Raw genomic sequence first — 72089 nt, 5'->3', positions numbered from 1 at the left:
GTCATTGAAGAAAAAAGGGAAGTAATGAATCTCAAACTAATCCTTGTCTGGTTGTCAATATAAAGATTCTACCAAACCCAAAATATTTCCTATATGAGTATTTATATTCAAAATCATATGAAAATCAGAAACATAGTAAAATATAGAAAACTGGATACAATAGGTAATATTTTACTATTTTTCTTTATTTTATGGTGTTTTTACTATTTTATTCTTCTTTTGTGCGTGTGTCTCACCCTACCTATGAAAACAGAAATATCAGCTGAGCTCTGAAGGCAAAGGCTATGCAAATTTGAAGTCATTACCATTGCCAGTATACAGGATCATATAACTACGGGTAATGCTTAAAATAAAGCTAGACCTGAAGATGTACTCTTAGAACAGTATAAACTAATTTTATCATTTAAAAAAGCTGTATCTTGAATAATATTTTGTTAAATTCAATTTTTTCTTTTTTTACAGTGGATTTTTATATGTGGTATGAAGGGGAGTTTTTTGCATTCAAGTACAACCCCCAAAAACCAGACTATCCTATTACTGCAGAAACATGGATCCTAAGTTGCCAGAAATATTATCAAAATGGCTAAATTAAAAGGGAATAATTCCATCAGTTTATCCATCCCCAGAGAAGAACTCAGTAGTAGTTCTGGCCTTGCTATGAAAAAGAGAATTCATGGAATACAGAAATGTTAGAAATATTCTAAACACGGGGAAAATGTCAGTGGGAACTTTACCCTATTAGGCACTGATGAATGCATTCCTCCCTCAAGATTTTTCTTCCATGTGAGTTCCCTTCACCAATGCTCTCATTTAAAGCTAAACACACATCCTTTAAAATGCTGGTCTCTTCCATTGGTCCAGCAATTACTTCTTTTCCTAGTTGATCCTATTTGTATTTTAAGATTCTAGGACCTTAATGATGTTTAAAACAGAAGTTTTGTACCTTGGAAAATTTTGTGGCAAGTTTTGGTGGCAAGTTTTTAAGTAATTTGATCAAATGTGTTAAATACTTCTAGAAAACCTCAGCTCTTCCTGTATGGTTTTCTTTGCTAGATAGCACAAGCTACAATAAAATTTCCTCTCTCAATAGTACATGGTTTTTAATGAGGTTGCAGTTAAGAGGTTGCAGATATCCCTTTTATTAATATGAGCAGAGAGTAAAGTCTGTCTGAAAAGATTAGTACAATAGTGGCATATTGTACATCAGAAGTGACATCCTGAGATCAAAGACAGTGAAACTGAAGCTATTCAGAACAGAAAGAAATTTCTCTTATACTAATGAAAAAGTTATGGATGTTTGTGGCTCTTTATGTTTTGGTACTTAACTTCAGGAGGCCTTTTGAAAAAATATTTGCATCACATCTGAAAAAAAGTATTAACAGATGATATTCTTATTTTTCAAAATAATAATTAAACAAAACAAAGAGTTGATATTTATTGAGGTTTTTTAAAGTTAACAGGAAAAAAACCCACCAACACTAAAACCAAACAACACCCCAACAGTCTTCTCCTAAAATCCCTTTTTTTCATGTATGTAAATGGTAGAGAGCACATACATGCCACCAGTGTCATCCCAAAAAGGCTCACAGCCTTAGAAAACCAGATACAATTTTTGCAGACCACCTTAAGACAGGGCTTCAAATTTGCAATGTCCAATAAACCCCTTTATCTTAATTCTTAGTATGAATTCATAAGACATGAGAAGTTTTCCTTTTAAAAGACTGAGACCTCAGCTGACATATATAGTCTATAAATAAACAGACATTTCTCTCCATGTCCAGTGAATGAAAAATATCGTAAATAAATGTTTATAAAAATGTGTGTCTAAAATGAAAATTTCAGCATAATACTACAGAAATTGGAGCCTTGAAAACAATTTTTATTATTATTTTGAGATCAGCTGCTATGAAACTGAAATAACCTTAATCAAAATTGTGTTGACAGCATTTCAAAAAGTTTCTACCATCTTTTTAATCCAGTAATTTTAATACAGCTGGTCTTAATATTTTTATGCATTCAGGGGCAGGAATTGGCAGAAGATATTTTACTGGCAGGGGAGGAAAGTGAAGGGCATTTTATATACCAAGTTTATTCACATGTGTACTTGTGTATATACAATAGAGGCATGAAGGCAGTTCATGAGAGAGACTAAAACCTCATTTTGGGAAGTGCTGAAAGAAATCTTAGTTCTTGTTTAATTAACAATTTAAAAATTAAAAAATCCCCTGAAGAATTGTGCATTTTCTTCAATCCTGGTATTTTTGGAAATGCAGTAACTTTATTGGTTCAAACTTCCCTCAGTATTTTGAGCAGATGCTGCAATTTAATCTCAAGGAAATTTTAAGAAGAGCCTCTCTTCATTTTCCAAGAGAAGACCAAATGTTGCCTTCAGGCTCAGGAAAGTAAAATTCAGCCCCAGCCCACAGACTGAGTTCAGGAAAGCCATCTCTGAGGCACATTTGAAATGTTTGCAATACCCATTCTGGCAAAACTTAATTTAAAGCTGGTGAGTGCAGATCAGGTAGAAAGACATGAAAGCCATCCTATGTCCAATATTTGATCTCATAACCAAGCATCATTACCAAAGCCTTCAAACAGAAAATCTGGGATAATTCACTTCATCTGGAATGAGGAATTGGAAAAAAAGACCTGTGCTAGCATTCAGGAATGTATTTAATTTTCTTTGGCCTGATATCCAATTATATGTTTTAAAATCTCCATTTTCTGCTTGTGAATGAAACTAGCTTATAGCTGTTTTATCTGATTTGTTTACCATTCAGTAGGAAGGATTTGGAGATTAGATTTATCTCCCAGGGAAAGTTATTACAGGAGAATGAAGCAGTTTGAAACAGAAATAATAAACAAGAATATGTATTCATCTCAGCAATACTGACCTTGCAGAAAATTATTTTTCTCTTCATATTTCTCTTTCTGGGAAATTCCAGAGAAAATGTTGCTAAACAATACACATTTTTTTTACTGAAATACATTTTTAATTATAAATAGTTAGAGATAATTAAATAATTTGAGCATTTGTACTGGGACTCAATCCAGCCTTGTCGTGATAAAGCTGGTTAGTCTTTACTCAGCAGCACATTTTTATGATGGGGTCCTAAAATCATAGCGAAAGTCATGCAACACATTGACTCACACTTTTGAAAATTAGAATCTTCCAGAAAAATGAGCAGGAGCTGGCAACTCTTCTCATCATGGTAGTCTGCAAGTACCAAGACTGAGCCTGGAATTCTCTGAAAACCATTTCTCTTTTGTCCATTAGCAATAGATTTTGGGGCCTTTGGGATTTTTTCCATTTAGAACTTTCCTTTTGGCCATTCATTGGGCAACGTTTTTTAAACGTATGTTCTGCCATATTTTCCTTGATTCCAAAAAACTAAAAATTAACTGTGAGAGAGATCTGGATAGTCTTTAGAAATAAGACAGCCAAAGGCAGCCATAATGTCACTATATCGATATATGGCTCATGAGACTCAAGGAAGTAAATAATCCTTTCTCTGCGCACAGAGTTTTTGCCAAGACACCCCATATCTATTTTGCTGCAGCAGCCCTATGTCTTGGTTTGGAAAGACAGGTGTCTGCTAAGGAAGGCATGAGCCTCCTCTGAAATGGAGAATGTAAACCCTCCCTACCCCTCTGAATTGCTATAAATTTTAAATTAAGGGGCTCTCAGGCAAAAAAAATATGGGAGCAGGAAATAACAGTTCTTTAATAGGGAAGAAAATAAAAGGATAAAATAAAGCAATGCAGTGCACTAGAACAAAACCAGATCAACAGGGTCTTGGTAGCAGTCCAATTGGAATTGTGGCTGCAGCCCTCCTGGAGTGTCAGGGATGGTTCTGTTGGAGCAGTGATCCTGTAGAAAAGGGTGCAGTCTTCCTCTGAAGATCCAGTGGAAGAAGAGGCAGCTGCTGTTCCTCTGGGAAATCCAGTGGAGAAGCTGTGATGGTATTCCAGAATCTCCAGATTATATCCAGGTAGGAATGCTTGGCTCCTCCCTCTGGGTGGAGTATGTCCCAATGGGATGCTGTAGTTCTTATCAGCCATGCAGTGACATTCAATAGCCTGTCATCAGCAGGTGTCCCCTCCCAAGGGAGGAGTGATTGTGGAAGAGATAAGGAAAAACTGCCCAGTGGACAAAATACAACTGCCATACAGATAGTAATAAATTGCCTTGCAATCTGGAACCCCTACCAGCTCAAAATCCTAAGCAATGTTGAAGTCCATGAAAAAGTGTCCCATGTCCCCACAGCAGCATGGGAGCAATTGATTCTTTCTACCCAGTTACTCACCTAGCACTGGAGAAAACTATGTGCTCCCAAATCACTAATTGGTGATGCTTGAATCAGTTGCTTCCCTGTCATTAACAAAAACATTAACAAGAAGCTCTTCCAGGATGCTGTTCACCAACTGTCCAAAATCACCAGACATTCATATGAGGACAGTTCCCTTCAGGAGGTTTTTCAGTCTTAGCAGGGTCTGCAAGAGTCATTCTCCCCTGTGTGCTCTGTGCTTGAGTTGTAAGTAAGCCTTTATCTCCCAAGCATGGTTTTACCTGTAGCATTATACCTGAGAGCATCATCCTTTTCTTCCACATGGCCCTTTGGAAAACCAAATACTGATTTTCCTTTAGACAGGCGTATTGTCTCTTTTTGTATATTCTGGCTACTTTTTGTTGCATCACTTTTTAATGTTCAACCAGTGTAAGGAGTTGTGTTAAACGGACATTCCTTGCATTAGTTTGGCTTAGGAAAACATGATATACCACAGGAATATCAGGTTTGTGCTGCCAAGAGCTAATAAAGACCATCTTGGAAGATCTTTCAGTTCAGCCTCTGAGACAGGCCAGCCATGCTGCAGTAATAAGTTGCTAATACAAATTTTTGGGGGAGAGTACAGAAATTCTGTGGGTCATTCCAGATACGCAGCAATTCTTTGAAGCTCCAGTTGTGAATATTTTTTAAACTTCTAGCATGAGGGGATCCATAGATTGTATGAAGTATGTTGTACCTGAATAATTTATGGGATAAGTGGTATAAGAGTAAATTTATGTGCCAAATAAAATATCAATCGAAATAGATATTTCTGTGCTTGCTAGTTTGGGAACACTGTGTACAACAGTCTTGGCTAACACATATTTCTAGTTGCTGTTTCTGCCCTTTAATAAACTCTTTTGAGGTTGGTATGATTTCAGTTTTCCATTTCCTTACAACTAAGTGGACACAAAAAGTGCTTATGCAAACTTTGGATGACAAATATATTATCATAAAAATATTAATAATTTTGCCTGTCAGCAAGAAATAAATGTGCACTTTAAACTAGTATTTACTAATGTGTATACAGTTACTGAAAGTGTATGAAAATCAAAAGGGAAAACTAAAACTAGTGTGGAAAAAAAAACCAAAACTAAAAGGCAGAGTTTTGATACTGCCTTCCCTTTCCTGTTATTTGTTTCTTTATCTTTCAGTATCTTCTTTCATATCTTGGGTAGAGATGAAGAAGAGTTAAATAAACAGGAATTATTGGCCTTATTTGTTCATCTTCCAGGGAGTAACTTCTAATCCCAAATCCTGTGCAGATACTGGTTAATGAGGATGATTCTGGAGAAGGAATCTGCCCTCTTTCTATTAATTACCTGCAAAACAGCTAGCAAAAATTAATTTGCTTCATAAAACCATTGGAACATAAAAGCTAACACCATCAGGACTCCATACTAATCCAAAAAATTGTCTCTGACAGCAAGAAACAGCAAATATGGACAGAAGAGGGTTAAAATGGGACAGTTGGTCTTTGATGAGTATTCTCCCAGAATCCAGTGATTTGCATTTAAAGTATTTCCTAAGCCAGTGGTAATATCTTCCTGCTTAACCCTCTGTTAGCTTTCCTTCCATTAATTAGTTCGATTTCTATCCTCTATACATTTTTAGCAACCAGCATCCTCTGGAAAGGTCTAATAACCTGTGCATTGTGTGAAAAAGGCAACTTGTTAGTTTAATTTCATGTCCTAACTAATCTTTGTATTGAGACTATTAGTAAATTTTCATTATTCATCTTCATGACATCCATCCTCATTCCCTGGAATACCATTTAAAAGTTTGTATCATATGATCTTACTGCCAGCCTTCTGCACCAAAGATTTAACTGAAACATCACACACTATTAGCAGCTCAGTTAGCAGCTCAGTTCTTCCACTTGGAAATTCATCTAAGATCTTTTGGGAATATTGCCAGATCTGGTAGTTACTGTTCTTCCTGTCTCTTTATTCCATAAACTTCTACAAAAATCTTGACTGCAGACAGATTTTCCTGGAACATCACTTATGATCAAGGTTCTGCCATGGTGAGCTCTCTATACTCACTCCTTCAGTGTGTGCACAGGTGGAATGAATCCATTTGGGGTTTTTTCTAAGGTTTATCTTTTAAAAATGTTGATGCATCTTGATCCTCTGTTTGCTATACTGATGCTCCAGCAGGCTTGCTGCTTCTGATGTGTGTGGAAAAGACTTTATTAGTAGTGGTGCCACTTGGAAGTTCATCTCCTTCCTATTCTGCTTTTTCATGTGTATTAGATGGAGTTTTATGATTTTTCTGGTTATTCTCTTTTCAGCTTTTGAAGGTTCTTGCATCTATTAACATTCCCTACCCTTTCTGCTCAACCATGCTTGGATTTATTTTTCTAAAATGGGATAGCCTGAATTCCCATATGATATCTTCGAAGAGCCTCTGCTGCTTGCCAGGCTTTACCCTTTGACTATCCCTTTAACTGAGCTTCCTGCCCTAAATGTAATTTTTGTTTTTGAAAATAAAAGGTGTGACATTCTTGTTTATGTACCTTCTACCAAATTTGAAAGTTACACTAATATTTAGGCCTTACACAGAGACATCATTTATTCTTTAACCTAGAGGTTCAGGGGCATCACACTCCATAGAAATTGACTCTTGAGTATCGTTCTATAGACCTTTCCATACTTTATCACTCCATAAACATTTATTGGATTGGATCATTCCATGATCAACTGACTATTTCTTCAACTTTGTATTACCTCCCTGAATCTGAGTTTTCCCTTATGCATCATTTCTGCAGTGTCACATCTGCATCTTTCTTCCCTTCTGCATTAACATAATCAATGCACTCAGCCCTTGGCAGAATGGCAAGCCCTTCATATTTCAGAGTATCTACAAGAGAATAGAAAAACATACCATTAATTTTCAGAAACTCATAATTCAGAAATAACTGAAAGGCTCTTAGCTTCCAATTCAGCTAGGTAAGTGACCTCTATGAACAATATATTCAAAATGAAGCTGTACTGAAGTTGCTGTGGCTACTGCATTCAAAATCATAGCCACTGGCTATTCTAAAATCCATATATTGACCAAACACTGCACTCCCAGATAAGTTATTATTGTATTTGTTGGGAATGCCCTGGACGAAGGCAGGAATGATGAATCTGACTCCATGTTCTCAAAGGGCTAATTTATTACTTTATTATGCTATATTGTATTAAAGAATACTATACTATACTACACTATACTATACTATACTATACTATACTATACTATACTATACTATACTATACTATACTATACTATACTATACTATACTATACTATACTAAAGAATACAGAAAAGATACTTACTGAATGCTAAAAAGATAATAATGAAAACTCCTGACTCTTTCCAGAGTCTCAACACAGCTTGGCCAGACAGTCAAAACAACTCACACCAGAATCCAATGAAACAGTCACCTCACCTGTGGGTAAACAATCTCCAAACACATTCCACATGAGCAAAACACAGGAGAAATGAGATAATTGTTTTCCTTTTCTTTGAGGCTTCCCCGCTTCCCAGGAGAAAAACTTTGGGCAAAGGAATTTTTTTCAGAGGATGTGAATGCCACAAGTTATCATCATGGCTTGATGAAGGTGAGTTGGAAAATGACCTTAAGAAAGTGTTGAGGAAAAAAGAATGAAATTGCTACCAATGTTCTCTAGTGTCCAGCCAGTACAAGGCAGATAGACAGCAGTGGAGAAAGGCCACATGCCAATAAACATTGAAATAATCAAACACAACAAAAATTGAGAACATGAGTAGATGACACTTTGAGTGTGAAGTCTGTAAATCATCACCATTCTACAACCAAAGCACAAACCAGCAGCACAGAGTGATGACTGGCAGTGAAGGGACAGAATTTACAAAGACACAGGGTGAGAGTTTGGGGCTGTTTCAGTAATAGAGAAGGAGTATCAAGTGTCATTAATATGGAAGCTCAGCACTGCACGAAAGCTGGTAGCAGCATTTGACCTGACAACGTTTTGTGTCTTCCTGTGCCACTGTGGACTGAGATACAGTGAGCAGATGCAGTTAGCTCAAGCATAATGTAATTTAGAGCTCATTTACCACAGAGCAGTCCATGCAATCAAAGCTCTGTGATGAAAGCTGTTTTTAAAATAAAAAGCATCAACATTAAAGGCTTGTTACCAATTGGCACATGCAAATGCATTAAGAAAAAGCAGGGGAAAGTGGAATGACTAGCAAAGGAAAGCGTGCACTTTGTGTGCTCTTGCTATGCTCTATTTGGACTGAATGTCAACATTTCAATCCTGCCTAAAAAGAAAAAAGAGTAAACCTTAAAATCCCTGTAGACAATTGCTCATAATAATCTTCCAGGACATTCTGAGCTTGTTCCTTTGTTTAGTGTTCTTGTCTTTTTTTAACTGCTTTGTGCCCTGTGTCATTGCTAACAAGTGTGGAAGGAATATATAAAATACTCCCAAATTTGGAAAATTAGCACATTATATCCACTCCAGTCATTTTTCTTCAATGTAAATCACTGCACAAGGCCCAAAATAATCAAGACTGAGCGCCATTGTTATTTCCATAGTCTGACCTTAATATTAAATCCTATGACTGGTGAGTCAGTTTCTGTCTGGTGTTTTGACATTTGCCTCACACTAATCATTCTGCACAATTCCATTAAAAACAGTATATATTAAAGAAGAGAAATTACTTCTAGAATAATTGTCTAGGTTCTCAGTCTAAAGTAGCATTGCAAGTGGGAAAAAGTTCAACTGGCATTTCACTTGTGGAGACTGAGTTAGCTAATTAATTACTGGCATATTTAGTGCTTCTCATTCCTCGGTACATGAGATGCCCCACACTATAGCTGATATAGGATACTCAAAAAAAGGAAGGGTCTGTTTCCTTTGGTAATCAGAATTCATTCCTCTGGTGATCAGAAGCCCAGCCAGCTATGTGCTCACCTTGAAAAGAGCAGCATGATTTGTGGAGATTTTAGATTTGAGTAGAATTTACATGGTTTTACAGCCAAATGCTTGATTTTGTTCCTGGCTGAAGCCAATGGGACAATTGCCATTGATCTCAAGGTGAACAGGGCTGGGCCAAAAATGAAGGATTAAGGCAATATCCAACTTTCTCTTGAGGGTTCCTTGATTCCAGTCTGAGCTTTCTCAATATCTAGTGCAGCTGCACAAACTCAAGGACTCTCAACACCTCCCTAGGACCTGAGATAAAGGGATTTCAGAATTGCATTTTCAGGGTTTAGTTAGCACTTGTTAAAAGAATGATTGAGGCAATATGGGGCAAGATCTCATCCATGGACTCCCATTTTCCAGCAAAATGCAAGCATCTAGGGCCTATAAGCACTTAATTTCATATGTTCAGAGACATAGTTGTTAATACCTATATTCTGTGTAATACCAGAGCAATAAATGCACTATTCCAGAAAGTGGGAAATGTAGGCATCCAGGATTATGGATGGGAAGTCTGAGCACACAACTCCTGGCTGTGCAATCCACCAGGCTCTCTGCTCAATGACATCCCCCCTGTGTCCCCCTGAAGCTGGGCCACTCTGCCACCATGGGTCTGGCTCTCATTTTCTATCCAACCCTTTCAAGCCAGGCAGCCCATCTCAATCCAAGACACAGAACCAAAATGTAACCTGGAGAAGGACAAAGCACACCTCTGCTCCTCATAGTGCATTTTCCAGAGAGACACCTGCTCACCTGAATGCCCATCTGTCTTCACCCATTAATGCTGGCAGCCCAAAGCACAGCTGCCCTGCCTTGTCCTGCCTCTCTGGTGTTTTCTGTTTAACTTGGGACCTGAAGTGGGTGGTACTGATTCTGCCTATGGAACATTCCTGTGGATTACAAGGGCTTGTTTTGGCAATATCGATTTCTTTTACCCTCCTGCTACGTGGGAAAATTCTTCATACAAGCCTCAGTAATCCTTTCCTGATCAGACTGTCATTCAGATCACGTTACACTGGACAATTAGGCTTCACTTACAGTGTTGTTGCTTTGCTACATGATGACTTTTTCTCTTAATGGAGACAGTAATTTTAGAGTGTTTAAAAGTTCGATTACATCAATGATGACATTTTTCCTTTCCTATCTCCTGGGTAGGCTTGAGCTAAGCACAGAAACCAAGCCTCATATTGATAACTACACTCAAATCTCATCTCTCCTCTTTCTAAAATTGTAGTTTTATTTATATCCATTAGGCTCATGGTTAGTCAAAGTTTTTGACAGAATGACGTTCTTAATTTCAAAGGCATTTCAGTCTTCTTGAAGTGTCAAAAAAAACCCACCACAGTGTAAACAATGTTCTATCCTAAAGATACAAAAATTTGACAATCAAAACCACTTTGAACTGCAGCTTACTCTGACTGAAAACTCACTATACGTTTAGTTGGCTCTACTCCAAGATTTAAAATAATGCAAAACTAGCACCTAATCTTTTGACTACATAAAAGCAATTCTCTCCCTTTACCAAGATTAGTGATGACTGGGATTCTTCATCTCTTATTTAATCATCTTTTAGTACAAATCTAAATGTTTTATTTTCCCCTGTTTCTGGAGAACTGGCCAGTACAGGTTTCCTGATACAAATACTCCCACATTACCAAAAAATGAAGATCCAGATGAAGTTTTTGCAAATTTGCCTAAAATCTGCTCTGCTCCAAGAAAAGGTTCCATTGAAAAAAAAATTTTCAGAAATTAGGGCCTAGTAGTGACTTCTGTTTCCCCTCTAGCAAAATTTATGCTCGTTTTGAAAAACCCCAAATAGAAATATTTATCCAAAAGCTAAATATTTGTGTTTCTGGCAAAAATAGTCAGATTTTTGATGAAAAATAAAATTTTCCACAAAGGTGTGCACTCTGTATAGAAAACAACTTTTTCTGTGTAAAAAGAAAAATATTCCAGTAATCGATTTTCTGTAGAACAGTGATTTTGACAGAAAATTTGGAGAAGGACTAGTTATGACAAAGTAGGATAGGGGCTTGGAAAAGACCTAGAGAAAACCACAGTCTATTGTTTGTGCACAGAGCCACAAAAGAATCCTTTCAACTGGCTGATCATGTTCTATCTTGAAAAGAAAATAATTCTTTGCCTTCACTGTTAAAATATTTATCCAGAACAGGCACTTGGTTATGAATCTGCGCATTTACTCTCACCTAGCTTAATCCACCCATTTTTTCTGCCAAATTTCCTTTAGTGTTCCCTTCCTGATGACATATTTAATCTCAGTTTACATTTTCACAGGCAATTGAACCAAACATTCTCTAAAATCCTTGGGTCTTCATTAATATATTCTTTATCTGCTGAATTAATCTTTCTTGACTGCAGATTGCTAAATTTAAATGCAGAGCTCCGGATAAGACCTGACCAGACCTCTGTGTGTTACCTGACCTCATTCATTGCTTTTTAACTCTACAACAAGTCTCTGTCCCATGTGCCCTGAGATCACATCTATTTTTCACAGCCATGTCACATTAATACTCATATTTGCCACACACTGACATGCACACAAAGGACTTCCTGCTATTGCCTTTTAGCTCATGGTGGTAACATTGATTTGTTGTTTTTAGCACATGACGTTCCATCTTGTTTTATTAAATTTCCATCTACTTTTTAGGACTTCATTTTCAGGTGATTCAGTTCTGTAGGATTACCTTAATATCCCTTACTACTGGCAACACCTTGAATCAGCAGCAAATTTTGTTTTGTCAAAGATGGAAATAATTACTGAAAGGAATAAAACAGGACCCTGGCCTGATCTCTGAGGAATGTTTTTGCTATTTCCATTTTTCCTCCTGTCTATACATCAGCATTATTAGTCAGGCTTATTTAATCACATTTTAATCAAACAGATGTTTCAATAAGCTCTACCAATTCAACTAGTAATTTCTATGGCAATATATCAAACACATTACTGACAGGCATCTAGAAAAAATCTAATGACTTTTCTTTGTATAGAAAGATATTTTCTCACTTTTTTTCCAGTAAAGTACCATCTCATGCTAGTACTAACTCTCTTTGATAAACACTATATTTATTTTATTTTTTATTTGTTTTCCCTTCTGCACTTACTCTTGTCTATTGTTCTAAAGCCTTTTATACCACTTCATCAGTTAATTTTTTCTGTAGTTTTTTTGTTTTGTCTTTAGAGTTTTTTGGGGAAGATCTACCCTTTACTTTAAATTGTAAAAAAATAGTAATAAAACCAAACATACTAACTAATCATTACAAAACCCCTAAAATTAAATGGGAGAATTTTCTTCTCATGCTGTCAGAAGATTTGATGTTTTCATGTCCAGTAAACTCTCAAAAAAAAAGCACTGACCAAATCTGGAGCTTTGAAACAAATAACAGTTAAATTTGCATTAGCCAAGTACTTTCCATTATGCCAAATACCCGACTTCTTTATTTTAAATTTAACTTATAAATTTAAAAGATCAAATTCTACTTCACCTACACATGTGAATGTAACTGAATGCCTATTAGTTTAATGAGTATAATAAGGATCTGAGGATAATGGAAATCAGAAAAATTGGATACCCTGACCAAGAAATTGAAAGAGTTCATTATACTAAAGGGATCTCTCTCACTTTTTTGAAATTACGTGGAAGTCTTCTAAATTTGAAAGAGAGCAAGAACAAAATTGCATACTTTACACAAAGTACTGTAGACTACGTTCTGTGTCTTCAGTGAAAAGAGACCCTGTGCCATTTTCTGACTGAGGATTTCACAGTTACAGACATCACTTGAAAGAAGCTATTCAGCAGTCCTGAACTTAACAAACCAGACAGGAAAGTGTTGTTGTTTTCACTGAATTTCTTTGTATTTGTGATCTGCAGAAACACCTTTTTGTAGCCAAGCTACTCACACACTACAGAAAGACAACTCTGGAGGGTTCCCCATGTTACTGTCACTGGTTGGGAACCTCTGTGTTGGGATGAAGTTGGTGTGCTGATATCGGCATCTGCCACTACACAGGCCACTGCCAAAAGTGTTTTGTGGAGCAGTTTGAGCCTCTCCACTAGAAGATGCACCCTCAGCTACATCATAAAGGTTCTCTTCATGGCCAGACACAGCAGGATACTGTTGGGGATGCTCAGAGGGAGGAGAATGAAAAAGCTGAGATGACACACTTGAGGACAACCTTTTGTTAGAAAACTCTCTGGCTGTGTGGCGTTGCTTCTCTGCCTAGAAAACAACAGAGGGTTCAAGAGATTATGGACACATAATATGATTGGTAATGGTGACAAAATTTTAGAACTCCTGGACACCATCTGGATCTTTAGATAAAACATAGAGAACCTGAATTTCATTTTCTCCTCTTATTGCAGCTACAGTATTTGATGCTGGAGGGTTGGACTGTGCTGCTTCTCACAGGATGGTGCTGCAGCCACACGTCCCCCGGAGCGTGCCCAAGGTCTGAAATCCCAACTCATGAGCAGGACACATACTGTTTGCCTCACTCAGACCTGGAGCCTTCTTTGTTATATTCTATGTGATCATTGAGAGAGGCTTAGTAAGATCAAGTATGTGAACAGTTACTGATACTAAAATTTTACAGAATTTTAATTTTCTCAAGTATAAAAGATACAAACTGCACATACATTAGTCACAGTCTTTTTTCCCTGGAAAACCTTTCTAAAATCTATTTCCAAGGCTTGATGGAATCTTTCCTTAAATATTTGGGCTGCAGGAAAAAAAAAAAAAACCCCAAACAAACAACCTAACAAAATGCAGGATGACAGTAGAGACTGCCTTTGGGAGATTTCGAAATATCTGACGAAGACCTAGTGTGTTTGAAAAGCGTGAACACCTAGGAAGAGCAAAGGACTTAGTACAGCATTCCACATAAACTCTCTGTGGTCTGGAAAGCAGGGCTCAAAGCACATGAAACAGCTTGAGGAGCTCAAGAGACAGACAGGCTTGCAAGAGGCACGTTGTTCAGGATGGCTTGCACACATGCTTTGAGGGAAACCCTTCAAAACTTTTCATGCAGCTTAAGTATTTCTGGCAATTTTATGTTATGCATTATGTAAGCAATAATTGTTAGATGATTAAACAAAAGAAAAGTCCTTTTAAACAATGAAATCTGTGGATCTGGAGGCTTTATACACAGAACACAAAGAAAATTTGGGGGTAAAATATAAATTTTCAAAGCATCTTGAACTCCATCAACAATTTAAGTAAGACTTGAGCTCAAAGAGGATTGGTGTCATTACTTCAGTATGGAAACTCTAAATCAGCCACTTACTGCCAGCACTGTATTAGAGGATTCCAAACAGACAAGTGGCCAGGCAGCAAGTAATTGTTACTTATAGCTCTACTGGCATGCACCTTTCCTCAGCAGGCAGACTCTTCCAACAACTGGAACTGAGGAAAAGCTCTTGGTCCTGGATGTGTTGTGAGAGCTGAGAACTTGCCGTACCTTGGCACTGCCTGCCACTGTGAACTTTCTATTTCTACTTTTACTGCCCTCTGAGGAACACCCAGGCTCAGCTGATCCAAAATACTATTTATTGCAGTCAAAATGCATTTACTTCTCTACCACCTCTATTGTGATAGACACCTCTATGTCTGTCCATGTTTGGACGCCATTCTCTCTGTGTGTTTGCAGTCCTGTGCCTCATGAATACCTCCATAAAATTTTTCCTTTAAATTTGACAGTCCCTTCTCAGAAATGTCATCAAATCAACTCTGTCTAAATTTATATGACTCCTTTGTTCTTTCATAAACCTATCTGTTCTTTGATGACTAAGATTATCAGTCTCATTTGTATTTACCTCTATATATCAACAGCTTTTCTAATTTAATTCTTGTTCTTTATTTCCCCTCTACATCCACTGTAACAGAGCACAGAACCATGATATGTTTAAGTGAAAAGAACTTGAACCATGATTGCTGGACTTCATCCATCAAGAATTTGTTTTCTTCTTAGGGGAAAAAATCCCCTTAGCTATATATAAACAAAAATATTAGTATTTGATGCATCTCCTTCATCTGATGTTTCTTTCATGTCAAAGAGTCATTGGGAACAGCAACAGAGAAAAGCACTGAGAAATAATTGATGGTATTTCTTTTCACCTAAAGATGTTGATTCATTGAAAACAAAACATCACAAAAATCTGACTGTGTGCAATCTTCTGATAGAACAGATATAAGTTTCAAAATTTCTTTGCTAGTTCCAGAATATGTGGACTATTAATATTTGAGATATTAGTTTCCATCATTCCACAGAAGGAATAATGATGACAGCTCCCAAGACTGTTTCTACACAGAACGTCTACAGTAATTTGTTAATTGGTTTCCCAGGCTACTCAGCTTCAACAGCCTAATGAATTATTTGCTCAAAGAATTAAACACTGGGGTTTGGTGTCTGGCAGCTCCTGTGTCCTCAGCTGCTGGGGCAGCCCAGCTGGGGCATAGCCTGCCTGGTGGCTCCTCTGCACAGCCACTGCCCTGGGGTTTATTGCTGGTGAACCTGATGAGCCCTGGCACATATTAATTCCACTCATGAGAACGACTGCTCTCTTAGCGGGATGCCAGTCATCACAAATGGCAGAAAGAACTTCTGAAGGGAGAAGACTGGAGGGATTTTCCAAAGCCTTGCAGTAATGATCAGATAAATGAATGATAAAAGAAATGGTTTTGAGGTTGTTATTTTGGAAAGACTGATAGCTCTTAAGAAATTGATCCAGAATGTCTGTGTCAACCAAGAGCCTGAGGAGGAATCTCAGACACTGGTCTCAGGAGTCAGAGGGGCTACACTGTGCAATTCTCCGTGTCCAGGAGTTTTGATCAGAGAGTTTGCCCGGGAATCTTAGAGCAAATGGCATAACCAGTCTCCTCTACAAACCAGCTGTGTTGGTAGATGCAATCTGGCCCTTCAGTCCACCTGTCACATACAGCCCAAAGTCAATCCAAAGAGGTATTCTTTTCTGCTACAATGAGAATATTTTTATTACCTGACAATATACTGTCCTACAAGTTTTTCTTTCTACATTAGTGTTTCCCTCTGCTCTCAGCATGCAGGTTATAATACTGTTTATTAGTTTGTAGTATTTCTTTTTTATGATACCAAAGATGTTATAATCAGGTATTTCTCCTTGATATATGAAAACAAATTTTGCATACACGTTAAAAAATTAAAATTCTCTTTAGCTTTTCTCATAGAAGTGTCCTTGATTTGCTTGTAGCTGATTTTTGGGGGGCTGTTTAGGAGAGTTTTATGCTGCTTCCTCAGCCCCTTTTAGTACATAATACTTACATTACAACACATATTAATTCAATGGAAACACAACTGTAATATATTCCCATTCTCAGCTAAAAGCCAATATATAAACACTTCTTTTTCTGTAACACAATGTATGTGCTGACATGTCATTTAACTGTGTACTTTCTATGCCTTGTGAGGCAAAATCCAGATCCATGCCTGGGGTAAACTGCCCAGGGAATATATGTAGTTGCCTTAAACTCTTGGTTCTCTATTGAGAACTCGAAAAAAATAAAGAGTTGTGGGCAAGAAAGATTTAGTAATACGGTGGTAAAACGGACCCTGCCAGGGACCGCTTCACTCACCCCTCCACGTTTTGCGTGCGTGCCTGGCTTGAGGGGTCTGTGCTCGATGACCTTACTGGTTTCACCGGCAAAAGGCAGCCCGGCGCGGGCACGGATGCGCTGCCGGGACGGGCACTCAGCTCCCCGGGGGTGTAGCAGGGGAAGAGGGGGTTCTCCGGCACCTGGGAGAGGTGAGCAGCATCCAGCGCCCGGAGCAGCCCGGGGGTGGCGGCGGCACCTGCGGGGCGCAGCGATGGGCGGGGGGTCCCGGCTCCGGGCAGCGACTCCCAGCTCTTATGGGGGGAGCGGCGGCGGCAGCGAGAGGGAGGAGGAGAAAAGGAAGGCGAGGAGAGGGGCAGGGGAGACACGGGCGGGCGGGCAGGAGCCGGGGGCTAGAGGAGGAGCTCCGCGCACAGCGGCGGCGGCACGGCCGCGGTCGGGGAGGCAGCGGAGGCGCCGCAGCGGGGCAGGTGCGGGGGAGCCGGCAGCGGCCCCGGGCCCTATGGTGCCGGGCGGGACCCGGACTCCGCTGCCCGCCTTCCAACGGGGCCCGCCGAGCGCCTTGGGACGGGCACTGGGCGGGCATGAGGACCCTGCCGATCGTGCTGCTCTCGCTCTGCTGGAGCCTGGCGCCGGTAAGTGTCAGCCCGCCCAAGGCAGCGCTCCGGCCCCGGCCGGGCTGGGCGGGCCGCGCTCACCTGAGGAGCCGGAGCGGAGCCGGAGCGGAGCCGGAGCGGAGCCGGAGCGGAGCCGGAGCGGAGCCGGAGCGGAGCCGGAGCGGAGCCGGAGCGGAGCCCGCCGGGCTGTCCCGGAGCTCCGCGGGGCGGGGGCTCGGCGCGGCAGGTGCGGGGCAGCGCTGCCCCTCGCCGCTGGCTCCGGCTGTCCCCGGGAGGAGAACGCGAGGGGAGCGGGCGCAGCCCCCGCCCGGACCCCCGGGCGCTCCCCCGGCGCTTCTGCCCCATCCCCGGCACGGCTCCGCATCCCCGGGACGGCTCCGCTGCGCCGGGCACGGTCCCATCCCCGCGGAGCCGCCACTCGAGCCCCGCAGTTTTCCCCACAGCCGGTGGACACCGCTGGTTTGCGGAGAGTTTTCACAGAGCGCTGCCCGGGAGCGGTCCAGAAGCCACTGACCGTCATCGTAGGGGGAAAAGCCCCACATCCACAACTGCTCTGTGATTTGTACAGTGGGATTGCGATGTACAAAGTAGTCAGAGTATTGGAGTATTCTTTAGGGCATCTGCTTTTGACATCTTTATATTTTTGAAGCATTTCTTAAGTAGTTTGTAAAAGTCAGTTACATTGATGGAAATATGATTCACAAAAAGAAATTTTTTAAGGCCTTTTAAGTTTTTTGTTACTGTATAACACCAAAAGTTGGGAAACCATACTGAAGGTGAGTGCAAGCTGCTTGTCAGAGGAAATGTCCATCAAATTGCCAGGCTAGATGCTTTAGAAATTGTAAACTGCTTAATGTGCAGGGATACTCCTGAGCTGGATTTCCAGCTCGGTGTGCACATTTACATGCAGTTCTGTATTCATTGGTGACTAAGGATAACCTACTGTTGGTTAAGCAGAGGAAAATATGGATGAGCACAAGTCCTAAAAAGTGGTGAGTGCCCTCAAATCTTGATGTGTTTCGGGATGTAGTCAGAGCCACATAGTCTGGAACCTTAAATCTCTTTAGCTTTGTGAAGTCCATCTGGATGAACTGGATGTATTAGAACATAGCACAGTACAGTTTAGCATGTAGCTCAGCTGTGAAAAGTAATATGCTACCTTTGGGTAATAACAAATTTTTAACAAAACTTTACTATTAACCATTGATATTTCAGAGGTACCAGAAAGAGAAGTGTTTATTCAGCAGGCTTCTTAATTGCAGTAGCTACTTTGACTTATTCTTCATTTATTTAACATTTTTATTTACTGAACCTTCCTTTCCAAGACCCAGTAATTGCAATACTTCTTGATGAGTAGGAAATCCACTGTCAAGTTACAGAATGTTAGCACTTGGAAATGAAAAATAGCCAAAAATAAGTTTTGTGAAAGGAAAGTGCTATTAAAAACATTGTGTATACATGGGACTTTTATTTTACATGGCTGCTATCTGCAAAAAAGATTACACATAACAAAATGTAGATATTTTCAGTATAATGCTGAACTTTCAATTATAAATTCTAGAAATTCTAATTTATGTTAAATATGTGTCTCTGAAAGGAAAAGAATTCTGCATTTGAAACGTGTAATTTCAATACTCAACATGGAGAAGATATGTGGAAAAGGAAGTCAGGTTCTGATGTTGCAGACAGTGAAATGAGACATTTGGAGAAGAGACAGATTTTTGTGAGTTTTCATAACAGCCCCTGCTGTTACACTTATGGCTCTTGCACTGTATTTTTAAAAGCTGTGCAAGTGGTTTGTCCACAAAGAGACTGCAGCATCACCAGGTTCTCAGTCCTAACTCTGGATCTGAGGTTCTGAGCCCAGAATCACAACTTAATTATTAACATTTTTTTAATTGCTGTGTCATGCATCAGAGATCATTACCAGATTCTGTTACTAAATGTCTCCTAAATTTGTGAAAGAAAAGACAGAAACTTGGAGAGACACCACCTTTTTCTTGGTAATTACAAGCGTGAGGTGTGAGGATGACTGAAGTACTGCATATTCCCATTTTATTTATTTAAGATGTGATTTCATTTGAGCTAATCAAACTGTCCCATCAGCTCCACTGACGTTTCCAGCTTTTCCATTTGCCACCTCCTGCAGTAATTTCTCCCATGCAGTCTCTTTCAGACTCCCTGTGTTTCTCTGTGAGCTCTGACTGCCTCTCTGAGCTGACCCCAGCACAACTTTCCAGAGTCTTGTTTCTCTCTTCACTGCTCCTGCATTCCTGTCTCTTCCTGTGGACATACATAAGCTTTTCTGAAAACCAAGGAGCTGAAGGGAGGGCTTTGAACCAGTAAAGGCATTAGTGCTTTAATTTTTAAGTAGTGAGGTTTTCTTCCTGTGTAGCATTTGCTTGAATCAAATAATCATGGCCTGGGGCCTTCAGGAGATAAAATATACATGGTGGCAAAGGAAAGAAAAGCAGAATTTACCGTGTCAAAGAGAATGAAGTTTGATCAATTTTCATGTTCTGTGATTTGTATTAAACTTTCAGCTTCCTAACTTACTACAAAAGGGGAAAAGAGCAAATTTGTATCTATTCTCCTTTTTCAGTTTCAGCTCAGAGTTTTTCTGGAGCAAAAGATCTGTTGGCTCAATATTGAGGAATGCACTAGAAAGCTAAATGAATGCTACAGGAAGAAGCCAGTAGAGTGTTTCAACATTTTGTCCTGAAATGTCAATGTGTGAGAAGCTAAAATGGGCATTGAGTGTGTCCAGCACGTGCTTGGGTGAAACCTGTGCCAGTTAAAGTTGTTGCTTTCCGTATTGGTAGTTGCACTCTTCATGAAGCATTTTCATTCTAGTTTCAAGACATAACCCATTTGTTAATTTGACACAGGTGAATGGTGTCCATCCAGAATGCAGATTTCAGCTGGAGATTCACAAGGAGGAAACCAGGTGTATGGAGCTTCTAAAGAATGCAAAGCCAGTGGACTACAAGGGTAAGAAAACCGTAATGTAGAGATAACTGGAGTATTGAAGATTTTCTCTCTTTTCCTTCTTTGCTGTTGTGATTGCATTTTCAGTACTTGTCTGAACTGTGCTTGGGGTTTTACAGTTGTTAGGATTTATGGAATTTCGCATTAAATGCACTGCAGCAGCAAGCATGTGGTGAGAGCTGTGCAGGTGCTGGGACACCAGCTGGGAGCAAACACGTTCTCGTGTGCTGAGATGCTGTTGTAGCATTTTCTGACTGGCAGAGCAGCTGTGATGACAGGACCAGCAGGAAGAGCAAATCTGAGGGAAAGCTGAAAGCCTTGGAGCCAAGCATCTCTCCCTAGCTATGAGTAAAGTGCTGGTGGCAGAAAATATCTCTGGGTTTTCCAAGTGGACAATGTTTCAGACTGAAAATCAGATTCACACTTAGAGGACCATGGAGTCGTGCAAAGGGAAAAACAGACAGTTGTGTTATGCCCCAAACTCCAACTCTCTCTGTTCATTTATTATTTTCTTTCTTCATAGAAAGATAAATATATAGCTAGCCATAGATCAAAGTGTAATTTAGTGGAAGGAAGAATAGTAGATGTAGGGGTTTTGTTAGGTTTTTGGACTTGGGGTTTGTTTGGTTTGGGTTTTTTGTGGGGTGTTGTTTTTTGGGTTTTTTAGGTTTTATTAGATTTCCTTCCTACATTCTCATGGGAGGAGAAAACAAGTTTATGGAAAAATAACATTTTTCTTGTAAGTTGAAGCTGCTGGTAAAGCCGTTTGTTCAGCAAGCGGAATAAAAAGGGGACAGATAAATTCAGATTGTCAATATGTGGTTTATTTGGGCTTTTTGTGTTCATTTTGTTTTGAATACACTCTGATGATGACTATGGGACCTCAGAGACTTGCCATCTGCAGTGCTCTTTGAGCATAAACATGAGTCTCAACTTATGATGCTTTTTCCACCTCTCCTCAATTTAAATGTGTAACTCTCCCAGTGCATGTTCTAATACTAATTTGTATAAAAAAATTTCAAAGGACCATCAACAGTTTTTATTTTATTATAATGTCTCCATTTTATTAATCAAGATCAGTAATTTAAAAAATGCAAAATTTTACTGGAATAATTAATCTAGATTTAAGGCTTTTATTTATATATGAGTAGTGAAGAGAGATGGCTGTTACATAAATAATACTGGTGCAAAGCCAGATGGAGAAATAATTAGTAGGCCAGCTTAATGAATTAAATCATGAACCAATAAATTCCCTGTTAGCCGTTACATGGCTTTGAAAGTCAGGCTTTCCTTGTGATGGACTTTTGTGATCCAGATGCTGAAATGCTCCAAGGGTATCTTTGTGATGCACAGCAGTTTTATTTTGGGTTCCCGAGGGGAAGAAAGAAGTTTGCTGTCAGTATTTTCTTTCCACTGGGAAAGGGGTGCCTCCTGAAGTAAAATGCTGTGAAAGAAAACTCATGTCTTGGGAGGACACAGGATGTCTGATGGTGTTATTCAACGATGCAGACAGTGGCAGAACAGCAGTGAAAGGATTTAGGCATTTTATTGAATAGGCACCTGAAACTAAGGGAATATTCCATTTTGTTGGAGACTGGAATAAAGCCCCTGCTTTATGAAAACTGCATGTTTAATATTACAGGAGAATTTGTTCAATGCTTTCTGTTACAGACACCTTCCCAAGAACCTCCAGAGAGTAGTCTATGTTAAATATATGCATTTACATGTACAAAAATAGACATTCTCTGTGTGTCCTTATTCTTCTAGTAAGACCTCTGTAATTATACAAAGAAATAAGGATTCTTTTGAACATTAATACTCTGACAGCTGAAAAAGTAGAACTCCTAAAGAAAATTGACAAGCTGGAACTAGTCCAAGTTGTAGCTCCACATGTAATTTATAACACATTTGAAACAGTTCTTTACAATAAATTCCCAAATGATATTCCACGTTTTCCTGAATGGGAAAGATGGTTGTACAGGCCTTGTCATACTTCTCTAACTTTAGTATGTGCTACCTGACTACAAAAGCTGTTAATGAAGTCTTGTGAAGGAACTGTCTTGATCTTGGAAATAAGGGTTCCCTGAGACTTTCCACAGAAGGCTTGGACCTCCATTATCAAAATCATTGGGAATATTTGCATTAATTTATTGGGCACCTGGGAAACCTTCACACCTCTATGTCACATGGTCCAGAATTTGGCTGGCATGCACAGCTTCTGAATTCTGGAGGATCCAAATTGTATGGGACAAGTTGTTTCTTCTTTGAATTAGATGACAATTATGTATTAAATATCTAATCTTCTTAGCTCCCAGTTAGGAAGGTAAAAAGGAAACATTTAAGGGCTATTTGGGTTTCTTTGACATGATAAAATGATCTTACACCTGAGCTGTTTCAAGACATGAGCTGAAGAATTTTGCTGAGTAATTTTTAGATTGCACCTAAAATCACTGACTGTGATGTCTATGAAGCACTTCATGGTTTCAGTAGTGTGTTTCACACGGTAGTGTGTTTTCCAAAGAAACATTGTATGAAACCAGTGTAAGCATCCTTTGAACAGTGCTAAGGATATGCTAAAACTAAAGGACCCGGTTGCTCTAAATTCTGCTCATTTGCCCATGTCAAACTGTGAGACACCCAAACCTCTTGCTTTGCACCCTTTGTGGGATTTTCAGGCATTAGCACATACTTTTCCATTAGTGGACAGCATTACACTCCATTTAGGGGAGAAGCCACTCTCCAAAGACCTGTGGCAGGGCTTTCCTCCCTGTAGTGCTCTTTAGAACATCTGGTTGTTTATTTTATGAAGACTGCATTAGCTTCTATCCCCATTTGTTGTCTTCTTTCCTCCTATAATTTGGCCCCTGAGATATGGATGCACCATAGCTGGAAGCCTAGGAGAGGTTCTTCTATCTTTAGGCTACAGATTTTGAGGTCTATATGGAAAAAACTGTTTTTTATCTGCTACTCATGGCTTAAAGTAATTGAAAATACAAAAAATAATTGTCCTTCTACAAATTTCTGCCTTTATTCAGTATTTAGAATTTTTCCTTATAAAGTAACTGCCCCCTTTCTCTTCACCTTTAAGTGAAAAAATGAAATCTTATGGTCAAAAATGTTAAAATTCAGGGTTTTTTAACAGGGTTCTACAACTAAAAGTTCTAAAAAAGATTTAATTATGAAAAGAACGAAGTTTAGGGAGTTTTGATTAATCTTGGATTGAGTGGCTGCACAGTTAAATGTGTCTTTTCAGATTTTGATTTTCCAAAATATGTTTTTGTGAGACCCATACGTCAGACAACATTTTTAATTTTAGAGATGGCTTTTTAACTTTGAGGAAGGGATGTAGACAAAAAGAAAAGTGGCTTTGGAAAGAATTTCATAAACCTCTCAAAGAGAGCTTCATAATGCAGCTTGTAATAGGAAATTAAAAGAGACAAGACACCAAAATTATGCTCTTCGTTCTTTGTAAGTTTAAAGCAAGAGGGACCAATATTGCTGTATAATCCAATCTCCTGAATTGCACTGTCAATAGAATTTTCCTCAGTGATTCCAGCACTGAGCTCATGATCTTGTGGATGAAAGAGAGCTGTTCAGAACAGTGGGATGAACATTCAAATGTCAGAGCCATGGAAAGTTGCCCAGAAGTCAAATTTATCTGATCAGGTTACCTGCTAAGGTTGTTTTTCCTGGAAGAAAGATGCATATTTTGCATTTACACACACCCCCACACCTTTGTGTATAATACACACACCTCTTTCTATAGCCACACCAACGTGATCACTCCATCCTCCACATTAGAAAATAGGAGACTGACACAAAGCCAGATTGGACCTTTCTTTTGCTACATGAACAGGAATCTCCTTAAGGTTTCCCCATCATTATGCTCCCTGTCTCATCAAGGTCTTGCATCAGGTTTTGTTTAGTTTTGAAGCTATTTTCTCTGTAAAATGAGTCAGTACTTCAGACTGCAGTGGTGCTGACAGTCCTCTGAGGTAGCATTCAAAGTAGAATTAAATGAGATGATGGGGTCATGGAACTTCTTTCATGCAGCACCAGGAACTCTTGGAAGCACAAATTTAGCTTTCTTAAATCTCTGTGCTGCTGCTTTCCCAGGTGTAGTACAGATATGTTACTACTTTTTAGTTCACACTTTTTCTTTCTTTTTTTTTTTTTTAATGAAGGAAGCTAAAGGGGCTGCTTTGGATATTTTTATGTTTTGGCTTTTGCTGATTGAAGTGTCATCATTAACAACACCACATAAAACTGACCCTTATGGTATTGACAATGTCTGGGCTTTGTGGAAGCTGTACTTAAATATTTGAGGGCAGAAGAGAGACAGAGCTCTGTCTTTTAAGGAGTTTGGGTGAGAAAGGTGGGAAAGAGCCTTGAATGAAATGAGTTGTCTACTGGAAAGTAACAAACTGTAAATAAAATGGTGATGACCAAGAAAACATCCTGATCAGCCTTATTCAAAAATTTTGCTATTTTACATAGCAAAATGTACTAAGAGTGACAATAACAAACCCTTTTGGAAAGAAGAGAAGCACCAGGTGCCCACAATGATTTTGAAGATCTGAAATTTCTGCTCTACCCAAAATGTAAATAGAAATCTGGCAGTAGACATTAGTATATGGCATTTGTAGCCCTGAAGAAGGAAATGCACATCCATAAGTGAATTTTTTGTGTTTTCCAGAAGATTCTGAAGGAAATACTGCCTAGCATAGTCTTGCACTTCAGTCCACAAATACAGCTGTGGCCATGGCAGTCTATTCTCTACAACATCCAAAGCTGAAATATCACAAGAAAGAATTTTGGGTACCAAAACACTGAAAAAGCTGCAGCTAATGCAACAAATAGCATATGGGTTAGACATAATACATACTAGCAGAAATATATGGTCCACTTCTTAATAGAGACAGTTAATATTTTGTGGTAGGATTTATATGAACAGGAGATTAATTTTTAATGGCAATTTTCAAGAATGTACAGCATGTCAGAATTGGGGCAACATAAAGATGAGAGTACCTCTTACAGCTTTGACTATACACACATTAATATATTTGCATAAGAATAGAAAATAATGTTCTTATCGTAAGATTAGCATGCTGTTCAGTCATTCAAAAATAAATGCTCTTGTCTCCATAGGACATTTTGAGTAATTGGAAAGCAGGATTTACCTGAAAAATTTGGATGACAGTTTGTTTTCTTGTTTGAGAGGGTTTTTTTCAAAGTTTTAGCTGGCAAGTTCCATATTTCCCCACAGAACCCTAAAAATATGTAAATTACATTACGTGTAAAACTGGCCAATAGATTTTTGATTGTCCAAAGGGAAACTGTTATTCAAAAGGATAACAAGACATTTCTTCTGAAGTGTTTAATTTCGTGAAAATCCAGAAATCTCTTAGAAATCTCGGAAACCGTATTTTTGCCATTCCTGGTACTAGAACTGGCTTTTGAAGCGCCTATGAACTTCAAATATTTTAGGTTAACATGAGATAAACTCTGTGGTTTCATCATTTTATTTAAACTAGTTAAATCTGACGTAGACTGTAGAATTTCAAATTTCTGTTTGCTGTCCAGTGTTTGTCGACTGGAAATTAAAAGTTTTTCCATTGGCATTTCCTGCAGTAATTGGAGCTGCTTCTAGACCCCCCTGCAGCCAGAGTTTGTACTGCCACAGGACTGCAGGCAGGCAGCTCCACCCAGAGGGGCTGTGGGCAGGCGGGGGGTGGCGGGTCCTACCCTGGGTCAAGGCAGGTGTCCCCAGGCAGGTGTCACCTCCCTGGCACAGGGACATCAGCCTGCGGAGGGGAACAGGGCCCAGCACTGGGCACCAGGGTTGGGCAGAGCCCTGGGATGGCTGGGCAGGGAGAAGAAGGCACAGGCTCTGAGGAGGACGAAGGCAGAGCCATCACTGCCTGTTCCTGCTCTCAGAGCCCTGACAAAATCAGGTGGGAAATACCCGCAGTGGGGCAGCCTTTTTTGGGGCTGTCTCATTCCTATTCCCGTTCTGAGCAATTCTGCTTTGCTCCCAGCTTGTGCAGCACCTCTTTCTCGTTGTTTTTGTTTTTAATCACTTGTGTGAAAATGCAGAAGGAATGTCAGTCCATATATGTTCATAATTCCCATGCAACCCAAGTTCCACGCTGTGGCACACAGACCTGCAGCCTAGAAATCATTGCCCATAAGAGGTGAGATGGCTTCTGCTCTGCCAAGTTAACTACAAAAATCAAAACATTGAAAAATAAACCCTAGGCTAGCTGTCGACTTTCTGACTCATTTTCAAAGCACTCTGTTGTTTTTTCATGTTTTATGCACGCCTAGACAGTTTTGAAAAATGCTAAACCTCTCTTGGAAGTGACAATTTTTAAATCCAAATACAAAGTGCCACCTAGTGGTTATATATTTATAAAATGTGTCTATAAACAAAATTTTCCAACACAAGCCCCAGTGTTTTATAGTTTTATAGACAAAGAAGCACATGTAGGTAAGTGAACCTGTTGCTCAAAGACTAGATCTCAAAAAGCAGCATGATGCATAGAGGTGGCAGCACTTATGTAAGCTGAAGAAAATGGGAAACAAAATGTAGTTTTATAGTCTGTTATGTTTCCTTTAATTATGAACTATTTGCAAATGCATGACAAGCATTAAAGACCAAACATTCAAATAAAGTAAGTGATCTCATTGAAACTAGCTAACAATAGCATCTGAGTGTCCTCTGGAGGAACAGGAGAAGAGACTTTTGGGCAAGTCACTGAGCAAAGGACTTCAGGGAAGTTTGGTTGTTTCCTTGGATATTCTGTGAATGACACATCAGAGAAATGAATGGTGCAAATGAAGACATTGAAAAGGAATTGTTCTATGCAGGCTGTGGGAGTGTTCTTCTAGACACCACAGAATCAGGGATGAAGAACCTTTCTTCTTTTTGCCTTCGCTACTTTTGCTAAGAGTTGTTAATGGTTTAAACCCAGAGATCAACCCAGCCCTGCACAGATCCTCACTCACTCCCCTACCAGCAGGACTGGGGAGAGAATTGGGAAGGTAAAAGCTGGAAACTTTTATGTTAAGATAAGAACAGTTTGATAGGGGAAGCAAAAACCCACTGTTCAGCACTGTTCCAAACCAGCTCTGTATTAGCAACTGTGAAGAAAATTAACTCTATCCCAGCCAGAACCAGCCCAATAGTTAAAGAAAAAGCTAAAGAATGTAATAGTAGACATACAGAAAAAGAGGAGCTAACACAGATCTAAGCTGGACTGACTTTTTATGCATGCACATCAAAGTAAAAGGACAAAAACACTCAATGCTTAAGAATTTATTGAAGCACAGTGGAAACATAGAGACTAAATCCAATAATGAGCATAAAAGAAAAAAAAGGATGTACATTAAAGTACATCTGGTACTTAGAATACTTTAAAATAGTATAAATAAAAATTATAGACATTACATGAAATAAACATTGGAGCAATTAAAGTTTTGCCTTAAAAGTGAATTACAGAAAGAAATAGAAATCTAGCTATAGAAAGTATAATTTTACTGGTAAAATTGTTACCAGAACTAAAATGTAAGACCTTATTTAAACCTAAAAATATTAATATTTTTTTTATCTGACTTGATCAATATCCTTCAGAGACAGTAGGAAGCAGGCCTACATATGTGAGAGATTGATAAAAGTTCCAGAAAATGAGAATTTAGATAATGATTTTATGAGTGATGCACTGATGGATGACAGTCCAGAAATCCTAACTCTGAATGCATTAATGGCTGGATAGAGAGTTGTAGAAAGTGAGTTGAGAGGAGAATACAAAGTTTGATCAAGTTAGATATTCTATGTAGGGAAACAGAGACATTTACATAGCATTTACCACACCTTCACTTCCCAACTGTGTGGTATTTAAAGCACCATAGACTGCCTTGTGCTCACTGGAAAGAAACAGGCAATCATTGGGAGCAATTAACCTGGCCTAATTTCAGTTGTTTTAAGATGAAGTTAAGTTAAATGTATCCCCCCTCTGCATAAGGGTATGTTTTCCTAAGAGAAAAAGAAGATATATGAATAAAACACTGTTAAAATCTGTGGTAATTGGAGAAAGGGGTTGATGAGGAAAGGTGTGATTTGAAAGCCCAGAAGATGCATTACTGTTTAACAATTGCAATTCCACCAGTAATTACACCAGTAATTAATACCATTTCAGCAATCAGACTAGATTCAGATGCCCACTGTAGTCATTCAGTGACTATAAATGCCTCCAGGACATCTCAGCAGTTTTCTCAGATGTCCTGTACCATTACCAATAAGCCTGTAGATAATCATAAATTGAGGCTTAATATTCTTGGAGTTCTGGTGACAGCGATTTCATTTTCACTCACATGATTTCTGATGCATTTGAATGTAGTCTACATGCAGGAAATACATCTTTGGTGTTACTTCATCCATTTGATTTGAGGAATCTGAAACACTACCATTCTCACCTGGGCCATCAATGACTTTAAAGTCCTAAAATACTGGGGGGAAAATAAAGGAAAAACCCATATTCCAGAAACCATTACTGACTTGTGATGTTTTGAACATCAAAACCTTGCAGCAAGCTTTGAGATTTGATACAAATTGTGTTGATGAATTTTGGTAGGAATAGGACTTGAACTTCAATTTTTCTATATGCTTCATCCAACTGCGGCTTGAATAAGATTTTAAAGTGTTTTCTGTGGCAAACACAGCAATGGAGCTCTGAAGTCCATGCTGTTCAGCTGCCTGTTTGGCAAAACCTTAGCCCAGTCAATGTACAGTAGCATAGAAAAAATTTACAAGTCCTCTGAGCTGTTTGCAGCTTACTGTAATAATGCCACCATTTTACAGAGTGGATTAAACAAAAGGGAAAATTTGAGAAAGTCATCACCTTCCATGGGTGTGCAAGAACAGCTTCATGACTCATCTCAGCTCTCACTGTTAGTGGAAATGGGGTTGAAATAAAGACGTCTGAGGTCTTACAAGATGATAATTATTCTTGTGTACTCCAGGGCTTGTTTATGCTGGCTCAGGGAGCCCATCAATCAAAGCCAAAAGAGTTTCATTTTGTCACTGTACTTCTGAGTGCTGGCAGATGAAGAAAATAGTTTCTTTGTCTTTCTGATTACTTGTATGTCGTGTTATTGATGTTGTTTTTGGCTTAAAATCAGTTGGGGAGCAAGCATGACCTGAATTGGTTCAGGTAAACATTCTTTTAGTTTGAGTAAGCTCTGGTGCTGCATCATAGAGATTTGGGCTTGATTTTCACCCAGAACTGCAACTCAGGAAGGACTTAAGCATGTTGAAATTCCATTTCAAAGGCTCTGAAGGTGACCTGCTCAGTGTAAACCTCTGAAATTGTGTACAGATGGCCAAGCCACTATCAGAGATCTCTCAGGGACACTGTTGGTAATGCCGAGAGAGGCTGATGCAGCACACAGGACAGTAGAGGATAAGGCATTACGTTATCTACACATAGAGATAAACTTTGTGAAGTTCTCCCTTTAGTAATCCTTATTTTTGGCATAATCTTTCTGAATATAGAACAGATGCTGCATTTAGAACTGTACAATCTTAAGAGGAGTGAAAAAAGACCCAATCCCTATAAGCAAGTGAATCCTCTGGAGAATTGCATTTCCTTGGGAAAGTGCATAAAGAGGACTCTGTGGAATTGGTGATCAAATGCAGAATTTCTCCCATAACCCTCCTCCCATCTTCATTTATCATCTCCAGACCTTGTTCTTGTGCCACTCAGCGGCTCCCTCACAGCTATCACACTTGGATGGATGTTTCCAAAGGAAAGCAAGGCCCATGGGAACACCGTGCCACTGGCTTTCCTTTGTGCTGCAGCTAGGACACAGCCCTGGGACAAATCCAGCTGCTGGTCCTGTTACACATTCTTTGGTTCCCTAGTTTACGTGTGCTTTGAAAGTAACTTAAACTTTGAAAGCAGGATGCTGCATATTTTAAGTCAACACAAGCTGTCCAAGTTTAATTGCACTAAAAGTTTTATACAAATATAGAACTTCTAAATATTCCTTTTCAAGTTTCATTTAACTCATGTGGCTTGATTTTGGGTATGACCTCACTGGCATAGAATAAATTAATAATGAATAGCTAATACTATAAATATTCTGAAAATAATATGGCTGAGAGCAGTTCCCAATCCAAGTTTTATGTTCTCTACTGAAAGGAACAAACTGTCCTTTATACTGCTAATAATCTTATGGAGATAATACCAGTGGGATAATAGTTTGATTTCTGTCTTTAACATTAATTACAAACTAAAATTTTTATATGCTTTATCTGAAGCCATAAATGCACAGAATTTGGCACGATTTCTTTTTTTTTTTAATAGCTTGAACTGAGATAATATGTGTAACATTTCCTTACTTCTTTGTCCTTACAAGGCTTGTGTTGACAAACTTTCATAGCTGTTTGTTTAGCTTAGAAGATATGCATTATAAACAGACAGCTTTAAACAGGGCATGATTGAGCCAAATGCCTATAGAAGCTATAGGGAGATTTACACTCATTCACAAGATACAGCCTTTGAGCCACATTTGAACACAGGCAAAGCTGTAGCAAGTTACTTTCTAATTGTAACAAGCATTTACCACTATAAAATATATCTATGGAATTTGAAGCCCCCCTGCCCTTCCTGAAACCAATATATAGAAACATTCTTTGTTCAGATGTCTGTTTATCAGTTTGAGAGATTATTCTGTAGGTCCATGCCTATTGTTCTTAACACTCTCCAAACATAATGCCTGCCTGTCATATGTGGTGCTGAGTCAAATGACTTTCTTGCATATTTATTTGTGATGTTCAACCTGCTTGATAGAAAACTCCATTTTAACTGTGATTAGGAAATTCTCAAAATTTTGCAATTCTTAATAATCCATATCAGTGCTCAGGAATTACTTTTTAATCTTTCTTACTCTTTTCTTAGCATCCTCACATTACAATAACATGTGAAAAATTCTGCAACCAATGTATTAACTGACCTCAAAATTGGCTGGTTAATCAGCAGACTCTGATGATTCCTTTAAAGTTTTCGTGGAAAATATAATCTTTTCAGCTTTCTTGAAGGAGTCTAATATTTTTTGAACCACTTGTTCAAAGCTTTCACCAGGTCTTTATAAGCATACCCAGATTTCAAGGCTGTTAACACTGGTTTTGTTTCAGGATGTGTTGGAGTTTGGGATAACATCACCTGTTGGCGTCCTGCGAAGATTGGAGAGACTGTCACTGTCCCTTGCCCAAAAGTATTCAGCCTTTTTTCTGGAAAACCAGGTATTTTATTTTAAGGTGTATTTTCACTGGCTTCTCTCTGGTATTCTTTAACATAATGTGCTAAAAATGGTTTATTTGGGGGTTTAATTTTCTTTGTAGATTAAAAATTCTTGTCACAGCTGTTCAGGATACACCGTGAAAAGACCAAATTATCATCTTTGTGTTCTTTTTGGGGTTCTTTGAGTTAGATACTAAGTATATTTCTGATACAGTGACACTCACCAAAGCTGCTGACATTGCTTGCTCTTTTTTGACCTATTTTGTTAATTACTAAGGCAGCTGAGCCTGACTGACATCTCTAACAGTTGCCAGCAGGCCACATGTAGGTTGCTCCCTCTGTGTCTCAGGAGGGGAGCTCTGCCTTGCCATCATGAGAATAAAGAGCCCACATTAGCAGATAATACCTAAAAATTACTGCTATTGCAATTTAAGGTAGTTATTATGAAACCTTTTATTCTGCTTTTTAATGGAACTTGTAAAGAGCTCATCAGTGTCTCAGACTGCTGAAACATTTAACTGGTTTAAGTCTCCCATCTTCTGCACCATCTTGTCAATAAATCATATTTTGTCCTGTGGCATTTGAGGGGGGTTTTGAAAATAGATGATGCACACAGAGTGTTTCACATGTATCTCAAAATGCTGCTGGATGGAAAAACCGCATCCCCATTGCTCAGGTGGGAAACCATTGTCATGAAAAGCTGGTGAAAGATGAAAAAGTTATCACAGTTATGTAATTATTTTTTGGGGGGGGAAGGGAGTGGGGGATTGGTGTCCCCCTAATATGACTTTTAACTTAGAGGCTAATTTGGGGTACAACTAAAATACCTTTAGACTCAAAACTGTTGAACAAGTCTTGTTCTAGTAAAAAATAGATAAGTAAAACAATCTACAGATGAGCAAAGGTTTTCATTCCTGGAACTGGTGAATCTTGATTAGTTTATCATGGATAGTCTAAACAATTTATAAAGGGGAAAGTATGTGTAATCGTTGCTAAATGTTGTGAAATCTATAAAAGTTTTCAAATTACTCAAACAAAGATAATAAAGTGTTGTCATGAGACAAGGCAAACTAATAAATATCAAAAATTCAAAATCTGAATTAAATCACACTGCTTCTGTCTATTTGCCAAAAGCTAGAGCATGCACATTCTCCCTGGAGTTTATTTCACAAACTTTAGTTATATTACAACAACATTTTAATTTTACTATAAAACAAATGCAATAAATATTTAAGTCTGAAACCTTCACGGTGCATTACAACCCTATCTCACATCACCATAGTGTCAACAAGACTGAGATATTTCTTCATTTTACAGTTTGCTATCCTTTTTCCTGATCCAGCTTTTTTTCATAGCAACCTGTTTACTTACTGCTTGTGGAACCTAACAAGGTTGATTTTTAGGGGTTCCTGTTCAATTAAGAGTATTTTCTAAACGTAGTCTTTCTAAAATTTCAGAGAAGGAAGACAAAAAACATTTTGCATGATTGATTCAATTAAGAGCTAACTAAGCATCCTGGTACTTTCATAAATTGTTTATGCTCAGGCATATGTAGTTTATTTAATTCATACACAGCACATTACAAATTAACTTCATTCTTACAGTGGAAAATCATGAAAATACCTTCAAACAAGAAATTTCATTCTTTTTATTTAGGCAGATTTGCTACTACAAGATGATCTAGACTACCTTATTTTTATGCAAATATTCCAAACTTCAAGTAGGCTTTTAAATGCCATCAGTTTCTTAAAGGACTTCCCAATTTAAATTGTGAATTTAAAAAAGTAGTTTTCTTCTCATCTTTAGAACTTTTGGAGAGCTGGCTCTAAATTTCTTCTGTGGTGCTCTGTTATAGTTTAAGCATACCACATGATTAATTCTGTATTGAATATTAGTAACTTGTCATTAAAAGAATTTTCACTGCAAAAGCAATCATATTATCCTATAATGTTTTTCCTGTATTTTACAAGTTTATTAGTCTCAGAAAGTTACTATTCAAATGTATGTGTCAAATTAAAGGTTTTAAATAAGGCTGGCATCTGAAATACTTAATTGTATGAAAAGATGGCGTAGAAATAAACACTGCCTTCCATAGAACATTGCCCAACTCTCTTTAGGTTAGAAGGTATTGCAGTATTTGAAGTAGAAAATACTTCAGTGTCTTGAGTACGTTGAGTTTTTTCTTGCAAAACTGGCTTTGACGCAATTGTGGTTCTGTTAACACATTCCTCTGCTCTGCCTGGTCAGAGAATCTTGATGTACTTTTAAAGTGAAGACTCTTCACAGTGTATAAATAGGTGACATTTTCTTTTAAAAATGTCATTTCTATGCCAAACGGCAAAAGTGGTCCCATTCTTTGAGGAGACTGTGGGTTCAGGTCAGGGCCTTTTATTAGCTGGAAAGATTTGGTTGTTGGCTGGTGAACCACTTATGGGATATTTACAACTTTCCACTGAAGACTTTATACAAAGAAGAAATTCCAGTAACCAATCAACAAAATAAAGATCACAAAAGCTTTAGTTTGGAGTGTATATAAACAAGTTTGGTTATTCTTGACCAACACTGACCTATGGCACGTAAATTTCTTTTTCTATGGTGAAAACCAGGAATCTTTAATTCAATTACAAACCAGTGGTAAACTCCAAACCAAGGCAGTATATTATTATAGATTTCAAGTATCATAGATATAGAAATTGCTCTAAGAAATGTGAGGGGAAGTTGGCTATGAATTAACATAGTAAGTTATAATAAATGTAATGACTATTCTTTAATTTGACATGAGGCTTTTCTGTTTTGCCTCCTTGAAGTTGTTCCATATTGCATAAAAATTAATTCATTTTAATTAGATTAAGTAGAATCATGGGTTGCCCCCATGTCATCTGTGTGACATCGTCTCCAGAAAGAGTCAACTTTTTCTGTCAGCTCCAAACAGAAACTTTCTGAAATTAATAAATCTTCAAAATTCATTTGCAGCCATACTTCCACATGTCCTGTACATTCCCTGTACTACATTGTTTCAGTATTGGTTCAAAGGGTGAAATTCAGCATGCATCTTTACCTCATTCTTCAGTCTATGACATAACTTGTCCTTTGAACTTCTTTACCAAACTTACCAACATTTGCTGTAGCAGCAAGTCATCACCTTAATGTCTAAGAGCTTTTGTAAGTCTTCAGTAGATTCCTTGGTATTGGCTTCTCAAAAGCCTTAAATAGAACAACTCTCATTGAAATTACTTTTCTTTCAAATTACTTTACCTACGAATAGCCCCTTTACAGAGTGAAGTGTATGGCTCCCTTCCGAGTATTTTAAATAAAACAGCAGAACAGGTTAGGCTTTTGCAGATGTGTAACAGAAATAGCTGCTATACCAAAGGAAAAGTCTTGGGTTTACTTCTGGTTTTCTGTAGTACAAAGGCAACTCCAAGCAAGACTAAAAGCCAAAGGAATATGAATGAAAAGCACGTGAGAGGAAATGGCTGGGTTGAATCCTAGGAAACAAAGGAAAAAGAGCTAGGTTGTGATCAGCTAACGACACAGTTAGATTGTCTAAGGAGTCATTGACGAGGAGAGTTTTGAATCTTTCTAATTTAAACTCTCTAATTTGGCTTTACAGGAAACATTAGCAAAAATTGTACGAGTAATGGATGGTCGGATATATTTCCCGACATCTTAAGTACGTGTGGATATAATGACTACGAGGACGATTATAAGGTAGGAAAAATACTTTTTCTGTTCATTTAGATGATGGTGTTCAGTACAAATTCTGCTTCCAAATAAATCCCATTTTACTCAGACTGAATTAAAATGAGATTTAATGAAGATCTGTAGTAATTTTTGATAGCATTGGTTGCAATACGCTTGGACTGCAGTTGTCTAATGAGATAAAATCAGGAATGTGGAACTCAGTAACTGTTTGAAACTCAAGGCTATAAACAGTTGGTAATTGCAGTGAAGCATCTGTATATCTAACACTGCAGTGCTACTCAGCTGGTGCACCATATGTTTTGCATTGTGTTGTTTCTAGAAGTTTGTTATTGCAAAAGAGTATCTTTAAAAAGTGACCTCAAAACCTAATGCTAATAATCTGCTATAGTCTGTTACTATTACATGCACCACTTGGTTGATTCTATGTGTTAAAGTTATAATTAAAATAGAATTGATTTAGGTCATTTGAGTTATTGGCAGGTTTATATTGGACTTGAAATTGTGCAAGCAGTCACAAGTTATTCAGAAAGCTATCAAGGTATCCTAAATGCCCTATGCATAGAAAACTGAATTTGTTCACTTTGCAGATACTGTCTCTTTGTCGAGGGAAGGGTTTTTACCATCATGTTTTATGCATTTTCTGTCTGTTTTCCTGCTGAGGCTAACAGATCAAGAGTTTGTTTACAAGGGTGAGCTCATAGTGTCAGTAAAATTCTTGTTACCCAAAATGGATTAAGCCCTCTCATGAGAGCCAGTTGGGTTTTTTCCCTGGATTTTAGTATGTGTGGAATAGCTGTAGCAGATCAGTTCTGTCTGGCTTGCAGATATGCACTGGTATTCCAGCTAAGCCAGGAAGGTTTTGGCATTTTTTCTGTATTTAAAAGCCCAAACATATACTGTAGGTTGAAAATAGAGAAAATTTGAGGGAATATATTGTTTTCCCAACTTTTTTGAAGACAAATTCTAAAACATCTGTGTCATCTGACAGCTTGGGAACACAAATGTATTACTGCTAAAACTGCCACTTTAAACATTGTCACTCAACCCAGGAATTGCCATGTGGTGTGAAAATGGGTGAAAACATAAAAATTGAAATTACCAAAATATAATATTTCAAGTAGTAAAAAACAGTTAGAAGATTAACTAGTATAATAGAAAAGCAGTTCTTGTTCGACATATTCATTAGTAAGCCAAAGGGGGTGAATGAAATGAACATTGAATATACTTGCAGGAATTAACCTAGACAACTAGAAATAGGATATAGCAGCAACATTTGCAAAAGCCTTGACAAAAAGCAAATAAAAATGTGAGGATGAAAATCAGGAGAGGGATGTGGAAAGCAGGCACTGGAAAATTATTGGCAAACATACAATCAATATAATATCATATATACAATATAAATAATACAGAAAATAGGAAAATGCAAGTATCATGCAGTAGTGAGATTTCAGGAGGCATTTGAGGTTCTGCACCAGCTACTTCTTTTCACAGAAGATGTCTTCTTGAATTGAGATCTTGGTGCTCAATGATAGCACCTCAAACCAAAGCCTTTACTCATCATAAATCAGTATAGTTTGTTGGGTTTCTTTTGATTCCAATATTTCAACTATGAGAGCTAAAAATAAAGTCCTAATATTTGGATACTGAGTGTTCTGGGCATAAAAATGTCACAAAACAACGTGCTCTACAGTATGGGGTATGAAGTATATGAGAGTGTCCTCAAGCTTACATTAACTAATATTTTAGGGAAGGTGGCAAAATATTTTTCCCAGAGTTAGTCCTAAGTGTTCTTTTTATTTTGAAGACAGTGTTAGAGGAGTAGAAACTGTCCTTGGTGTAAGTTTGGTGCTTGCATCTTCATTGCTGAATGAATTTCTATTATAGCTCCAACTAAGTATTTATTCCTTTGGGGTTTTTTTCTGTCTTTTAAGACACTGACTTTTATCTTTAACCTAAAGGGGGTTTATTTCTGTACATATTCTACATATTGTATACATGTATGCACACACAGAGGCATATCTCTCTCTGCAGATATGCATTTATTTTGGGCAGCTTTGAATATTCTAGAGAAGATTTAAATGATATAGATCTGTGAGGAAATACGGAATAATTTGTTAACAGGTACCAAATTGCAATGCTTAAAAATGCACTGAAATGAGGAAGCTTACTACAAAATAGCATAAACATGTCACCTCTTATTTCCTCACTGAAAGATCTTGCATGCTTCCACAGTTTGCATTGATTTTATGTTCAAATTAAAATGTTCCATTTTTATTTCATGTTAATGACATATTAGCAGGTTCTATAAAAATAAATTATTTGCTTAACATTATTAAAATAACTGTAAGTGCCTGACACAAAACCCTTGGTTTATTCTAGGTTAAATCTTAGTGCTCTTTACTGCTCTTATTTATTATTTTGGGGGATCAGTTTGATTAATAGGACTGTCCTGATTTCAGCTGGGATAGAGTTAATTTTCTTCCTAATAGCTGGTACAGGACTGTTTTGATTTTAGTGTGAAAATAATGTTGATTATTTGGTATAATTTGATCATACTGATGTTTTGCTGTTTCTAAGTAGTGCTTAGCCTAAGTCAAGGACTTCTCAGCTTCCCATGCTCTGCCAGGAAGCAGGTGCACAGGGAGCTGGGAGGGAGCACGGCCAGGACAGCTGACCCCAGCTGGACAGCGGGACATTCCCCGCCACAGAATGCCATGTCCAGTATACAAACCAGGAGGAGTTGGCTGGGAGCTGTCAGCTGCTGCTCAGGGATGGGCTGGGCATCAGTCAGGGGCTGCTGAGCAATGGAGTTGGGCATCACACTTCTTATCCCAACCCAGGTTTTCCCTTCTTCCCAGCTGTGCTCCCCACCCCATGGCAGGAGGAGGAGGGAGGGAGTGGCTGTGTGATGTTTTCTTGCCACTTGGGTTAAAGTAGAACAATGATAATGTCTGAACAAAGTATTTCTATGTTGTTATGTCATCAAAGTGTAGATCTAAACCTTTATTATATGCTTCCAGACCTTTTTCTGTAAGTAAACTAGTTGCTGCTAACCATGGAGATCAAGTTTTAGGTTCGCCTTAGGTACTTCGATAAGAATCTTTTTTTTCTATTTTATATTTCTGTGGAGCTCATGGCAGTACAACATGCAAACAGCAAAAAAAGCAAGCTTGATCTGACCATGCTAGAAACACACATCAAGGTGTGTTAACCCAACTCAAGCCTCACTGCAGTCTTTCCTTGACATACTTTGACATCTGCTACCTAGACTGAACAAGCTGGAGACATGTCCTTGCTGTTGTCAAACTCTGTCAGCATTATTAATATACAGCAAGATGTCTGGTGAATGTACAGCACTGAAATGTGTCCACTTTATTTAAAATAATGACTGAATCAGTTAATACAGCTTTATCTGATCTTAGGCCAGGCTTTATTAGATCACACAAAAGCCCCGGTTTCAGGCTGTGTGATTTGAATATGTAGTGTCAGAGGAAGAGAAAAACATGGAGAGAAGGCTCCTCAGGACTTTTAAGTGTGGTGATACTGTTGCAGCTTGTGCCTTTAGCAGAAGCATCATCTGCTGTGGTGGACTGACAGTTAAGGGTGCCATGGCCTTCCTGAGGAAGACTCCTAAGAAGGGCTTAGGGGCACAGGCACGTCCTTCTCTCAGCCCTGGGAGTGACGCTCTGCTGAGGCTTCTTCTGGACTCTGCAGAGAAAGAGACCAGAGCCTTGTCTGGCCTTGCACGGGGTAACAGCCTTTACTGAGAGCAGGGGCCTCTGAGAAAGGTGCCAGGACCAAAAACACAAAAGAGCCAGGGAAAACAGGGGTTTATATGGGAAAAGGGAGGGCGGGACAAAACTGGGGAGCCAATAGGGTATGGGTGCGGGGGCGGAGCAATGGGGAAGGGCCAATGGGGTGGGAGAAATCAACATACGAGCGCTAAGGCCCCTGGGGGTGGGTGAGCTTTCTGCTCAACCTAAGCTGAAAGATTGTGGCTCAGGGTTGGCTCTCCAGGGGAGGCCTGGAAGCCTTTCCCTGGCTGGTTCTGTGGGCCCCACAATCATCCGTGGAGGAGGCATCCCCCATTTGCCCAATTCCAGGAGTGCTCTCATCACCCTGGATGGGCAGCAGAAACACCTCCCCAGACCAGGGGGCTGAGGCAGTGCAGGCAGTGACGCAAGCAGGCCTTGGCTGTAGCTGCCTTTAGAAAACAGATGCGTTGACGGCGTCTTTGGTGTCGAGATGACCTCGAGGTGTTAGAAAGTCTTTTTTCTTAGCTTCAAGACCGAAGAAGAAAAGATTTCTTAGCTCTCGTTCTCAAAGTTGTTTATTTTCTGTTATCTATAACATTCTTTCTCTGACTTGAGATTTGTCTAACAAGTCAGTTTACGGCACACTGACTACTTCTGGGGTGGTGTTATCTTTTTATACTAAAAACTTTGTGTACATTATTTACAATAATTTTCTAATAGCTATCATCTATGTTAGACAGTTTGTTTTTACTTTGGACTAATCTAAAAGTGCTACTATCACAGCAGAAGATGGAAACTAAAAAAAAAAAGAAAACAAAAGACTGTACATGCCTTGATTCTTCTATTTTGCCTCCTAAACACCCATTCTAAAAACTTCAAAATTCTACATCTTCACCTGGTGATAAATTCACTAACATTTTACTCAAACCTTTGTGGCTTGTAACTCTTTGCACAAAGTTAGTAATTGTTTCCATAGGTTAAAATTGAAAGCGCAAGTGGTTTTGACTCCTTGCCAGGGTCTCTGAGCCCCTTGCCAGAGTCTCGAGTCTTTCAGGACAGCTGGAAGAATTTCTTGAGTTCCAACAATGCATTTATGATGTCTGTGGAGTGGGTCATTGCTCTGGAATAATGCATTGTTTGCAGTGAGTCTAAATTGAGCCCTTGCCTCTCACCAAAATCTGACACAAGGCAGACATCTACCAGTGTGTTTCCTTGTGCCTGTAAGTCATGTTAAATTTATTTATGTTATGCTGCTTTTTTCATTAATATTTTTCCATGAGGTGTGATTAAGAAACGAGTATTCCTTAAAATAAGTGCAAAAATCTTTCATTGACTTCAAGTGAGGACTAGGACTGAATATTAGCAGATATTCTCTCTTGTAGAGCACAGAGGGAATTTGCTTTAATTGCAGAATGTTAATAAACTGCTAAATTCCAGTCCATGAGTGTTCACATTCACAGATACATCTGCTGATACACATTTACATAGGAAAATGTGGAAGTTTGTGCATTTTTAAAGTCATCATCTCTCCCACGATGGTTAGGGAACTTTGAATAAGACGACTTTCTGACTGGCATAATTAAAATTAATGAAGCTACTATTATGAAGAGATGCTTATGACACTGCTGATCTCATCTTTTTTCTGGATGGTGTTTAGGATCAAAGCAAATTGAAGGAAAAATGTCAGAAAGTATCATTAATTACTGGTATAAAGATTATTAAATACCATGATGAATATTAATGTTATTACATGTATTTTACTAAATTTTATTCTTCTTACATACATAATTTTAAAATGTGTAGAAGTGTCCTATAAGAAAAAGTTAAAATTTCCACAATATGTAATTGATCTCTTTATCTCAATTTATCTTTATTCCTGTATAACTACAAGATTTTAAAAATGGCTACTGCCTTGTTGAAATTAGTTTTGCAGAAGGAAAGAACTAGGGTTCCTTACTCCACTTCTATTTGCATTTGCTCAATTCAGAGTTTCTAAGGCACTGAACTCATTTGCTAGGTCCAATTCTTATTTTACATTGTAAAGTTTAAGATTTTCTGATATGTTCTTTGAGTATGAATATTTAAATATTATGAAATATTCAAATGGTGACACATGAATCATGAAAATTTAGGATCACAAATTTTAATACAGTTGTAAGTAATTATATCTGTAAAGAGGAAGCTCCTAGGTGCAGTATTATGGGATTATATTCACCCACAGAATAAACAAAAAGAAGAGTCCGTGGGGGTGATAATGGTCCTATATTCCTTAGCAATGATAAATTATATTTATGAATGAAATAAATAAAAAGTTGAGGGCTTTTCTTTTACATTAAGGGTGATTTCTGGTCAACAGCAAAACTCCTTTGGCCAAAGAATCAAGCCCTTAACTTTCTCCCGTGTTTTCTCCTTCAGCACTGAGGAACCTTCTCACCCCTAGAGGTCCTTCGAAACCAAGGCTGAGGTTGGGAGATCTGCCTGGTGACAGCTTTGCCTAGGAAGTGTCTCTGCTCTTCTGTGTTATTTCGTAAATAAACAGAAGAATTCTGTCTCCTGAACTTAGTAAAAATAACATGAAACTGAATTTAAAGGAAACATTAGCTGAAACAGGTGTCTTTTCTAAGAAGACAAAACACAAGTGTGCCTAAAAATAGACTTTTCAAAAAATTTAAGACAAATTAGGCAAACTTGTACTAATCCAATTTCATTTTATGTCTCTTTGTTTATGCCCTTTTAAAACCTATTAACATTAAGTAGCCACAAAAAAAAAGAGGAAACATTTTAGGATTACTTCTTTAGAAAGCATTTACACTTCCTGTAACCATTTCCATTATTTTTTTCTGAAAATCATAGGCCACTGATTTTTTTCTGTGCCTAACCACCTAATGACTTTGGTTTTGTGGTTGTAATTTTGATGTTTTCCTCAGAAGTTTAAAAATAAATAGTTGGATTCCAGTTTTGCAGTCAGCGTTGCTTAAAGAATCATGTGAATGTTTTGCAGAGGCCAGCTGTTATTACTATGTTCTGATTTTGTTAGACCTGCAGAAAAGTTCATGTCATTTCAATTTCATAATGGGATTTCAGTTTCATGTCTAAGACTTGAATCAGTTTTTCCTTTGAAAAGAGCTATAAAATCTGAAGCGGTTATAATATTTCTTCTGTGTTAAAATATGTTGAAAATATAATTTCTCAAATTCTCTTTTGGTCAATCCATGCCTTTGTTGCAGTCATTTTATTCCTGACAATCTTGCACATTTATATTTTAAGTTTAGAGGTTGAAGCTAAATGTTACTTGAGGCATGGGTAATTATGGTTCACACAGAGCAGTAAGAAATAAATAAGATATCCCATTTTTTTATAAAAGTCACTGGTTTTTGTGCTATCAGATTTGGCATTGCTTTGCCTGTTTATTTTGCACCAATAAAATACAAAGAGTTTGTTTCTAAAGGGTGCTAGCTAAAATACAGATGGGTGACAAATATTTAATAGCTGTGACTAAGTCAATATTAGTCTAATGAATTTCCTGGTTTTCAATTGCCACAGCACAATGTGGAATTTAATTCTTTGTCTTTATGGAGTTTTTGTTTTTAACTGACATATAATTTGAGAACATCATTTACTAATTTTACTTTTTTGGTGAAGTCACTAGGAGTTATAGAGGTCTTACAGGCAGATCAAGACACATATTTTATGTTCATACAGGAAATGTAAGAAGCAGTATGATTGCATCATCCTTGGTGCTGAGTCTGATAAAGTGCTTCATGCTAATAATCTAAGTGATTAGATGCATTCTAAGATGCATTCTAATAATCTAAATTTTTTGGAAAATCAAAACACATAAATTTGAATAATGGTAATTTTTGATGCAATGGATTAAAAATGGGTAAGTGTTAACTTACCTTTGCAACTATTTGAGAAGCAGGGTTAATTTTTGATCGTAGAAAAATATGTAACATCTAAGATTTCTCTCCATTATAAACCTAAACCCCTAAAATGTCTGAGAAAAAAGAAAGGTGTTCTTTTCTACCATTTCAAGTGTAAAATAAGGATAATAATTATCATATGATAAAATACTTTCAACTGTGTAATTACTTCTTATTTTCTCATGCCTAGCTAGAGTAAAATGACCATTGTCATTATTAAGGTAATGTCCAAGCAGTCTTGGCTGATTAATTTCAATCCCGACATATTTCCCTGCAGTTATTTCCCATTCATCTGTTTGGCCAAGGAATGGCCAGCAGAGAGACTCAGTCCTGCTGATGCTGACAGCTGTTTGCTGGGCTAAAAACACACAGGGTTCTTCTTTTGATTTTAGCCAGACTATTTGTTGTAGGGGTCATGTAACTTCATGCAGGGTTTCCACCTTTTTTCCTTCTTTTATGAATTCTGAAAGCAATTTCGATTTCCAGTTCCAAGTATCTCAGTCAGTGGAGCTTTCCTGAAATCAAATCTAGACAGAATTTTCAAAATGGTGTGGAATTATGAAAAATTTAAACCAGTGCAGCTTTCTTGTTGGGCATGTCTCAATCATCCTAATGCAGTTTGAACAGCTACTTTCTTTATACCAAAATACAAGAGACTCTCTTATTGTACAATCTAATGGTTGAAATATGTAACAACATAGCAGTTGCTATGAATGCACTTAAGATCCATGGCAGTTGTTTCCCATAGTTTTCCACTTTCACCATATCTACAACGGAGAAGTTGCAAGAGTCTCCATTCATTACACATTTCATTTTGCCTTTTCCATATCTGTATAATGTTTACAAAGGGATTGTTCAGATAATTTCATCATGAATTGGGATTACTAAAATAACCTCCTTACTTGGCCTTTTGAGTGCTATAAAAATAAATATACTAAAGTATTTTGAGATTCCTTTGACTATGTTAATTTACTTACAAGTGTTGCTTCCTTGCTACTTTTTACCAGCCTCATTGGGGAAGGCAAATGGTGACCATGTGCACTAAATATTGAAATCCTTTGTCTTATATGTAGCATGTTCTATATTGCTTTTAAAATCTTTAATTTCATAATGTAATTTTTAAAACTTCACTGTTTTAATATTTTATTTCACTTGAGTGGAAACTAATGTCAGTCTAATGACTTTGCTGTAGGCATAAATGGAGAAGGAGTATAATTCTGAAAATATTTAGCCCGATTTTTCTTGATGTTGTTATTCAGAATAGGACTTCCTGTAGTGTGTAGCTGGTGAGTTTACAGATGTATGCAGTTAATCAGCAGACTGTGCATTTCAGCCTGCTTTTCCTTTGTTGAAAAACTTCCTTTCCAAGTTTTAGCAAGTAACTTAACTAAAGAAAGGGTTTGTGTCACCATTTAATAAAGTATTTGAAAATTTAGAATGAGAAATTAATGAGACTTTCACATGTCTTTAAAATTAAATTCATGTAGAACTGCATTACAAAGTACTCTAGAGCAGAAGGAATGAGGAAAATTTTCTCTTTTAGAGATAATCCACTCTTTCAAACTGACTTGCTTTTACCAGTTTGATTGTGTTCATGGAAATTGATAAATCTGATACTTTGTTTGACCTCATTGACATGGTATACTCAGCTGGAATGGTACCAGACTGTGTGTCTATGTTCTGAGTTTCTGAGGCTGAATTTTCTACTGAAGTCGATTGTCTTGAGATATTGCCTTGCAAAATGTGTTGGAGTAGAGATATAACATTCTCATCATGTACTGTAGAGCAAAGAATTAAAATTATGCTATAGCTTTCAGGGTTATTTAATGGACAATTACATCATTTCACAGACAATTTGATGTATCAGTAAGTAGTTTCTGCATATATATTTTTCTGTACAGGTCAACTTCTATGTGAGGGTGAAAGCAATTTATACCCTTGGACACAGCGTATCTCTGATTGCTCTTACAACAGGAAGTATAATTCTTTGTCTTTTCAGGTATGTGTTTTTCATGAGTAAATATTAACAATGATAAGACATCTTTAACTGTTGTCTGATTGCTCAATTATTTAGAAAATGCATTGAGTATACACTATTTGCAGTTAAACAGCTGACAGTAATGTAATGCTGACCAGATTTTTACTAGCAATGATCATATTAACAATTTTCAAAGCATTTTGCAAATTTACAGGCATTACAACCCACGTAAAAAAGAACAATAATTTAGGAGTGATTACATAAAGCATTTATATTTGGTTATCAAAATCAACACCTTGAATTGCTCTTGAGAATTAGTTGTATACTGATCTCACCACTGGACAGGAGTGTGGCATTCACATTCTCCAACAGAATCCCTTTGCCCAGGATTTTTCTCCTGGGAAGCTAAGAAACATCAGAGAAAAGGAAAACAATTCTTACCTCATTTGCTTCTCCTCTGTTTTGCTCTTGTGGAATGTCTTTCGAGATTGTTTACTCACAGGTGATTGTTTCATTGGATTCTGGTGTGAGTTATTTTTACTCTCTGGCCAGTTGGGGCCAAGCTGTGTCGAGACTCTGGAAAGAGTCACAAGTTTTCATTATTATCTTTTTAGCATTTAGTAAGTATTCTTTCTGTATTCTTTAGTATAGTGTAGTATTTTTAATCTAATATAGTATTATAAAGTAATAAATTAGCCTTCTGAGAACATGGAGTCAGATTCATCATTCCTGCCTTCGTCGGGCCATTTCCCAGCATACACAGTACAGAAGTGCAGCCACATTTTGCAGAGCTTCTGAGTGGTTTCCAGGGGTACTGCAATCAAAGGCAATCAGTAATTTATCCAACTGTAAATCACAGAACCACCAAATCACCAAGGTTGAAACAGACCTTCAAGATCATCTGCTCCTGCCTTCAATCCAGCACTGCCATAATCACCCCTAAACCATATCCCCAAGTGTGCATCCGCACACCTTTTGAACAATTCCAAAAACAGTTCACTCCACTGCCTCCCTGGGCAGCTCATTCCAATGTTTGAACGCTCTTTCAGTGAAATATTTTTGCCTAATACCTAATCTGAACCTCCCCTGATGCAACTAAAGGCCATTTCCTCTCATCCTTTCGCTTGAATCATGGCAGAAGGCACCAGCCCCCACCTGGCTGCACCCTCCTTTCAGGTGGTTGTAGAGAGCAATGAGGGCTCCCCTGAGCCTCCTCTTCTCCAGACAAAACAACCCCAGTTCCCTCAGCTGCTCTGCACGAGACATGTTTGCTAGACCTGTCACCAGCTCCATTGCCCTTGTCTGGACACCCTCTAGCACCCCAAAAATGTCCTTTTTGAAATGAGGGGCCCATAACTGAACATGGTGCTCAAGGTACAAGCCTCACCAGTTCCAAGCACAGTAGTAAAGGTGTGGATAGTTGTGCTGAGTCTGTAATGTTTTTGTTAGGCAGTGTTAGGAAAATCAACTGCCTGCTGATTTTGCCTGATTTCTGTGACTTTTCTCAGACTGAAGCCAATCTTCAACTAGTAAAATAACTTTTAAATCTTCAGCTAGTAAAATAACTTTTTACTGGTCTTATCAGTATCACAGTTTTTCTCAGTCCCTCCACCTTCATGCCTTTATGTATCACTTCCACCTGCCTAACAGAATAGCCTTTATATTCTCCATTATGAACTTCACACAGCTTTTCTGCTCCACTTAGGACCAAGAAAGGCAAGAAAGTGCATCTCACAGTTTTGGTAGAAAGGAAGTACAAATAATACATAATAACAGCATGTTGTTTTTAGAGCCTCATTCCTCTCATGAAATATTCCTGTGATGAGTTCTCTAAGCCTTTCAGTCTGCCTTCAAATTTTCTGAAAATCTAAATCTTCAGAGTCCAATCAGAGCAGATACATAACCCATAATTATGTTTGGAATACTTTTAAAAAATAATTGAGCCAGTCATGGTTATCCAGGCAGATCCCAATGCAGATTACTGCAGTTTCAAAACTGCTAAAAGCTAAAACCACATTTAATACAGAGAATTAGAGACATCTGAATGTCACCCATCACCAGAAGTCAGGTGTAACAAATCAAGCATTTAAGAGGTGTACTCAAAACCTTCAACTTCAATTTAGATATCCAACTAGAGTTATTTTTTCCCAGTCTTCCAGTTGAGTCAGGGAAAACCAGACTTTTTTTCATGAGGCAACATATGTTCTTCTAAACCCCCTTCAAGAAGAATATTTCTCTGTTATTTGCAGGGAGTATTGGGGCCTCCCAACACAGAGAGTTGAATTAAGAATTAATTTCTGGTTTGGCAGCCTTGTATATATCCAACATTTATTTTTTGAGCTACTGAATGGGATGAATAACTAATCATCTACATGAGTTATTCAAGAAAAATAGTTTCCTCCTATTTGCAGTTTGCATGTATCTCTGAATTCCACAGGAACACGTGATGCAGTCCAACATAATAGTGGTATTTCAGCAAAGGATGTGCATGGCCTCAGCAATCACTGCATTTTTTGACAACTCTTCAAAATTCAGCCTGGTATTATGTCCTTTGCTAAATTCAGGGCTAGCATGGCAGATCTGTTCTTTATTTCCTTACACTCATTCTAATTATCCTTGCTTCAGTAGTTTCAGAATGGATTATTATTATAATATTTGATAAAAATCACAACTGGAAGAATACCTGTAAGTTGCCACTGCACACTGCCATTACACCTATTGTATTTTCATGTTTTCACTGCTCATGCTTGCTGAAATGCCTTGGCTTTTGGTCTATTTCCAGGCGCAGCTCAAGGTGCTGGTTGTGACCACAAATACGTCTTAGCAGTTTGGTTTCTAGAGATTTTCTACAAAAAGAATATTTTAAACAGGAAAATCTTGAAGGGACTGTATTTTAAGGGAAAAGCCCTCAATTTATAGCTTGCTTCCCCTGAGTACTCATCCACTTACATGGAATCTTTTATCTGTCCTTTGTTTGTAAAGCTTTCACATGGCTGCCAGACAAAAGTAGTTTTACATTCGTTGGATAGAAAGGATGGGTGATCAAATGTTCTGAATGCATTTTTAATTGCTCCTGCATACACCATCATCATAGGATCAAAAGTCACTATGTAGCAAAATACAGGAGTTAATAAAAGAATGACATGAGAAAATAATAGGTGAGAGCACATCTGAAATATATCCAGGATAATCAAAGTTGTATTTGCAAGAAAAACAGTGGAATGAGTGCACACACAGAAGGATAGCCTGTGTTTATTGTCAGCTTATTATGGCAGCTTATTAAGTTATGTTAAAATGTGAGAGAAATACCACTGGGATCTTTTAATCTGTGATACTGAACAGAAACAAGAGATGAAAGAAAACAGCAAGGCAGCACTGACAAAATGACAGAAAAGGAAAGGGTATGCTCTTACTCAAGGTTCATATTGCTAAGAAATGTCCACAGAGTAATAGAAGTCTGTTCAACAGTTTCTGCTTCATAAACTAAAATGCTTCTTTTTAAATCTCTTTTTTAGAAAACTTCATTGTACTCGGAACTACATCCATCTGAACCTGTTCCTCTCTTTCATTCTAAGAGCAATCTCTGTTTTAGTCAAGGATGATATTCTCTATTCCAGCTCCAACACAGCTCACTGTCCAGAGGATCAAACCTCATGGGTAATAAACCTCATTTACTACCTGGTGTAACACTGTTTTGTCACTGAATTTTCCTCCCTGATCCTTTTAAATATTTAGGATGACCAAGATTTCAGTGCAGACAATTCTGAAGAGAATATGACTAGGAAAATGGGGTGTTAGATGTATCCAGATAAAGAAGGTTGTAGCACAAGAAGGAAACCTTAACATTGTTTGTGTGTCCATGAAGGACAACTTGTCATCAGCCAAGACAATTTTTAACCAGATACAGCTCAGAATAAACATGGCCACTGTATTAATCAGCTGGGAGGGTTGAAGACAAACAGGAGTGCCATCAGCTGGGAGTGATAAAAAGCAGATGCTGTGGAAGTGTTCCAGCAGCTTTATCAGGGGTCCAGGAGTTTGACAGGTATCAGTGGAGGGAGGGAATAACTCAGGAAATTAAATATTTGCAGGAGCTGTCTTCATTAACTCCTCGGTACTTCTGGGCTATGACAGAAGTGTTATCATCTGCATTCTTGGCAAGCTAATATGTTTACTGCATTTTCATGTGCAGGGCTTAAAAAAATCTCAAGTCTTGCTGTTAAAAAACTGACCTCTATATGGTATGCCCCATTTGCTGCTTTGTTGTTTCAGTCAAAAATCCCTTCTAATTTTAATAAACTACAGTTTAAGCTTGTGAGAAAAAAAATGGAATAAGATATTTTTGTCTTGATGAAGCCATATTGTCCCAAAACATGAAGTTCTTAGCCGTGAATACCAAGCTGTCTATAGGAATTCATAATCTAGAGTATTTCTAATGGAGAAAAACAGGAACTGAGTTAGTAGACCCCAATTAGGCAAATTAGATAGCAGACAGATTGCCAGGGATGATCAGAAGTTCTTAGGTCCTCGAAAGACTGTTCAGTGGACTCTCAAAATACTACTTGGTTTCAGCAATTTAATTTATTCTCCAGTTATTCTTGTCTACAAAGCCTTATACTTTCCTATTTAAATAAGTCAGATTCCTATTTAAATGTGTCAGATTTTGTGGGCTGCTGGCTAGTTCCTGTTGCATTGTATGTGGGATAATCTGGCACCAGCCTGACTAGGCTGGTCTGTCTATCAAGCACTGGCTTGGTGCTGCCTCTCACGCATAACAGCACGTGGGGTTTGCCCCTTCTGCCGTGTGTGTGTGGTGTTCCACAGTTGTGCTGCACTCACAGAGATCTAAAACACACAGTTCATAAGGTCTGTAAGTAGGTCCTGGCTCTGGATTACATAGAGAATTAATTTTGGCTAACTTTACTGATAGATACCTTCACTGTTCAGCATGGGCAAATAGAGCTGATACAGGATTACCTGCAGGGGGAAGGGAAAATACTTTGATGCAGGGTTCTGGTATGTAAATTAAGAATGTAATACAAGGGAATATTGGATTTATAAAGGATTACAAAATTTTCACTGCTGATCTGATTTTAAGGAGTCCTAAGCATAAAACCAAATTTCAACTTGCATGAAAATTTCAACTTTTCACACATTTTGAAATACTTAATTTTATCCATATTACATTTTCTGGCCCATTGCTGATCTGCAGTGGATATCCCAAAGACCAAAGGTAAAATCAGTCTTACCAAAGTTAGCTTGCTTTCAAACTTTGGTTGTTGGCAGATAAAATCAGGTGAAATGAATTCAAGCCTTTGGACTCTTCCTTAGTTTTCTACATTACCATGTGTATAGGCATGGATGTTACTTGGGATGCACTGAGGTATCTGGGACATCTGGGGGGGTGATGGATACAAAGAAATCTCCCTGAGGAGGTCTGTGCCCTTCTGGCTTAGCAGCTGGTGATTGCATCTCACTTCTTAATAAACATTTATGCTTAGAGAGAGGAATTGATCACTGAAAATGAGTAAGTTACCTGCTTAGGTATCTGATGCACATGGAATTTTAACAGAAAAATGCACGTATGAAGGGGATTTAAAATGGAGAAGTGAGTAAAGCTAGTAGAAACTAGAGATTTTATTTGGTCCAGTTTGTGTAGTCTGTTACATTCACCATATCATCACATTTCTTGGCACATTCTCAGTCCATGTGAACATTTTCATATTCAATTCTCACATCCCAGATTCCCATTGGGAAGTACCAAAGCAGCAGTAGCCAGCACTGTGGAACATCAGCAGCACAGACATCTGAAAATTAATTCTGAAGAGCAGCACACAGACTATAAGCAACAATTTTTGATATATGTCTGTGTGTTTTGTTAACTAAGAAATTCTAAAACATTTTCTAAAGGGAAAATATTATTTTTAAAAATCCAGCCAACTTTTTGTTCCAAGTATAGGAACTTAATAAAATAAAGTCATATTTTTCACTCAGTTTCACATTTAGCTTTGAAAAAAATAATGAAGTAGTTTCTTTGTTAATTTTTATTGTGTTAGGATGCCATGTGAGGTTTTAATACATTTATTAGACTCCTAGTAGATGATAATTTAATTTTATAGCTATTCACTAACCAACTGTTGGAAATGTGCATTTATTGATAACCACCATATTTTCTATATTTATCCTATGAAATTTTCAAGCTCTCTGAGTGAATTAGCAATGAGAGACAACTAAATAATTTCTAATAATTAACTTTCTTTTAATGTATACAGTAACATTTGCGATGTTGCAATTTGCTTGACTGAAGATAAAAATTTATACTGGATCTGGTTTATTGATACTACAAAGACAGCTAAGATTTTTGTCTGTAGTAACAAAAATAATATTATATATATATATATATATATATATATATATATATATAATAGTATATCTTTCCTGTGACAAATTTGATCCTTCTTCTCATATTTCAGGTGGGCTGCAAGGCAATTCTGGTGTTTTTTCAGTATGGTGTTATGGCAAACTTTTACTGGCTCTTGGTAGAAGGACTTTACCTCCACATCCTCCTTGTGCTAATATTCTCCCCCAACAGACACTTCACCATCTACCTGCTGATAGGATGGGGTAAGAACTTGCCCCAACAAAAAATGTTCTTTTTTCTCTGTGTGTGTGTGTTGGTCAGCTTTCACCTGTGCCATCTGCACCACACCCAGGGGTTGCTCTGATGCAAGGGCTGCCACTGCAAAACATATAATTCAGGTGTCCTGATTTGTGAGGAAAATTAAAGCTTAGCTGCACAGCCATGAGCTATACTATGCAATTTGCCTTTTTGAAAAGCCCAATAATACTGTCCATCTGGTTTTAAATATATATATTCCTTTCATTTACAGAAAGTGCCATGATGTTTATATGGAACACTTTAATACTTCCAGTAATAGGTGGTCATAAAACATTTGGGTGTTGCTGGGAAATGGGAATAAACCAGTGTGTGGACAAGGTTCCTTATGAAATGATTTATACTTTTATTTTATATTGCAGTCCTTGGAGGTGCATTGGGAATGCATAACTTGTATCTATTTCCCTGTAAGTCACTCTGACACCTTGCAAGAAACCTGAGAAAGGCTTTTTTTTAATGTATTAGTAACTATGGCTGCATTTCTATGAGAAACAAACTCACTTCCCTGCAGTCTTTGTTTGTAATACATTACTGATGTATACATGTAATCATGTAGCTCATCAGATGGACTTCTCCTTCCATTCACTGAGCTGTTTGCTATATGTTGTGTATTTGGGGAATAACTGCTTAGTAGCAGGCTGAACTTTTTTTTTTCCCTGTGGAGTTGCATTTTTGTGATCATTCTCTAAACATCTTTGGCATTTTTCAGGAATTCCTACGATATTCATTATTACATGGACAGTGACACGGATCATTCTAGAGGACACTGGGTGAGTGTGTGTGAGAGAGAAAGTTTAAATCCCCCATGCCTGTGCAATCCTTGCCTTGGGTGTGGTGCTGCTCACACAAAGGTGGTTTGCTGTTATGGAGGGGACAAACACAGAACTGAAATTTCAGTGATGGCAATAAAAGGGCAGGTGTGTGGGAGCTCTTCAACTGTGCTTTATGCTTGATGTTTATTTGAAGAACTCAGAGAGCAGGAGAGAGCAGGGATAAGTTATGGCTGCTGTTACTCCTTGGCACACCCACATCTGGAGCTATCTGCTTGGGAAGTCAAAATAATGTTTGAAACACCAGTGGGGTCCTTGGGCTCAGTGCTGCAACGTGTGCAGGAAGGCGCTGGCCATGCTCATTTGCTAACTGGGAACTCAGGAGATTACATTCCCAAAAGGGAAGTGATGTAAGGGTGTGTCAGATGCACATAGCCAGGTAAAGCTAAAGCTAATTAGAGCTTCCTGGCATGTGAAGGGGAACTGAGACAAGAATTTTGTAGGAAAATCAGACTTGATCCTGCTGCTCCCAAGGAATGGGAGAACATTCCTAACTAGTGGAAAAACAGTTTGCATAGTCCAGTTTTGTCCAACTATTATTTTTCAATTTTTTCTGCAATTAGACTTAAAAATCATATCCTACATAATTTCAAGGCTTTCTTTGCAGGATGTCTAATGTGTAAACCAAAGCCAAACTCTTTTTTCCTTTGTCATTATGATTACAGAGGAAGTCCAAAGGGTAATTAATCTCTAATCTGACTAACCTTTCAGAGCACTTAAGACTATTTGGACCAAAATTACTGAGCCCAGGGTGAAAATTAAATATTCAGTTTTTCAGACAGAACTTCAGGTTCAGTCTCACATTTTCACAAACAAGTTCCAGGCATCTATAACCTACATGCCTCACACAAAATGATGTAATTCCAGTTACACCTGTCGGTTGCTTTAGTTCCTCCTGTTACACAGAGGTCAGCTTTAAGTGTACACTGGAGAAGTGTCCTTACACAAAGTGAATCTGAGCTTGGTTCCCACAAAGGTCAACACCCTCCATGATGTCTAATGGTATAGCCCAGTGTGCTTGATGTTTTAGCTGATTTCATAGAATCATAGAATGGATTGGGTTGGGAGGGACCTTGAAGACCAGTTTGTTCCAGCCCTCCCTGCCATGGGCAGTGATACCACCTCAGGTTACTCAGAGCCCCATCCAGTCTGGACTTGAGCACTTCCAGGGATGGCACATCCACAGCTTCTCTGAGGCCACACCCTGGGACCTGTGTCCAGTCCTGGGCCACTCACTGCAGGAAAGACTTTGAGGTGCTGGAGTGTGTCCAGAGAAGGGCAACAGAGCTGGTAAAGGGTCTGGAGCACAAGTCTGGTGAGGGGCAGCTGAGGGAGGTGGGGATCTTTAGTCTGAAGAAAAGAAGGCTCAGGGGAGACCTTGTCACTCCCTACAGCTGCCTGCACAGAGGCTGTAGCCAGGTGGGGGTCGGTCTCTTCTCCCAGGCCGCCAGGGACAGGGCAAGAGGAAACGGTCTCAAGCTGTGCCATGGCAGGTTCAGTTTGGACACTGGGAAGAATTTTTTCACTGAAGGGGTTGTAAAGCATTGGAATGGGCTGCCCACAGAGGTGGTGGAGTCAGCTTTCTTGGAGTAGTTCAGGAAATGGCTGGATGTGGCACTCAGTGCCATGGTCCAGTGGTGCTTGGTCAAAGGTTGGACTCAATGATCTCAGAGGTCTTTTCCAACCAAAATGATTCTGTAACTTTCTGAGTAAAGAATTTCTTCCTGACATCTAAATCTCTCCTCTTTCATTTTTAAACCATTCTCCCTTGTCCTATCACTACCTGCCCTGTCAAAATGTAATTTTCTCTTTTTTTATAAGCCCCCTTTGAGTGCTGAAAGGTCACAATGATTTCTGCATGGAGCCTTGTATTCTCCAGTCTGACCAACCTCAACTCTCAGCCTGCCTTTGCAGGAGAGGTACCTCAGCCCTCTGGTCACCTTTGGGTGATCACCTCTGGACCCGCTCTAACAGAGCCACATCTTTCTTATGCTGAGAAATCCACACCTGGCCACAGTGCTCCTGGTGAGGAAATCAAGTGTGCATATTAAAACAAAGGGAATAAAATTAATAGCAGGAAGGGATTGAATGCCAGATTCTGGGCTAAAGCAGGCAATATTTTAGTATGCTTTGACTTGTTTATAAGAAATACTTCTCATAGGTCTTGCTTGCCAGATGATATTAATGTCAACATGATTTTCCCTCTTTTTTTTTTTATAGCTGCTGGGATACAAATGAGCATGGTGGTCCCTGGTGGGTTATACGAATACCAATTTTAATTTCTATTATAGTAAGTAAAATTTGAAGCATGAATTATAGATCTGTTCAGCATTGTGCAGTGCATGTAGCCATTATTCTTTACTGCTAGTTACAGATAGGCAAGAATTCTGTTTTAATGAAAAGAAATTGTGCTGCAGGAGAAATGTTAAACAGATGCCAAGGCCATTAAAATTTGTTGCCTTCAAAATTTATCTGCCTCCTATTAAATTAGCAGTTGCTTTTATTTGTGTGTTGTTCTTTCTTTAACATCTCTCCTGTTTATGAGCTTGGAGGAAGGAAAAATCTAATTATACTTCTCAATGAATTGCAGATTTGATTTTGTGTGTAAATAGATAGTCTTGCAATTGAGAATCTGATATTAGTCAAAAAATTATGGCTGTGTATATCTTTCTTTAATTGGTAGCCTACTAAAATATATATTGAACATGAATATTTGCAAAATAATACCATTTGAGAATGTTTCCCAGGGCTTTTCTTGTTTGGAACTCATTAGACTTAGTGGACTAGTGTAATAATATTCCTGTAATGATTGTGTAATTAACTTTGGGCACAATATACTATGGTTATATGTCCATTTCTGAAAATAGTCAGAGAGCAAAATTAATGTATTTAGATACACTTGATTCATTTTTTAAATTATAAGCAGAAGATCTAGGGCATTATTAGATTACACAAGATTTCAGAAGTTTGCATTAAGTTTGGGCTTGTCTTTCAATCTGTGCCTGCTGAAAATCATTCTGGGAGAAATTCCTGTCATCACTATCAGTGTGAATTCTGCGTTTGAAGAGAAAGAAGAGTAGGCCATATGTGTGAAATGAATAAAGTAAGGCCTCAAAGATGTTCTATGTTATGAAGAAATGAGCATGAAAGAGAACTACAGCAGGAAGGGAATACTTGGACCTCAAAGGAGCTGGAGAATGGGGAACAATCCAGAGTCAGGAAAAATATGTTTTGGAAGATAAAAGCAAAACAAACCACCTGGTGTTTACAGGAAACCCTGTTCTCTGGATGCTCAGTTTGAACAATTATCTGAGACTTCATGTGCCAGAAGGCAGTGCTGCTCCAAAACAGTCCTGGAAGTTTGGGAAGTCCAGGATGTTATCCCAGGGTGCCTTGGCAGACCTGAACTGCAGCTGGACCTTAGTGAAGACAAGTCAAGTGGAGTAGTGGTCAGGCAGCAAAGTTTGATCTATCCAACAGCTTTGTGAGAGCAAGTTCTGATACCATCTTGCACAGTGGGAATGGCTTCAGTTAATTCAGTGTGTCAGAGCCCTCCCTGGCATTTCCTCCTGGGAATTTGGCTTGAGAGAAGTCATTTGGCAGAGGTTCACACTTCATGCTGTACACACTTCAGAGTTACTCAGTTGGATGTGGCTGTTCCAAGTGAATGTGCTGTTACCCCAATTCTGTCTTTCTCCACTAATACTGGCCCCGGTGTGTATGGCAAGTTAATATCCCCTGCTGTGGGCACTCAGCTGCATTAAGTCTGCAGATAAAATCTGCAATAACAGATTTCTGTCTGTTATCTTTATAGGTAAGCCTCTAAGTTATCATCTGCCTGCAAAAAAATTGTACATTAAGTTCAGCAAAATCCTATATTTTCTAACATTTCTTTTTTATTTTTTTTTAAATATATTAGATATAATTTTCCTAAATTTTTATTTCATCCCTCTCAGTTCCTTTCACTACCCTTCACCTGTCATTTCAAACAAAATGTTAAAAACAGAGGGACATGCAGTTGCCACGACTGTGTTTTATTTATTAGTATCCCAAATTCTATAGGTTATCTTATAGAAGACACAGAAATTCATTGAACTTGAAAAGCTTGGAGCCAAATTTTTAGGAGAAGGAAGGGTTCCACCAATACATGAAGCAGAGATTTATAGCAGTGAGACAGGCACTGTCTGGTTAGGTACTCCACCTCCTAATTTTGTGCTTTGGGATGGAGTTAGTTTAAAACAAGAAAATTCTCATTTTCACCATGATATAAATTTTTCTCTAGATGAATTTATCCTAAGATGTGTGCATTTGATGCAGCTGTTTAAGTAGCTGGAGTTGCAGTTTTTAGCACACATTGTAGCTCTGAAGGTGTGGATTCCAACTGTTCCTTACTTCAGCATGGACATTAAGCATGTATTTAGGGTGCAGTTTTCTAGACCACACCAAGAATCCAACACCAGAAGGGATGGTGACCAGAGGAAGCTGAAAGTCAGGGCTGAATAAATAATGGGAGTGAGACTTAGGATATACTGAATTTTATACTTCAATTTTCTAGATTTTTATGCAAGTGCCTTTCTGAAAACTAAAATATGAAATAAAATACAAAATGAAATGCTACTCTTCTGTCTTAGAGGGCTGTCATGAGGATTAGGCTGCAGGGATTCAGATGGACTGGATGATCTCCAGAGGTCCCTTCCAACCCCAGCTGTTCTGTGATTCCTTCATTTGTAATGTCAGCATCAATATCCAAAACAGTCAAATACCTGTGAGAAGCCCTTTTTGTGCTTGGTTGGAGTAGACAGATCAGCTGTGCAGCAATCTTCTCTAACCCTCATTCAGACAGAAAACACTGAAAGTTGAAGTGAGGAGCAAGAGAGGGTCAAAACTGCCTCTGGGCTTCCAGTTGTGAATCCATGTGACAACTTAGGACAATTAGTGATGTGTCAATTTAGTGCTTGATTGCAGAAAACCACACCCAGGGTCCCATCCTGCTGGGAAACCTGTCCTGAGCTGAAGTAGTGGAAGGAGGACACTTCTGACAGTTGGAGCTTTCAAAGACTTTTGCCAGCCAGAGCAGCAGTGCTGCGCTTGCAGTGTTTGCTGGACATGGCAAAAGCTGCACTGCAGAACACGAGAACTTTGGCTCTGAGGGGCTCTGGAGGGAGGTGCACGACTCCCATGCTGACTTGTCTCCTGTCTGACTTGATAAGAATTTGTTTTTGCTGCAGATTGAGTGGAGAGTTCAGAAATTATCATTATATTTGTTTTCTTTGCAGGTGAATTTTATACTTTTCATTAGCATTATAAGAATCTTACTGCAGAAGTTAAGATCTCCAGATGTTGGAGGAAATGACCAGTCACAGTACAAGTGAGTCATATTTTTAGATATTACAGACAGAAGCAAAATAATCTCTTTAAGTTTTTATCTGCTGAAAATCAAAAACTGCTGTCTTTCTATAATTATATTTAATTTAGAACTACTTTTGGATATTGTTTAATAAATACAATTATGCTGAAATGGAGATAAATATATTTTTATCAAATGCTTCATTCAATAAAAAATACTTAATTTTAGAAAGACCAACAAGGTATTTTGAATCTGAGTTTAATCCATGAATGAGTATGCTGATACAAAATATATGGAAAGTAACATTTTCCTTTTGACATATAAACATTTAATTTTGACATAAGAAATGTTTAAAATCCTTTAAAATTATTTTCCTTCAACCTCCTTAAAACATTTTTTTTAATTTCTAAAATGCTTACATATATTTTAAGAGCTGAAATTTTTGAAATTTTGAAATTTTTACCAAAAATTTAAAAGGTAAATAGAGTGTTTCATATTGATTTAAAATAGCATCTTTACTTTTTTAGAGGAGACCAGTTGTTTCTGGCTTAGAACAACTTGATTTCTGTTCAGACTTTCCTCTTTTGTGTTTTGGTGTGAGCATCAAATCCCAAAATATCTCTTGTTTCCACAGCTTTAAAATCAAGGGATATTGGGGAACAATTCAAATGCATTGCTGAAATTGGTTTTGTTATTTATTGCCATATCTGTGGTTATTGTTGTTTATTATAAGAGCTGCTGGATAAGTAATCATCTGCAATCAAGTCTGTTGTAGAAGGTTTTATTTTAAAGCCCAGACACAGACTGACAGTTCAGGGTGTCAGTATAATACTTCAGTGACAAAACCTCACATGAACACTGAAAATCCAAAGCCATATGAGTGGCCTTTGACACTGTGCTCCTGGATAACACCTTCCCTTCATTTAAAAATACTGAATTCCTGTTCCAATAGCTGACAAAACATGCTATGCAGAAATAAAGAATATCCTTAAAGCCAAGAGAAGCAGGACCTTATGTGTTTGCAGACAATGTGACGTTTGGTGCAAAAAGTGAAAAATTCTGATGTGCCCCAGGAAAGTCAACACAACTGCACTGTCAAGCGCGTTTGTTTTGCAGAGCTAAAGGGGTCTTGTTTTGTGTTTGCTGATTCAATTATCTAAACATGTGGGAGATCTTGTTGAATCTAGATGGAACTGTGCAGTTGCCACATTATGATGTAGCACAATGGCCAACCTATGGGCAGGAAATCCCCTCAAGTTTACTTCTTGTGACATAAAGTTTTCATTGCTTCCATGTGATATTTTTTTATTTTTTGAAAATTAGGCATTCCCTTACTTTCAGTCCATTTTCCACAGTTTACTGTAGCACTTTATAATGTGAAATATTCACATTATTATCAACTTTGTCCTTCATTATTCAGCCCTGTAAATTCTTTGCTTTTAGCATTTGATTGCCTGATTAAGTTTGCATTTCTGGTCTTTAGCTGATACCCATGGGAAAGTAGATTAACCTCCTCAAGAAACTGCATCTGCAGAGCAAATTAAAAGATCTGGGAGGCTCATTTATAAAATTGCAAATGCATTTTTTAAAATGCAGAGAAGAATAAGGATGGGGTTTTTCCCCTTTCTTTTACTAAAATATAAGTGCAGTATAGAGGAAGTAGCATCAACTAAACAAAAATTACTAAGTCAAGCATGGAGTGAAAGGGAAATATGAATCTAAAATTAATACTATTCATGCAAGTCACCATTTTTATTCCCTTCCTCTGAACCTGCTTGTAGCTGGTTCCATCCTTTTAGTTGTTTATTTTACTCTTGCAGTGGACAAGGCTAAGTCCAAATAAAATCAGTTTTCCATTTCCTTTGGGAAACCAGGAAATTTGCTGCCAGTGTCATCCCCTCCAGCAGTAAATGATTCCTTCTGCTAAGGAATCCCTATTTTTCCTGCTTCTGGTATCATTTTTAGATGTGAGGGATTTGCTATTTTTGAGAAGCTTTGCTGTCAGAAATTATTTCCACATAAATAGATGCAGCCCCTGGGCCATTATAAACAAAGCAAGGCCATGAAGACTGACACAGAAAAAATAAAACTACTTGAAATACCTTAACTTTTCTGTTAAAATAGGTGAATTCACAACAGCATCCTTGCATTGTTGAATCAAGTTATATTCATCAATACAGTGATGAATTATGGAACTCAACATTATAACTTCTCAAATTTTATCTGATGCCAGACATCCAAAATTGTCCATGGCTGGCCCTGTATATTATATATAACTGATGTTATTAGAGTGAAATAAATGACAGATAAGGTAAAAGTAGCAATTTATCATTCCAGTAGTTTCATGAGCTTTGTCAGAGCAGTTCTGCTTAATAATTTAAAGTTCTGTTTCCTTAACTTCAGTAAGTAGTGTCTTCTGCTAAATTTTTTTATGTAATTGACAACAATGAAAATTATTTAATTTCGTGAGCTTAACACCATCAGTAAAGCTATGAAGTTTTAGTGTTTGAGGCTCATGAAAATCTCTTAGTTGGGCTGATTCTGGATTACATTTCCCAGGTGCTGTTTGCATACTGTGCATGTGCAATGTACAGACTAACCCTACAGTTACACATTCATCTCACTAAAACAGGAGCTCATCATTAAATTGCAGCTTTGTCTCTTTCCTTTACCCAGGAGACTTGCAAAGTCCACCTTGCTGCTGATTCCTTTATTTGGAGTTCACTACACAGTGTTTGCTCTGTTTCCTGACCGCAGCTCCAACAATTATAAAATAATCTTTGAGTTGTGTTTGGGATCTTTTCAGGTAAATTTTAAGGTTTTTAATCAAAAGAAATTTTACTGACCTAGGTGAGTGCTGCCTACTAACTAAGGACTATTGTCTCTTTCCAGGGGTTGATTGTTGCAGTCCTGTATTGTTTTTTGAACAGTGAAGTAAGTCTCATCTTTCCTACTGAGAATGTTAAATATTGGTTTTAGTAAGTGTATGAGTGCCCCCATAATTCTGCTCTGATACACAAAACTGTTTTAGAGGATGTCTGCATTCCTATTAGTGGAATATATTTGTGACCGTTTTTATACAACAGGAAAAATGAGTGAAGCTGGGGGAAGAGCTTTAAGAGCTATTTAAAATTGAATTCCTTGCAGACTGAGGTGTTAGTGTCTTCTCCTGATGTGATCTGATGTAGCTCTGTTAGAAGCAATGTGCAAGTGAGCTGCAACATATCTGAAAATTCATCTGAAAATACCATTTAGTAAATATTTAGGGGTAATGTTCTGTCAGTATCTAAACCTCAGAACAGATTTTCAGAAGTGCTCAGCACATCGTGGTTTTCATAGCCTCAACTGAGAAATATGCAAAGAATTCCTTTTGATTTCAGTCCCTATGCAGTGTCTGACAGAAGGAATCTGTCTGAAGAAGACACCTGCACAGACAATTAACATTTAGCTCTCCTGAGTGCTGTTCTGGTCTTTGATATTCATGAGATGCCTGATTCTGGGCTAATCATTTGATTCTATGCTTCAAGTACATGAGATAAATAGCTCGATACCAAAACCTAATGTTGCAGCACAAGTGATACAAAATTCATTTTTGAATGTGACCTTAGGGCACCTCTTCACACACAGTGTAGGCAGTCTTTGCCTCAGTTATGTGACCTTTGTAAAAGGATACTGTAGAGGGAAGGGATGCCATCCAGAGGGACCATGACAGGCTTGTGAGAGGGGGAAAGAACCTTGAGAGGTTCAACAGGGCCAAGTTCAAGGTCCTGCACCTGGGTCTGTGCAGGGCTGACTGAGGGATCCAACAGAGCCGTCCAACAGAGAAGAACTAGGGGATGAAGGCTGGACCATGAGCTGGCAATGTGCACTTGTAGCCCAAAAAGTTAATGCTGAACCTCTATCCAGCATTAAAGGTCAAGAGAGGTGAATTGTCACCAGTGCGAGAAAGACATGGATGTGTTAGACCAGGTCCAGAGGAGGCCACAAAAATTATCAGAAGGCTGGAACACCTCTGGCCACTATAAACAAACACCTGGAACACCTATGAAAACAGGCTGAGAGAGTAGGGGTTGCTCAGCCAGGAAAGGAGAATGAGGGGGGGACTTTGTAGCACCTTGGAGTACATAAAGGGGAGATTATAAGGAAGATGGCAAAAAACTTCTTAGCAGGGCGTGTAGTGTCAGGACATTTTTAAACTGATATTGGTAGATTTAGGAAGGAAAAAATCTTTTCTATAAGGGTGGTGGAGACCCTGTAACAGGTTACCCAGAGAAGCTGTGGTAGCCCCATCCCAAGGCCAGGCTGGATGGTGCTCTGAGCAGCCTGGTCTGCTGGAAGGTGTCCCTGCCCATGGAAGGGGGTAGAACTCCAGAATCTTTAAAAGTTTGTACCAATCCAAACCATTCTATGATTCTGTTCCTAGAGATCCCCATGTGACATGGAGGATTTCCTCACATAGAAGAAAATTTTCAGCTCATATTGTGCATTTTCTTTTGAGCACAGGTGCAGGGGGAGCTGAAAAGAAAGTGGAGGAGCTTGTGCTGGAAGCAGACTGCAGGCAGAGACTACAGACTGCACTCGTCCATTTCCCGAAATGGATCAGAAAGTGTTTCCCAGCTCCACAGGAATTCAAGAGCTCACTCATTTATGCAGACAGAGACCACCATGATATAAATGAGCTAGGTCCCCCAAAACATGAAAAACTGTGGGATATATCATTCATTATGCAGCTTGATGTGATATTTTATAACATGTACAGTTTAGTGCTTTGCTTTTCTACATGTTGGTATTTGGAGAATTGGTTTGTGCTGCCAACCTATTATTAATGGAGAATCCTGCCCCATGGATGCTTTCTGTTTTGTTCAAATGGTATCATATTAATTCTGATGTTCTCTTGCAGTTTACTAGCAGCAACAATTCAAAAATTCATTTTCCATAAAGGTCCCTTTACCTTCCAAAGTGGCTACAAGATCTATGCAGGGTATCCTGCTCAATGCAGATTTCTTTGGCACATGTAAGGGTTAAGATGGGAAATAAGAAAATTTTGTACACTTTATTTATACTTAAGGAAACATTGCCTTGATGATTAGGAACTTCTTTTCTAATTATGGAAAATAAAATTAAATAAAAAATCTAAGACCATAATTAACCACACTGGGAGTTCAGTGTGCTAATCCAGGAAATCATTAACATGATTTACAAGAGAGGGAAAAAGGTAGTACTTCTAGGCTCATGGTACACATTTCAGAGGTTACTTTCTACAGAGTTTGATTCCAATCCTGTTGTTACTTTCAAAAGTGCCTGGTTTGATGTTTGGGTGCAGAGTGTAGGGCTACATTACAGGCCATACAGAAAAAACTACTATATTACTTCTGAATATTCTCAGTTCTCAGTTGTTATCTTCTGTTTAAAGTCAGAGATTTGTGTTGATCTTTCATGGAGAAGTTTTCTGAAGAGGTATGTTTTATTGCTAAAGCAGCCTGGCATAGATAAAACAGCCTTGGATATCTCATTACACATTGAAAATATAATTTTTTACAGTGTTGTCATTGAACTCTGCCTCTAGGAGCTACATATTTGGCTGAAAAACACAAGGAATATTGCAGTGAAGTTACAATTCACATTTAACAAAAAATGTAAATTCTTTTAAGTTTATTCAGTTCTATATCTATCTGAAATTATTTAAAATTTAGTCATGGCCATTACTCCGGAAAAAAAAATTAGACAGAATCCCTAAAAATTACCATAAAAGGCATAAAGAAGGAATTTTCAACAATGCCAAGCCTCTTATGTAGCCATGTTTGAAAAAAAAAAGGCAGAGAACTGACAGTCTTATGAAAACATACATAACATTTCCTCTCTTTAAAAGAAATAAACCAGTGATGTTCTCTTCCCATGCCAACATTTAACCATGTCCACCCGACATTTCAAGTGGGAATAATCTGTATTTGCATGAGTACCTCCATACAAACCATTGCCCTCATATTTCAGATAACAGGTTTTATGGAGCCAGCAGGATCCAAGGTCCCTGCTCTTGTCAGATAAAGGGAAGAACAGCAGCAAGGGCATCCCTTGGCAGGCATATTTGTACATCCCTGAAAGTATTACCAGTACTGGGAATATTGTCAGCAGCTGTCTCAGTGTATTTCAGTTCTCGGTCTGATTTAATCCAGCTATTTATCAGTCAAACACAATTTGTTTTAATGGGATTGCCATGGAGTCACACAAAGTTTTGTCAGACCAAAGACAGAAAGAGCCCCATGGTCCACATGACTGCAGAACCTGGTGAATGTTACATGATATCAGCAGGTATAATTTGAGTTAAACAGCAATCACTCAAAGAATTGTTACTTACAAAAGGTGAATTTAGAGGAGCTATGGATCACTTTCAGATCATTCATAAAGTTTTCTGTTTGGCAGAGTAACTATGAGATTCTGGGTGGAAGCCCAAGAACATTCTCATGGGGTCTAAAGGTGTTCCCCCACACATCTATTTAAACTCAATATATTCCCAAAGACTTTAGACTGAGGAAACACTGCTGAAATTTAGTATGTTTCCTGGATCTCTTGAGAAACTTATCACAAGCTCTTACCTGAAAATATATGAAGACCCACTGGAGCAGTGGGAGCTGCTTTTACACCTAAATTAAACACATCTGTGCACATTAGGGTTCTTTGTCTGCAGTGGCGTTGGGACTGCTCAGTTCCCTAAGATGAGATGTGCAGGATGTTCTTTTTCCCCTTAATTTCTGGGGTAGAAAGGCACATGTGACAGGCATTCAAGTGTGCTCATCTTTGTGCTCAAATGAGGTTATGTGAGCGAGTTGACACACAGACAGAATGATAGCACAGAAATGGATGTTTCAGGCAATCATTTCCATCAGTCTGTTCTGCATGATGCATCACCAATTATGTGTGTTTATAACACATTGTATCTTAGAGAAAACTGCCTTTGTTCTAATTAGGTGAGCATGAAAAAAATCTGCATTTTAATTATTTCTGGGTTATAAAAAAAGAAAAGCCTTAATAAGAAAATACATTTTATACTGCAACAAACCAGCATTGTTTCCTTTAACAGGGTGCAGATGCATTTGGGCTTGATTCTATTTTTCATGTAGGGTGAAATGCCACAGGAGAATTTTGCAGTGGAAGAACATAGAGGTACCACTAAGTTTGTAAAGGACAGTGTGGACATGCAAAAAATGGGACACAGGAGAGAGAGGTGCTGTATATATTTTTCTTTAATACCAGTGAAAAGTTCAGTACTTTGGAGAACGTCATTCCTTTATTAATAATATAAATGCAGATAATCTAAATACTGTTTTGTGAGGCAGTTTAACTTCATAATGCTTTGTTCAAGCACTATCATGGCAGTTAAGACACAGAGGGCACTGCACTCATTTGTTTTTACTATCAGAAAATTTCTGATTTCCAAATAATTTTAGGCAAAGTTACAGCATTAACCCTATCATCACCAGTTTGGCAGCTGCCTTTTCATGGACAGATATAAAAATGTCAGTAAAAGGTGAAGAGCAGTTTGACAAATCTGGAAGTGTTTGATCAGGGTTTTTCATCTTTACAACACCCATAACAAGACAGCTTCTCATGGCTTTGTCTCTCATTGCATTTTGCTGAGAAGCGTGGGTTTAAATGCTCTTGCTCTATGCTGTGTTGACTCTTTAGAGTCAAAAAACATTGCAATGAAATCATTTGGCCTTCTGTCATCCCTAATCCTAATTCTCACTCAGTCCTAGCAGCAGCAGGGGAGGAAGTAGAGGCTGCAAGAGAAGTGTAACCTTCCCTTTTCTTTATTCCTTTACTGTTATTTCCCCTTTGCTTGCTTCAGAGTCCAAACTGAGTTGTAAAGTATTCAAGGCAGGAAACCTGGGGGTTTTTGTCCATCCCCACGGAAAAGCCAGAAGCACAGCTTGTACTTACTGAACAAGAATGGTAATATGGTTCACTCCCAGGACCTTGGATAATTGTTGTGCTTTACCTCCCCTGGAGGCACCATTAATTCTGAGTGATTTCTGTCAGCATTACCTGCTGCTAATGCCTGAAGAACACAGTGACAGCTTGCTCTCCACTTTTAACACAATTAAAAAATACATATATGGACATTGACTTAAATTTTCCTCTGCAGAATCAATTTCAGCTGGGTGCTTGATAAACTCAGGTGAAATTCATCTGCCCTGATTTTGTTGTCTAAAAGCTGCATGTTTGTCTCTGAGTTAAAGACACTTTTAAAGTGCCTTTCACAGTCAGGATAGAGAAATAGGCACTAGTTGAAGATGGTTCCTTCCATGTTCAGTTGGGCATCTGAGGCAGGTAAGCTGGACCCAGTTTTCTCTGACTTACTATAAAATGAGCTGGGGTAGCTGGCTATTACTTACATTTCTCACTCCAGAGATAGAATCAGGTAAGATGTATCCCTCCAGAGGAGATCATTAAACTGTCAGGGTAATCTTACACAGATACTTCTCTTTAAGCCAATTGCCTTGGGTTGGCCAAAGTTATCCTCTGAGAAATGTGCAGTGTAATTCAAAAGGTCAGGCAGAGGAGGATCCCACAGTTCATTGGCTCAGGTGTCCCTGCCTGCCATGATAAAGCTCACAGGTTTGTGTCCCATTGTGTTTTGCCTGGCCTCAGCTTCTGACAAATGTTTGGTTTTTTGGGTAAGGTGTTTGGTTTTGCTTTTTGTAGGAGGGGCCATATGCTAAAAGAAAGTGCTTTGCAGTACACAAAATTTCTTTATATTGTACTGCAGGTAGCCAGCAGAAGAACACCCTATCTAAGCTTGTGATGGAGTGTACTGTAGCAGCAATAGGTAATTGGTGGCAAATAGCATTACAAAAAACCTTCTTCAGTCGGGTTGGAGCCATCCTACCCCACTCTGTAGCATCTGCTTCGTGTCCTGATTCACCCCTAGGCTTCCCTTTGCTTTTAACGTGCCAGAGGGGAAAGCAACCAGCACAGACCCTCAGCAAACCAGAGACTCTGTCTGGGGCAGATTGATGAAATAAGGCATTGCCAGGTGCACGTGTCACACAGTCCATGTGCAAAGACTAAGATGAATCATCTGCATCATTTGTCCTCTATTTTTCTAAAAATCATCTTCTGTTAACTGTGAATTTGCCCAGTTCAGCAAAGTGATTTGGGATAAAGTCCTATTCAGATTTTTTTCAGACATCCTTAAGGAGAAATCAAGACCTAAATATGTCTGACAAAAAGAAAAAACTGGCAAGTAACGTGCAGACTGTGTGTCTGCTGCTATGTGTGTAAGGGTCATCATCTGAACAATTTCTGTCTGTGCTTAGTGATTAGGAAATACCTTTGCCAACAGAAGTACCTTCATGTAACCATGAGTGCCTCTATCAGCTGTGGGCTGTCAGTGCTACCCTGACATGACCAAATACAGAAGTTAGGATGCAGTGCTATTCTGTTGCTGAAAAAATACTAAAATTAAAAAGTGTTTGAAGATGTATGTTACAGGAATGCATCAGGATAACATTTAAAAGGAGCATTCTGTGATATGGTTTTACCACTCTGTTGAACCCGGTTCTGCCCAAGAATAGCAGGTTGTAATTCAGGAATATTTCTATTGTCAGATTTAAAAGGTGACTGAAATGTCCCAAACCCCTCTATGTCCCAAAGCACTGTAATAAGTTTATGATTACCCGCAGCTTTTTTTGTCCTGGCACAAAATATGTATGTATGAGTATTACTTCAAATTTCTCTTTTGTCATCTTTGTTATAACTTTATATCTGTCATGTATGGTAAAAATTTAAGATGATGTAAATGAATGTGATTATTTTTTACAAAATGTACAGATTATGATGTTGTATAGATTAATGTGTGTAAATAGATTTCATACTGTAATTCACTATAGTTTTCTTCTGGTTTTGCTCTTTTTGTTCTTTTCTGGTTTCAGTTTTTAATGTCACAAACCTAACAGCCTTCTCTGAGATGTTATATATAAAGCTGTGAACAAATAAGTGTTTACATCTTTATGCTATTTCAGATAATAGTAGTCAATAACACCATAATGGACTGAAGAGGAATCAGAGAATAAAAATATTAAAAGTTTTGCACAAAAATTCCATTATTTATGTTTTTTAAAAATTGTGTACAACGATGCAGTTTTCTTCCTGATTCAGTGGGTCATGGCCATGCTGAAGATGTGGCTAAGTTAATATTTCACTTTTTAATTCAGCAGCTGTTAGACACAAATGTTAAAGAAAAGCAGCCCCTAGCTTCACTGAGGAATATGCAGCTTTATGTAACCTAGAGGGGCACGAGAATGGCACTCAGCCAGAGCAGAGCCAAGTGATCCCATATGTTGTGTGTGGCACCATCTCCATGGCCAGCAGCTATTTTTGATTCATCACAGCTTGCTCAAAACTGGATTGCCCAGTTATCTGTCAGAATTAGAGGTGTCTGTCTGGAGTACAATATAATAATGCAGTGAGAGCAAAGGAAGCTGTGATGCCTCTGCTGTAGAGGCACCACCATCTGTCATGGGTTTTTTTTCTCTAAAAGATACATATCTTTCTCTATACCTGGAATGGGGATGGGCACAGGGAGGAGCCTGGCAGTGGTGTGCTGCTGATGGGGCCAGAGAGAGGGGAGTACATGTGGGGGAGGAGGTGGCACCTTGTGGGGCAATCCCTGCCCTGGCAGCCACACCAAGCAGGGACAGAGGATGGAGCCTTTTGTGGTGTCTCTCATGGACCAGAGAGTCCATCCCCTCCTGTGTGTGTCTCTGTGAATCACAGAATCCACACACAGAGGGCTCCTCTGAGCCTTTGGGAGAGCTGAGCTCTCATCCTCTCCCACCACGTGCGAGTTCTTGTGGGAGATGTGTCAGTCTGGGCCCTTTGGCAACCAACAGCATGTCTGCAAAGCACTTCAGTGTCCTCACCCACAGGCATTCCCTCTGTCCTCAGAGCCAGGTCACCCTGGTGTCTGCATGAGCTGCTTTGGAGCTGCTGAGAGCATGCAGGACAGCCAGGCTGCAGAGGAACAGGGACACTGGGCCAGTTCCCATCGGCTCTGGCACCAGCACCTGCAGGTTTCAATGGCAAGTCTGAGTCCTCTCAAGTGCAGAAGTGGATCCCTTACAAAAGTTCTGGATAATTAGAGGATTGGTTTTCCCAGAATACAAGCAGGGTACTGTGGAGGGGAAGAACTGGGGAGTCTGCACTTCAGAAGCAGCTTAAAGAAGGAAACACTTCTCTCACAGCTCCTGCATGGTCCCACGGGGCAGTATCAGCTGCAGGGGTCTCTTAGCTCTGTACTCTGGCTCACAGGCAGCTGTGAGTACAGCACAAGCTGCACATGAACACACACACTGCCCTTCCTCTGATTGCACCAAGGAGCTCCTAACTGGGACACTTGGAAAGGCAAAGGAGATCAGTGGATGGGAGGGTGGAAGAGTCAGAAAGAGCATCTGTCTTCATCTCTGTAAGAGAGCTGAACCAAAGAGCTACAGCAGACAGAGAAAAGGTATTGCAAACTTTGTGTGTATGTTCCAGTTTGGTGAGGGTTGTAGAATGAGGTTGCTTTTAGAGAACATCTTGTTTTCCCCTAGCAGTGCATAAGCCAAATCCCATTTATCTCCCAGTTCCAGTGCTATTCCCAGCGCTGTTCCCAGTTCAGCTTGTACCAAGGCAGAGGGCAGCCCTTAGGTGGCAGAGTGACAATCTAAATGGGGGACACAGACCCTGGGGAGCAACAGGGAGCTCATGAGAGCCCATGCTCAGGAAAAGCAGCATCTCACCACACCCTGCAGCTCTGCAAAGGCCAAATCTGAGTGTGCCCCCCTGCAACACTGCCCTGTCTGTGGAGGCTGGGGGTGACCTTCTTAAAGCAGTCACCCTGGGAAGGTAAACGTCATTCCAGTTTGCAAATGGGTTCCCTGCACAATGCTTAAAATGTCCTAAATAACCAAACCATATGTGTCCAACTGAATAAAATAAAATTCTATCAGTTAGTTAAGTTCTATTATTTGCAATCAATTATATTTTAATATCCTTAACTTAGCATAGACTGGGATATATTATGAGCTGGCTGACACGCAATTTAGGTTGAATGATTGTATCAAACAATTTAATAAATAAGTATACATTGCATCAAACCATTAAATAACTTTGTGTTGCGACAAAATAATTATAGATTTCTCACACAGAATAAATAAATATTTTTCATGTAATATCCTTCAAATTACCCTAGGATATTCCATTAAATATGGATATTGGATTTGGAAGGCAACAGAAATCTAAATGAAGAGCTGTGCTTTACGTTGAAATCCTTCTGGATTTCTCAGTTGGTGCCTTTGTAATTGAGACTGCTTCTCAACACAATCCCATTAGGCTGTGAAATTCTCTGTTCAGAAAGGCTTTATTTAGTAATACCCCTTGGCCACTGCTTATCCCTGGTTTCCTGCTTATGTTCTTCACCTGCTTTTAATTAGTGCCTTGGGCTTTGCCTGCCTGTCTCTGTAGGATATGAAAAAATACTGAGGGAAATAATGAGGGAATTAGTAAGTAAGTTTATAACAGTATAATTAATAATGGACTGTGACTACAAGGGGACATTTTGTTACACAGAACTGCATTCATGAGAAGCAATTTGGAAATTAAAACATAATCTGAGTAATACACAAAATTGTGTTATAGAGGATGTTTGTGCTTTAGCCAGGTGATGGATTGGACAATTTCATCATTCCTGCAGATTATAGCTTCTGTTATTCAGATAAGTACCAAAATCATATGGCCTGTTTCAAAAAACACTTAACTTGACCTTATTACTCAACAACAAAAACATGAAGAAAAACAGCGTTTCCCTCAAACACACAACATCTTTTAAAAATCATTTTCATTTTGCTTTTGAAGGCCATAACATCCTGTTTCTTAAGTTAGGATAATTTATCAATTTAGACACTCAAAAGTACCTTTTTGTCATTAAGCATATGGAATTAATATTTTTAATAAGTAGGGTTTTTTTAAAAAACCTTTTAAAAGCCCAGCATATACCTTGATCAATGTATAGCTCTGGTTGCTTGTCCTGATGCCCCAAACATGAGCTGAGAGCAGCTTGAAAGACACGGGGAATATTGGGGTTTTTTATCATTGAGGCTTAGTCCATTTCTGTCTGACTTGAAATATCTCAGTTAAGGTTTTTATTTATAATTCCCCTTTTTGACTGAATGCAAGGCTAAAACCCCAGCCCAAGCACTGCTCCTGCCTCTTGGATATTCCATGCCCTGCCCCAGAGGAGCCCATGAGGGGACAGTCCCATGTCCCCACAGAGGGTTCAGCAAGGCTGCTGCTGCCCTCGCACAGAATTTCCCTCTCACTGCTGCTCTGACAGGGCTGTGTCATAGACTTGGTGAAGTTTTCCCACCCTTTCAGTAGCTTACAAATTCTGAATCTTAATTTAAACCATGGGATCCCTGATTTTATTGATCCACTCTCGTGATATCCAGCAGAAAAATATTTTACAACCCTCTCTGGCTTCACTGCAGTGAAATATTTAATTTAGAGCAATGCTTTCAAATATAATAATGATTTAAAGGATTAAAGTTGAATCACAACTGTTCTTGAATGCACAAAAATAAGCAGCAGGTATTTTTATGGTTCTGGTTCCTATACAAATTTACATATAAGTCAAATATTGACTGGCATCACATAAACTGAGGCTGGAAGCTAGAAAGTTTTTTGCAATAAGCAGAGGAGTGAGGTTTTGAAAAATCTTCCTGGCATCTCTGGAAAATTCCACTTTTAGATTCCTTTTCATATGGCTTAGAAGGAGTCATCACATGTTAGAGTCTAAAGAAACAGGGAATTAGACTTCATGATCCATACACTTAAACTTCCTCCACTCCCATCAGGCTATGGAATCTTAACTGCATTAATATGTCCAAAGTTTTGGAAAGAAACAGGAAAAGTTGGAAAAAGCATTATAAACCTATACAAATCAGAGATTTAAGACAGATGAACTAGTCACAAAAAATCATTATGTTTTGATCTGTTGTCAACTGCTATTACAAAAATCACTATTAAAGCCCTTTCAGCTGT

The 72089-nt window shown here is 38.5% G+C and overlaps 1 protein-coding gene across 4 annotated transcripts; it reads left to right on the top strand.

Annotated features, from left to right (window-relative positions):
* The first annotated feature begins 17308 nt into the window (after positions 1-17308).
* Positions 17309-68108, top strand: VIPR2 (vasoactive intestinal peptide receptor 2). 4 transcript variants are annotated; one of them, XR_009418296.1, is made up of 14 exons: positions 17309-17523; positions 20394-20496; positions 31691-31798; positions 35410-35507; positions 45081-45178; positions 48673-48814; positions 51631-51781; positions 52543-52603; positions 54884-54953; positions 57940-58031; positions 60687-60816; positions 60903-60944; positions 62514-66338; positions 66778-68108. XR_009418296.1 is itself a non-coding variant. In XM_059470264.1 (13 exons), the coding sequence occupies exons 1-13, from the start codon at positions 17473-17475 to the stop codon at positions 62682-62684; spliced, it is 1317 nt and encodes a 438-aa protein (XP_059326247.1). In that variant the 5' UTR covers positions 17309-17472; the 3' UTR covers positions 62685-68108. The 4 variants fall into 4 exon arrangements, 2 of the variants coding, with proteins under 2 accessions (XP_059326247.1, XP_059326264.1); XR_009418295.1 differs by having other exon boundaries at positions 62514-66685; XM_059470264.1 differs by having other exon boundaries at positions 62514-68108.
* The last annotated feature ends 3981 nt before the right edge of the window (positions 68109-72089 follow it).

Source organism: Ammospiza nelsoni, chromosome 1 (assembly GCF_027579445.1).
Source record: "Ammospiza nelsoni isolate bAmmNel1 chromosome 1, bAmmNel1.pri, whole genome shotgun sequence".
NCBI lineage: Eukaryota > Metazoa > Chordata > Aves > Passeriformes > Passerellidae > Ammospiza > Ammospiza nelsoni.
The sequence above is the reverse complement of the archived record's forward strand: the minus strand, read 5'-3'. Positions and strand labels throughout refer to the sequence as shown.

Excerpts from the sequence above, each read along its gene's own strand:
- VIPR2 (XM_059470264.1), top strand. The coding sequence starts at position 17,473 with ATGAGGACCCTGCCGATCGTGCTGCTCTCGCTCTGCTGGAGCCTGGCG. Across the intron at positions 35,508-45,080 it reads ACTACGAGGACGATTATAAG|GTCAACTTCTATGTGAGGGT; the intron begins GTAGGAAAAATA and ends TTTTCTGTACAG. Across the intron at positions 48,815-51,630 it reads CAGAGGATCAAACCTCATGG|GTGGGCTGCAAGGCAATTCT; the intron begins GTAATAAACCTC and ends CTCATATTTCAG.